The sequence below is a fragment of the Macrotis lagotis genome, chromosome X (assembly GCF_037893015.1).
Source record: "Macrotis lagotis isolate mMagLag1 chromosome X, bilby.v1.9.chrom.fasta, whole genome shotgun sequence".
NCBI lineage: Eukaryota > Metazoa > Chordata > Mammalia > Peramelemorphia > Peramelidae > Macrotis > Macrotis lagotis.
This window is the reverse complement of record NC_133666.1, coordinates 625,219,781-625,291,264: the sequence shown is the minus strand read 5'-3', so window position 1 is coordinate 625,291,264 and position 71,484 is coordinate 625,219,781. Positions and strand designations below refer to the sequence as shown.

The window sequence follows — 71,484 nt, the reverse complement described above, 5'->3', positions numbered from 1 at the left end:
TTGGAAAGCTTTTCTCTTTACATTTCAATGTAAAAACTCCTTCTGACTTTTCAGCTTTGCTGAAGTCTCATAGGAGTATCCCCTGTTCTATATATATAGAAAAGCTTTGAAAACCTTGGATGTTGTGTTATTACAAAGGTGAGAGAGAATCCTTATCCAGTCTTTGTGAAAAGAAAGTAGCTTCTCATCAGGAACCTCTAAAGGGGTAAAAATTTGGTATCAATTCCTCTCTATAGGGATCTCAGAGAGGGGGAAATTCTTTTCTCCCTCTCACTTTGGATAGCATAAAACATATGGTGAAACATGGTAAGTCTCCATATTGACATTGTTACTGAGATGGTCTATATGCATGAGAGGAGTGGCCTTTTCCCCACCTCTCTACAGAGAACCTGTCCATGATAAGTATTGTAGATATCCCCTAAACACCAGCATCTGCACTGTAGGGCTGCTGATCCTGCTCTTTGAAACCACTTTGCTTTGGGGGATCCATTGTGAATTGCCATCAGCCTGAAAGATGCAGGATTCAGTCCTTCTCAGGGTGAATCCTGGGATTTCTAAACTTTGTTCTCCTATTCGGTAACCAATGCACTACACTTTTGTCATTTTGCTTTTTGATTTTGCTCTGGTTTTGCTGTCCTTCTATTTGTTTTATTTTTTGTTTACATTAAACTCTCTAATACTATCTATGACAGACTCTTGTTATATTCAAAGTTAAAATTCTAATGCAATAGTTCTTTCCATTTTCTCTTCATTTTCCAATAGCAGTTCAGCTTTGTTTCAACTCAAAATAAATCCATTTTCCAAGCTCTGCTTGGTTTCAACTCCTTGTATTGGGTATGGTAGGGTCCCTTCTGCTTTTAAACTTTCTTTTCCATTTAGTCTTCTTCCATTAAAGTGTAAACTTCTTGAGAGCAGGATCTATCTTTCTTTATTTGTATCTTCAGCATTTAACACTGTGCCTAATTTAATAAATGCTTATTGAATTGGTTCTAAAGCCATGTAAATTAGGGAAGGTCCTTCAGAAGACCCTTATGACCTTACCACCTAGGGATGAGGTATGGTAAGAACACTATCTCTTAGGGTCCCTACTCCATAGGCCAGGGTAGTTTTCTCCCAAAAGGCAGGGAAATTATGCCTGAAATTTGACTGGTATACCAGATTAGGATTCAAACTATATGATTTTCCAGAACATAAAAATAGACTTTTGGGAAGTTTGATTTGAAGTTCATGCCAGTGCATTCTTCTGACCCAATGAATTTCTGTATAGAGACAAGGAAAGTTGTAGCAACTATTTGGAATAATGCTATAACCTCCATGCTATAATTAAATAAATTTCTTCCTTGGGAAACAATTTTCACAGCTAGTGATAAAGGGCTCATTTCTAAAATATATAGAGAGAACTGAGTCAAATGTATAAGAACGTCAGTCATTCTCCAACTGATAAACAGTCAAAGGATATGAATAGGCAGCTTTCAGATGAAGAAATTAAAACAATCTATAGTCATAAGAAAAAATGCTCCAAGTCATTATTGATTAGAGAAATGCAAATGAAAACAGTTCCATCTCACACCTACAAGATAGATTTAAATGATAAAAAAAGAAAATGATCAATGTTGGAGAGAATATGGGAAAACTAGGATACTAATAACACTGTTGTTGGAAGTGTGAACTGATCCAACCATTCTAGAGAGCAATGCCCAAAATTGCACATACCCTTTGATCTAGCAATTCCACTACTAGGCCTATATCCCAAAGAGATCACAAAAAAGGGGAAAAGACCCATATATACATAAAATATTTATAGCAGCTCTTTTTGTAGAGGCAAAGAATTGGAAATTGATGGGATACCCATCAATTGGGGAATGGCTCAACAAACTATGTCATATGAATGTTATGGAAGACTATTGTTCTGTAAGAAATCATTAGTGCTGGACATTAGAGAATCATGGAAAGCCACGAATTGATGTTGTGTGAAGTAAGCAGAACCAGAACATTATACATATTAACAACAACATTGTGAGATAAAAGATGGATGATATGTGAAGCCCCTCTCAGCAGTTCATTGATCAAGGACAATCCGATAGACCTGTTAAGGAGAATGCCAGAAGAAAAAACTAAGGATCCTGAATGCATAGCATTTCTATTATGTTTTTCCTTTCTTTCTCATGGTTTTCCCCCCTTAGTTTTAATTCTTCTTTCACAAAAGGACTATTATGGAAATATGTTAAGCACATTATACATGTACAACCTATATCAGATTATTTGCTGCCAGGGGGAGGAGGGAGGGAAGAAAGGGTTTCTACCTTTGAGCATAATTGGAAAATTAAATTTCTTTTTGCTAAATTTAGAGTGTACTTTACCTACCTCATTTCATTCTAATCCAAGGTCTAAAAAACTGGATCAGTGTGACTCAGGTTGGGTTCACAACACTCTTATATACAATGTGCTACTAAGTCATTGATTCTAAATCTATAGTATCTCTTATATTATTATAGTATCCCTCACTTTATCTCTACTCACATAGTTACCACTCTAGTTAAGGCCCTTCATCACTATGAGATTTCACTGTTGTGATAGATAATTTGTGTCCATTCTTTTTCCTCTTCATTCCATCCTTCACATGGGTCATCAAAATGATTTTCCTAAAGCTCACATCTGACCAGATCACTACCCTGTTCAAGAAATTTCAAAGGATTCCTATTGTTTCTAGGATAAAGCATGAACTCTTTAGTTTAGCCTTAGACTGTGAGGAGCCTTCACAATATAGTTCCATGCTCACAATCTGAGATGCCCTCTTCTTCCAGGACCTTGTTTTTTATAGGGTTTCCAAATATGAAAACTAAGCATGGTTATTAAAAATCTCTTTGGTTGATACTTTGATCTTGGGTGCCAAAAATGAAATAACAGCATGGTGGTCAAAGGTCCGGTGAAGCATGAGACATCTCCAATGAATGAGTAGTCATAGTATGGTCATTTTGCTCATATTGGACAAGAGAGAGAGGTCTAGAGGTCCAAAAATAATTTGGGGGACTCTAAAACTTCAAGGCCTTTCTGTGCTGGGTTTAGACATCAGATTTGAGTAAAACAGGATAAAGATATCTCGGGCAGCCTTCCTGTGGTTGCACAAGCAAGCCTCACAACTTGGCAAACAAGTAGTGAAAACATTACATTAAAGTTTGAGGCCCATTACAAATATCCATCTTATACCCATACTTTTTATGTAATATATAAAACTGATTAGAATAGAATAGAGGTCCAAATGAATTATTTTTCATGCAGCTACTAATGCCTTCCCTCACAAAATTATCTTGTATTTATTTGAGATAAATGAATGTAGTATAAATTCTGCAATTATCCCCTCAACACCCCCTCCCATCCATTCAAATCGACAGACTGGGTTCCCAGAATAAAACTGACCACTTCTCTCATCAGGACTACCCTAGTACATGATGGTCTAGAGGGTTTCTTTTTCTTTCTTTCTTTTTTTCCTTGGAAATCAAAGCTAAGTGACTTGCTCAGGGTCACATAGTTAGCAAGTATCTGAGGCTAGATTTGAACCCAGATCCTCCTGGCTCCAGGGTGTATTCTATCCCTTGTGCTACCTAACTACCTCAGGTATCTTTCTAATGCTATAGTTGATAAGCCCCCAGCAATGTGCTTCCCCCCCTCTATGATTATCAGTTTATATCATTTAATTAGTCAAACAATTAGTTTTTAAAAGGGGGGCATTTATCAAAGTCAAGGAACAACATTTGGTTTAAAGATTTCCCCTCCAAAAAGTCTATTAAAGGTACATAATTGGGGGCAGCTGGGTGGCACTGGCCCTGGAGTCAGGAGGACCTAAATTCAAATCTGGTCTCAGACACTTAATAATTTTCTAGCTGTGTGACCTTGGGCAAGCCACTTAACCCCATTGCCTTGCAAAAACCAAAAAAAAAAAAAAAGGTACATACTCTCTTAAAGGTACATAGAGAGGCCAGGGGAAAGTGGGTTCAAGCTTACCTGAAGAAGAGGAAAGACTCACAGCTACTGGAAGTCTTACTGCTAGAGTCCTCAAAATGTTCCCTTAAGAAATGATATTAGATATTGCCTATATTTTCTGCTGGACTCCTTGTCCTTTCATGAGCAATTTGTCCTCATGTTTAATTTGTCCTCAGTTCTTGGTTCAGATATGGCCACAGCCACTGCGATTTCAGAGACCCTGCTAGGATAGCCAAATCCTCCTTTTGAAATTCACAAGGTCTTCCTCTGGTCAAGGGGTAGAGAAAAAGGGACAAAGGCTCATTCCCCTCCCCACCAAGCAATTACACCTTTGGTCCTGGGCTAAAACTGTTCTAACTTAGCCCTAGAATCCTCTAGGTTCCAAACTAGTCCACTTTTATACAAAACCTAGAGGATATGACTGAGTTTCATCAGTCAATTCAACACACTCCTTGTTATCCCTAGTTGAAATACCTCTGATTGTGGGAAATGTACTATATACAAAATAACAGCAATGTTGTAGCATGATCAACGGTGAATGACTTTTCCTTTATTCAACAATGCTGTGACCCAAGACAACTCTGAAGGATTTTTGATAAAGAATACTTTCGGGGGTGGCTAGGTGGCTCAATGGATAGAGCACCAGCCCTGGAGTCAGGAGTACCTGAGTTCTAATCAGGACTCAGATACTTAATAATTACCTAGCTGTGTGGTCTTGGGCAAGCCGCTTAACCCCACTGCCTTGCAAAAACCTTTCAAAAAACAAAAGAATACTTTCCATCCCAAAGACAAAGTTGTTGGTATCTGAATATAGTTTGAAACATAATTTTTTTTCTTGAGGGTTTTTTAAGAGGGGTTATGTTTACTTTTATAATATGACTATTGAATAATGTTTTTCATGACTACATATTTTTACCCAAATCAAACAACCTGCTTTCCCAATGAGAGGGATTGGGGTGGGAAGAAGGGAGAGAATTTGGAACCATGATTTTAAAAGTGAATGTTGAAAGTTCTTTTTGCATGTAACTGGAGAAAAAATAAAAGAAAAAAAAGAAAAAAGATGCTATTGAATGATTAATTGATTAAATAGAGGCATCCTTAATTAATTTAAATGAAGTTGAGGTGATTGATTGACTCAGTCAGCACCTCCCACCTACCTTTACACTTATATATATGTACATGTTGTTTTTCCCAACATAATATCAACTTGAAGGAAGAGTCTATTTTATTTTTGCCTGGCCAATAGTAAGTACTTAACAATTATTTTTTTTTCTTTTGCAAGGCAATGGAGTTAAGTGGCTTGCCCAAGGCCACACAGCTAGGTAATTATTAAGTGTCTGAGGCAGGATTTGAACTCAGGTACTCCTGACTCCAGGGCCGGTGCTCTATCCACTATGTCATCTAGCCACCCCAACAATTATTTTTTAATGCTTAATTGATATACAGAAAAGACAAAGCAGACCATCAGCTTCCCCTGTAACAGAACTAAATAACTAAATTTGGAATTATTGTTGGGGCAATCCTTTAACATTGTAGAAAGTTCCTTTTCCCCATGAAACAACACAGTCTCTCCAACTCTTGAAATATCACCCTCTGGTTTATACTTCCTCAGAAAGTTGCATATTCTTTGGGAGGGGGCTACAAAATAAACAATCTTCTTCCTATCTGACTGTACTTCTCAAGTAATTCCTGATAACAATGGGAGATAGCAAGGTACAAATCTCTTGCTTCTCCCATTCCCATGAAATGGTTTTAGTCTTTAGCTACAAGAATTACATTAACATATCTTTTCCTTCTCTAAAAAGCATGATATTGAGGAAATCTTCTCCCAATGGAAGACTGGAATGTGAATCTTAGAATTTTCAAAATATGGAAATTTATAAACTTTTGGTTACTAAGCAATCCCCAAAAATGGACTTGTCCAGTAGACCTTTCTCTGATTAGAAGGGTAATTTCAAGATCACACTGTTTAGGGAATTCAAAATTATTTCTTTTCTACACAGTGGGTTGAGTTCCAGGAATTATCCTTTCAGGCCATGTCACAAGTCATCATCAACTGCTTCTGGGAAGGGTGGGAGGAACTAATGCTTGGCCACAGGTCCCAATACACACAAATAACCCAGAACACAAGTTTGGTGATGCACTTTACTGTTTTCTGAAGGAACGAAGGATATTTGAAAGAGAAACAGCTATTCTGTTAATTTTACAGATCAAGGAAAGGTGAAACTCCTTTAACAAGTCCTTCCTCCTGAGTCTCAGTCAGCTAATTATATTGGAGGGCCCAGTGTGCTCTCATACACCATGGGAATGCCTTCAACCAAAGGCCCAAATTTTAAAATCTTATGTTCATTGGGGACATCATCATTGATCAAGTACTATTCTGTTCAAGCTTCCTTTCATAGGCTGTTGTAATATCACATTCTCTCTGGGTTTTTTTTTTATATTTCCAAAGACATGATTTGAATTTATCCAAATGAATGTAGTCATAAATCAGGTTATAAATATCTTTCACTGTATTTCTTCACCCAATGGATAACAACAAATATATGGATTTTTTTAAAAAGAAAAGCTTCAGTGACTTCCCATTGGCATGAAGACAAAATATATACTAACTAGTCATAGCAATCCTTTTGCAAATTGTACCACCAAATTTTTTAATTTTGTCTTTAAAAAAGGAAAAACAGAAGAGAAGAAAAGAAAAGCTCAGTAAATAAAAGGGCACCTGTTGGAGTCATGGGAAGTTGAGTCTTAAGGGACTCTTTTTGTTTGCTTGTTTTTGCAAGGCAATAGAGTTAAGTGACTTGACCAAGGCCACACAGCTAAGTAATTATTAAAGTATCTGAGGTCAGATTTGAACTCAGGTACTCTTGACTCTGGACTAGTGCTCTATACACTGCACCACCTAGCTGTCCCATTGAGAGACTCTTAAAAGGATAATGTAACATTTTGGTTTTTGCTCTCCCTTTCCTTCTTTACATTTTCCAACTCTTCCACTATGATGAGTGATTCTTACTCTCAGGTATCTCTAGATTGGAACTGGTAACATATAAGATGCCTCTATCACCCTGGCAGCTTGGCTGGCAGACACCTTGATGCTACTTTGGGAAGATATGTCATAGAAGTTGGAGGAAACAGGGAGTTAAAGACTTTCTTAAATTTCCAATTTCATTCAGTAAAAGTATTCTAGCCTATAATGTAAATAATATCTTTGAAATCCAAGGATACAAAAAGGAATTAAAAATGTCAATGAGGTGTATGTGAGCACATAAAAAATTTCTATTTTCTATTTTATTTTTCCCTGGTTAAATGTAAAATCAATTTTCAACGTTCCCTTTTAAAACTTTGAGTTCTAAATTATCTCCCTTCCTGCCATACATAGTTGTTTATTGGTTGCCTCTACCATTAGACTGTGAGCTCCTTGAGGGTGGGAACTCTCTTTTATCTTTTATTTTATATCTCCAATGCTTAGTCCAGTTGTCTGGAATGGAATAGATATTTAATACATTGAATGATGCATAGGTTCTGGTGGAAATTTCATAAAGAAAGCCAGACTGACTTGAGGTTGGAATGCCATCTGGTGGCTTTTAAGGAACTTGCAGTTGAGTTGCTATTCCAGTGCCAATGTCAGTAGGTATTGTGGGTGGAAGTTACTCTCCTGCCTCACTCCACCCCCCTTCACAAATACAAACTTCTTGGTCTGTCATTGAAAGCCCTTCACGATCTAACACAAACCTATCCTTGCACATACTTTGCATCATTCGACTTCAGACACTTCACATTTCAGTTAAATTAATCATTCCCCATACCTGGCATCAATGTTGTCTCTGACCTTCTTCATGCTTGGAATGTACTTCCCTCCTTACCTTAAATGGTTCAAATTCCTAGCTTCCTTCAAGGTTCAAGTCATGTTCCACCCTTTGTGGGAAAGCTTTACTAATCACTGCCTCTTTAAATAGAAAGAGCTAATATTTATGTAGGTTTACTTTGTTATCTCATTTGATGCTCATAAAAGCCTCTGGGAGGTAAGGACACTGAGAGTGAGAAAGGCTAAAAAAGTCTTGCTCTTACCCTTACAGAGTTAGTGTTTGAGGAAGGATTCCAAGACAATCCACTTTGCCACCTACCTTGTGTTTACTTGTCTGAAAGCATATTTCCTCATTAGTAGAATAGAATATTCTTTTTTAAATTTTTTTTAGGTTTTTGCAAGGCAATTGAGGTTAAGTGGCTTGCCTAAGGCCACACAGCTTAGGTAATTATTAAGTGTCTGAGGCTGGATTTAAACTTGGGTCCTCCTGACTCCAGGGACGGTGTTCTATCCACTGCACCACTTAGCTGTTAGTGTGTATAATGTTCTTATGGTTCTGCTCACTTCATTCAGCATCAGTTCATGTAAGTCTTTCCATGCTATTCTAAAGTCCTATCCTTTATGATTTCTTTTTTTTTTTAGGTTTTTGCAAGGCAAATGGGGTTAAAGTGGCTTGCCCAAGGCCACACAGCTAGGTAATTATTAAGTGTCTGAGACCAGACTTGAACCCAGATACTCCTGACTCCAGGGCTGGTGCTTTATCCACTACACCACCTAGCCGCCCCCTCATGATTTCTTATAGAACAATTAGTGTTCCATCACATTTATATACCACAATTTCTTCAGCCATTCCTCAATTGATAAATATCTCCTCAATTTCCAATTCTTTGCCACTATGAAAAGAGCAGTTATAAATATTCTTGTACATGTGGGGTTTTTACTCTTTCTTATGATCTCTTTGAGATACAGACCTAATAGTAGTATTTCTGGATCAAAAGATATACATAGTTTTTATTGCCCTTTGAGCAAAGTTCCAAATTGCCAAGCTGTGTTTTTCTCCAAGTCTTTGCATGTAAATAAATGTTTGGAGTCATTCTCTTTTTCTGTATTTGTGTCTTGAAAATCTCTGCCAACAGAATTGGTTATCATGGTGGGGGGTTTTTCTTTCTCCATTCTTCTAAGTCTACTTTATGATGTTGAACTTAGTATTAGAATTGGGTTTTGCCACACTTTTTGGAGGGAAGGGGAATATCATGGCTTGTCCTGTTGCTTTCTTGGAAAATTGAGTATTGTGTTATTCCAGAATCTCAAGAACAGCCAGGGAACCTTCAAATTTCAGTGCTCCTAAAGTGGTCCTTAAGGCAAAATCTCTTTGCTGCAGAAACACACACAAACACAGTAGATTTCTACTGTACTCCACCTCATTAGTCATTTGGAAAAACTATTGGTTGTAAGTGGCAGAAACTTAGCCTCTCCTTTAAGCTGTGATTACTGCCTTGGTTATTTTAGGTTAGATCACAGAATTAGACCCTGCTCTGAGCTTGGGATCCTAGTCATACCACTGCTGTTGCTGACTTCTGAACTTTCTCCATTCTTCATACACAGCCCAGGACCTCATCCCTGAGTAACAATATATAGAATTGGGTAGGGGACAGCAAAGCTGCTGATTTGTATCTGCCCTCATTGCAGTGCCCCATGGGGGGGGGGGCTTCAGTAAGATATATATAGTCTCTCCCTGAGTGCTAGAGAGCTTTGTTCAGTGTGTTCTTTGCTTGTCTGTCCCCCCAAAATCTCCCTGTTTGTCTCCCCATGCCAAGTTGAGTTGGACAAATGATTCACTGTGATATTTTCCCCCCTGGATTTTCTATCATAATATGGACTAGATCTGCTTGGAGAAGTTTGTGGATTGGAGCTCAGTTCCACTGCTTCCTAACATTCCATCTTGTGGCCATCTCCCAATAATCTCTCTTTTCTTTTTTCTTTTTTTTGGTCAGGCAATGGGGTTAAATGACTTGCCCAAGGTCACTTGAGTTTGAATCCAGGCTCAGACGCTACTTACTAGCTATGGGATCTTGGGCAAGTCACTTAACACAGATTATCTCACATCCAGGGACATATCCAGTTGTCCCAATTCATATCCGGAGTCATCTCCAGATGACGGAAGGAAAAAAGTGAGGCTGATGACTTAGCATAGCACTCACTAACTCAAACCTAAGACATGTGCTTGTCATGGCATCACCTTCCCTGATGTCATGGTCTTCTTCAAGAATGAGGGACACCCATCATTGTATTTTAGAAGATATATAATATATAATACTTGTTTTGTAATTATGTTTTTAAAAAGGTTGGGGTTTTTTTAATTTAAATTTATTTTTAGTTCTTTGTTTTCTCCATCCTATCTCCTTACTGATAAAGTAAGAAAAACAAGATCCATTACAAATGTAAAATAATATAATAAAAGAAATTTACAAATTGACTATTTTATTTTTTGCAAAGCAAGGGGGTTAAGTGACTTGCCTAAGGCCACACAGCTTGGTTACTATTAAGCGTCTGAGGCCCGGTTTGAACTCAGTTACTCCTGACTCCAGGGCGGGAGCTGTATCCACTGTGCCACCTAGCTACCCCTAAACTGGCTATTTTTTAAAAAAATGATCTTATTCTGTACTCTGAGTCCATTACCTTTTTATCAGGACATGAGTTTCATGCTTCATCATGAGTACTCTGGAATTATAATTGACCATGCTGATTAGAGTTCCCAAATCCTTCCAAGTTGTTTGTTTTTATAGTATTGTCTATGGAAGAAAGAACTAAAAAGGGAATTAATAGTTTTGCATATAATACAATATAGCATAATAGCACTTAATTATAAATTATTTAATTATAAATTATTTCTTCTGATTCTGCTCATTTCACTCTGTATAACTTCATACAAATCTTATCTTTCTTTGAAACTATCTCTATCATTTCTTTTTTTTAAGGTTTTTTTTTTTGCAAGGCAATGGGGTTAAGTGGCTTGCCCAAGGCCACACAGCTAGGTAATTATTAAGTGTCTGAGGCCAGATTTGAACTCAGGTACTCCTGACTCCAGGGCCAGTGCTCTATCTACTGCACCACCTAGCCACCCCATCTCTATCATTTCTTACAGCACAATAGTATTCCATCACATTTATATATTATAACTTGGTCAGTCAATCTCCAATTTTAAAAAATAATATTTTATTTTTCCCACTTACATATAATTTTTAACATTCACTTTTTAAAAAATTTCAAGTTCCAAATTTTCTCCCTCTATCAGTTCTCCCCTTCTTGTAACAATAAGCAATTTAATATAGATTATACATGTCCAATTAGGTCATTCCACAACTTATTGATGTGGGTAACAGGATCCCCAACTCCTGAATGAACACTCAGGATAACATCACACTGATCTGTTTTGGGATAATCTTTATTCTGTCCCATAGTCAATACAAATGGTTCATAAAATTACAAAAATAGATGCAGAAAACACATAAAGGATTAACTGCCTACAAACAGTATAATTCACCTCCATTTTTGATGAATTCCTATCAAGGATCCCTTGCTGTCCTTTGTTTGACCAAAACCCTCCTCTCTTACTAGGAGGCACTCTACTCAGGAAATTTACAATCTCTCACTAGAAGGCTGTCTCTGAATTCTTGAACTTGGGGATCATCTATATTATGGGGATTCCTAGAAGATTTTGCTAGAAAAAGAGGTTTGAAAATTTTTTCCACATTCCAAAGGTTTATGCACTGAGGGAACCACGGAAGAGTTTTCAATTGGAAAAGTTTCTCCTCTGAAATAAGAGTGCTGTCTAGTTGAAGTCAAGTTCTTAATCCCTGCAGGGAAATCTCCATGTGCTTTGAAAAGTTCAGTGTGGACCAAGTTTCCACCTCAGATAACAAACGAATTTTCTTTGCCTTTGGCTTTTCTTTTGCTTATGGTTGAGAAAGGCCATTCAAGAATCATGTAAAGCACTTGGGTAGTTGGGCAGCTAGGGGATGTAGTGGATAGAGCACCAGCCCTGGAGTCATAAGGACCTGAGTTCAAATTTGATCTCAGACACTTGACACTTACTAGCTGTGTGACCTTGGGCAAGTCACTTAACCCTGATTGCCTTGATCAAGGACCATCTCCAGTCATTCTGGTTAATGGTTGACCACTGGACCCAGATGACTTCAGAGGAAAAAAAATGAGACTGATGACTTAGCACAGCTCCCCCTCACTCAAATCCAATTTATATGCTTGTCATAGCATCCCTGATGTTGTAGGCTTCTTCTAGAACAAAGGACAAACATCAAGGCACTTGGCAAGTAGAAATATTAGGTAAACTTTATGAAATGCTCTTTGTAAGTTGAATCTAAAAATTTTTGGTTTGGGGTATAATTTTTTTTTATTTTTGTTGCATCCATCGAACAGTATGAGTTAGGTTAGGCAGTGGATAGAGTACCAGGTCTGGAAGCAGGAGATCTGAGTTCAAATCTAGTCTAAGATATGTACTAGCTGTATGACCCAGGACAAGGCACTTAACCCTGTTTGCTTCAGTTCCTCATTTGTAAAATGAGCTGGAGAAGGAAATGCCAACCAGTTCCAGTGTCTTTGCCAAGAAAACCCAAATGGGGTCAAAAAAATATGGACAAGATTGAAAATGACTAAACAAAATAGGACTGCATATGATCATGTAATATTTACTACTGGGAGACGCTTTCCTGTATAGCACTAAAGAAACAAGTAAAAGACAATCCTTATGCTTTCCCAGAGCTCCTAGAGCCCTGTTCTGAATTGGGAAAATGGAATGTCTACAAATATACCCCTGGCTATTTGCTGGGGAGAATGGGTTCAAACTCAAGACAGTTTCTATGTAATATTGTTGCACTAAATTTATTTCCAAATGCATTATAGCCAATGGATGGATGATTCTGCATCTCTGTAACAGCTGGATTGATCTAGCAGGTCACTCAGGACTCTGTTCCTCACTTTCTCATTTCTTTTTTTTTAAGGTTTTTGTGAGGCAAATGGGGTTAAGTGGCTTGCCCAAGGCCACACAGCTAGGTAATTATTAAGTGTCTGAGGCCAGCTTTGAACCCAGGTACTCCTGACTCCAGGGCTGGTGCTCTATCCACTGCGCCACCTAGCCGTCCCTCACTTTCTCATTTCTGATAGAACCCAATGAGGATTTTTGCTCCTGAATTTTTTCTGGTGGCTAGCTCTCTTGACCTTTAAAAGTTCACAAAGTCATAGACATCTTCAACATCCCACTAAAAGCCCAAAAGAATGAAAGTCAATAGAGAGTAGCAACAGCAAAGGTCATGCAACTTCAGATTCAATGCTGACATTATGTGAGAGCCCAAGGTCCTTTTCTCACCAAGAGACCCACAGCAGCTCATTTTCCCTCTCTCTCTCTCTCTCTCCTCCACTTTTTTTTGCAAAGAAATGGGGTTAAGTGACTTGCCCAAGGTCACACAGCTAGATAATTATTAAGTGTTGGAGGCCACATTTGAATCAGGTCCTCCTGACTCTAGGGCTGGTGCTCTATTCCACTGTGCCACCAAGCTGCCCCTTATTTTCCCTCTCAAACTCCAGCTAGGTCTGCACCTGAATAAGAAACTTAGTTTGGTCAGTTAGTAACTTTTGAATACACCCCAGCTCCAGCTCCATGATCATTCTAAAATATTCTTTACTCCAGAGTTGGAAGAACCAGTTACAGAAGATTGGCATATGCTCCAAAGCCTACTTGGGGATTGCCTTCGCCAAGCATCATCTAGAAGTAACAAGGTGATACAATGGATAAAGTGCCTGGATAGACCTAGAATCAGGAAGACCTGAGTTCAATCAAATCTAGATACTAGTTGTGAGACCCCTAGAGAGTTACTTTACTGCTATTTGCCTCAGTTTCCTCAGCTATAAAATGAGGAAAATAATAACACTTATTTCCCAGGGATGCTGTGAGAACCAAATGAGATAATACTTGTAAAGTACTCAGTACATAAATAGATGCTAGAAAAAATTAGCTATTATTATTATTATGCTCATGCTCATAAGAACCAGGCTCATGCTCTCCTCCTAATATACATGTTTGTTTTTTCCTTATCTTAGGCAAATTAATATTTCAGTAGGGGGTTGTCTAGATGACTGGGAAATCCATCAAAGTCATCAAATATACCACCACCAACCAGAGTAGGAAGCAAAGTCTGTTAGATTGAAAGCAGCTAGTAACAGAAGTACAGAGAAACAGAGGTAGTGTGATAGTCCCCCTGAAGATGATGGGAACATCAGTGACTATGACCCCTTATGATATAGAGAAATCCTGAAGATGGTCATTAAAAAAGTAACAGTCCTCAGAGCCCAGAAAAACATTCACAAAACAGAAACCATGAGAATTCCTCAAAAGGAGAAAAGGATTTCTACAACCAGAATTCTTGAGATGCCCTTTAACCTGTATATTTTCCACATGTGGGCCTGAATATCTTTGTACTTTAAATTTGAGCCCATTCTCCTCAAGAACACTGTGAATGTGAAGGAAGAATGAACCCCAGTATGGGGGTGATTGTATTTAAAACTGCTATTCTTGCTAAACCTTGTTAATATATTTATTTTCCAAAGGCTTAATTGTACAGTTGATTGATATTTGCAAGCACACCAGAAGGAAACCTAGGTACTAGGCCTACAAGTCTCAATCCTTCAAGGTTACTCCTAAGAACCTTGAGATGATTAGCAGTTATCTTCCCTCTGGTGGCTCAACTTTCCAGTGAGAATAAAAGTTGAGGAAAAAAACACAAAGGGAATATATATATATATATATATTAAAGAAAAGATAGATTTCATATATCTAATCCCTTTCCACCAGACCTTCATTGTCTCAATAATCCACAACTCATTGTAATAGTAGGAAGTGGCCAAATCCAGATCTCTGTCCCCCAGCATGAGGTGGCTTTAATCAATCCTTGTCAGAAGACTCTTAGACAAAACTTTTTTAAGGCTGGATAATTTTAATTTCAAGAATTATGTGGGGGACGGCTAGGTGGCACAGTGGATAAAGCACCGGCCCTGGAGTCAGGAGTACCTGGGTTCAAATCCGGTCTCAGACACTTAATAATTACCTAGCTGTGTGGCCTTGGGCAAGCCACTTAACCCCATTTGCCTTGCAAAAACCTTAAAAAAAAAAAAGAAAAATTATGTGGACTAAACACTCAAATTTGGTGGTTCTTCACCCAGGGGTATTAGTGCCCAGGAAATCTCCCTTCTCTGACCAAAAGTCTAAGTTCTAGGATCATATTGCCTAAAGAGTTGAAATCCCATATTCCTCTATATGGATAATAAGATTTCACACACACTGATCATCAACTACTGTCTTGGTCAGTCTGAGTGAGCACATATATACTTCTACTGAGTGCTCTATTTTTTCTAAATTTAATTTAATTTTTTCAATGAACAGAAGTCTATTTGTTCTCCCATTCATCTCTCCTCCCAACTCAGTTGAGAAAAAGTGGGAGGAAAAATTATTTGTTAAAAAATATAGCTTTGTAAAACAAATTCCCACTCTAACCATATCCAAAAGACCCATGGATCCATCATCTGTCTGACAAGAGATGGGCAACATGCTTTTTTATAAGTCCTCTGGAATCATTCTGGAGCACCACACAGATTAGAGATCTTAAATCTTTTTAAAGTACCACATACTTCTAAAGGAATTCTGTCAGTCTTAAGCGCTGTTGTCTCTTGGACTGGGAATGTCCAATCTCAGAAGTTCTAGCCTCTATGTTCAGTTGGTTGTGAGTGAAGCTGTATGACTTCCATGGGCTCTGGCCACAAGGCTGCCATGACTATTCATGTGAATGTACAAGTTTCCTGCACCCATAAGGAAGCCCTCAGTTGTATTCTGTTAGACATTGAGTTGACTTTTTTTTTTAGATTTTTCAAGGCAATAGGGTTAAGTGGCTTGCCCAAGGCCACACAGCTAGGTAATTATTTAAGTGTCTGAGGCCAGATCTGAACTCAGGTACTCCTGACTCCAGGACCAGTGCTCTATCCACTACACCACCTAGCCACCCCCTTGTCTTTTCACTATTAAGAAGTCAACTCGGGGTGGCTAGGTGGCAGTGGATAGAGCACCGGCCCTGGAGGCAGGAGTACCTGGGTTTAGATCTGGCCTCAGACACTTAATAATTACCTAGCTGTGTGGCCTTGGGCAAGCCACTTAACCCCGTTTGCTTACAAAAAAAAAAAACCTAAAAGAATTCTCCTTTATAGGCAAGGGCAAATGTACAGCTCCTGAGCCAAGAGTCTGTTTAAACTCTGAGTTTTAACGAGTAAACAAGTTGGGAGTAGTGCTGGTCAGAGAATCCCAGAATCTGAGAGTTGGAAGGGTCTTTAGTAGCCATCTTGTCTAACACATAAGATGAAAAGAATCTACACAATAACATACCCATTGTCATCCAACCTCTGATAAGACCTTCAAGGAAGAAGATTCCATTAGTTTTAACAGCAGCCCAATTTAATTTTGGATAACTGATTATTAGGAAGTTTTCCCCCTGATATTCAGTCTAAATTTTCCCTTGGTAATTTCCACCCATTGTTCCTGGTTCTGTCTTCTAGGGTCAACTAGAACAAATTTAATTCCTCCTTCACAAAATAGCCGTTCAAATAATTGAACACAGGTAACATTTCCCACTTGAATCTTTTCTTCTCCAAGCTTAACATGATCAGTTTCTTCCAATAGGTTTCGTATGACTTGGTCTCCAGGCTCCTCATCATTCTTGTTGTCTTCTGCTGCACTCACCTCCCCTTAGCATTGTCCTTCTTAAACCCTTGTACCCAGGTGAGATCTGCTGAGGCCAGAGTACAATAGAACTATTAACTCCTTATTCCTACAAGTGATTCTTCTTAGAACAATTGATGGGAACTGAATCCTTCCCCTCCAACCAAAGGACTTCTAGATGGGCCAGAATTAGTCCTGGGTTAACTTTGGCTACAAATTGAAAAGCCAGGCTGTTTTTAATTATTTATGACCTCTGGAGCTCTAGGGAAGATCCCTTTTAATTTTGGTATTGCTCATGTTTAGTTTGGACCTAAAAGGTAGTATAAAGGTATTCCATCAGATACATGACAGGCATTTATCTGCCCTGCCCCAAACCCATACACACATAAAAGAAATATGTCTGTCAAAAAAAAACAACAACAAAAAACTGGCAAGTGACTATTGACAAAGACTTGAAGCATGATATATAGTAACTCATAAACTACTATTCTGTTCTCCTGGGAAGTTGATACTTAAGACATTAAAATATAAAGCAATTAATGTGATTGCTGAACATTTCACCTTCATTTGAATCTGCTATATTGGAATAACTCCATGAAGGTCAATATCTTCTGGCAAGCCAAGCCAGCGTTTGGCATCTCCAGTAATCATTTTTTCTAAGCGGTAGCTGTAAATGGAATTTCCTGCAGTGAAACTGGCACCACCTGAGGGACCCACTTTCTCCTAACCTTTCAAACTCTCACAAGCTTATGCCCAAGGTTGGAAAAATCCATTTCAAAATCACTTTTTGGTCACCTATGCTCTGGTAAAAGAACATAATCAGAAGAGTTAGTCAGGGGGACAAGACTCAAATTTAAGCTTGTCAAGACAACACATGTGCCCTGTTCCATATGGGAGCAGCTGCCAAGGTACCAGAAAATTTTCCAAATGAATTCCATAAGACTTTCCAGAGAAGGAAAGGGAATAATTACTTATATAGCATATTTATATAGACATTTATATATTATGTGCCAGATAACTATGCAAAGCACAGTACAAATATCCTATTCCAGAGAAAGGATGGAAAATGTTGAACAGAAAAGTTCTATTTCCTTTTAAAATTTTCATAGTTGACAATTCTTCCTGGCTCAATGGCCTATAAAGAAATTGCTTCATCATCTCAAAGTACAAAGTTCTCCATAATAGATCACACAGCTCATCTAGCCAACTGAAAGTGGTCCAGGGTCCTGAATCGGGGTGAGGGAGGCAGTTATCTTTTTATCCCCATCATACTTTCATAATGCAGTCTAATATTGCATTAGGCTATCAATCACTTCATGATTATTACTGAGATTGCAGTCCACTAAACTCACAAGATTGCTACTGTTTTTCCAGACCAACCACTCTCTAACTATTCCTCCCAACATCTTGTATTTTAAAGCTGATTTTTTAACTTAATTGTCAAACTTTTACATTTATCCCTATTTAATTTCACTTGTCTTGTTAGATTCAGTTCAATAGTCTAGGCTTTTGAGATCCTTTTGGAGCCTGACTGTAATCTGGTGCGTTAGTTATCTCTCCTAACTTTGTGTCATCAACAGATCTGGAGATCATGCCATATACTTCTTTGTAAAAATAATTGATTTAGAAAATATTAAATAGGACAGGGCCATACATAGATCCTTGGGACATTCTACTGGCAATCTCTTGCTATCTGATTGTAATAAGTTTCCATGGGTTAACAACTTCATTTGCAATTTATTCTGTAATATGCTACTTGACTCATTCCCATATTTTATCTTTTTTTCTATGATCTTGAGTAATTAATTCAGGGGTATATTTATATATTTGCTCATAATTTTAGCATACATCTGAATTAATCAACCAAGCTTAATTGGATACCTGAACTGACCACTCTAATACATAAAATTATATTTTTGTTATAATTACTTATTTAGGACTATAATGTAATTACATAGAGAAACTTTTCTCAGTAGTTTACTCTATCTCTGTATATATTAAATCCTTAATCCTTTAGAATTAAATCTATAAGACAAAAACTATTTTCACATTAATTCTAAGACATTATTTGCCTATTAAAATATTGCTCTGGGGGGGTATGGCTAGGTGGCACAGTGGATAGAGCACCGGCCCTGGAGGCAGTAGTACCTGAGTTCAGATCTGGCCTCAGACACTTCATAATTACCTAGCTGTGTGGCCTTGGGCAAGCCATTTAACCCCATTTGCCTTACAAAAAAAACTAAAAAAAAATAATAAAAAAATATTGCTCTCCTTTTTAACTATTTATCTGCATTAAGCCATATTTTCTTCATAGACTTTACCTAAAATAATATATCACAACAGATTGAATATATAAACAGATATGAGAATCTGTTTTCTATTAAAATAGACATTAAAAAGATTTGCTCAAATATGTAAATCAATACTATTCTCTTTATTTTTAGTTTTTGGAAAATAGTCATTTTTTCCTTTAAAAGTGTTATTTATGGAAAATATGATAGATTTATCATTGTTTTTAATGTTTCCAATAAGAACTTTGTGCTTTGAGATGATGAAGCAATTTCTTTATAGTATAGTTTCCAGTAAGTATAAAAGTATTCCATCAGATACATGACAGGCATTTATCTGCCCTGCCCCAAACCCATACACACATAAAAGAAATATGTCTGTCAAAAAAAAACAACAACAAAAAACTGGCAAGTGTCTATTGACAAAGACTTGAAGCATGATATACAGTAACTCATAAACTACTATTCTGCTCTCCTGGGAAGTTGATACTTAAGACATTAAAACATAAATGGTTTTTAAAATTTATCAGTTTTAATTGCTAATATGATAAAATATTGTCATAAGTAAGCACATAACTAAAAGCTCTTTGGGATTCTCAATAATTTTTAAGAGTGAAAAGGGTCCTAAGAGAAAAAAAGTTTGAGAACTGCTCATCTATTTCATATTTCATAGAACAGGATACTTTAGCAAAAACTTTACTATAATATAGAGGCAAATTAGACCCACATCACTTCTTTCATTTACTAATGTAGTTATCCTATTAAAAATAGAAATGAGTATAGTCTGGGATCACCTGTTCTTGATGAAATCATGTTGGATCTTTGTAATTATTATTTCTCTTTTTAGATGTTCTCTATCTCTTTAAGAATATATTCTAAGGGGGGCAGCTAGGTGGCGCAGTGGATAGAGTACTGGCCTTGGAATCAGGAGTACCTGAGTTCAAACACGACCTCAGACACTTAATAATTACCTAGCTGTGTGGCCTTGGGCAAGCCACTTAGCCCCATTGCCTTGAAAAAAAAAAGAATATATTCTGGAGAGGATGATGACAACACGAAGCATGTGCTGTCCTTGATCATGCTCTGCCTCACAGAAGATGCTAAGGAGGAGTGCAGTGTTGCGGAGGTGGTGGCCAGAAACCATAACAAGGAGGAAATTGTGGCACCAGTAGCCAACCTGAAACTGTCCTGCCAGCCCATGCTCAGCCTAGGTAACTTCCCACTTCAACCTCCAGTGACCTTCCACCTGAAGTCTGGCTCTGGCCCTGTGCTTATCACCGGGAGGCACCAGATTGTATCTCTGGAAGACAGTGATTTCTCAGAAGAGGATAAGACTGAAGACAGGGACCCAGAATTGCTATCCATTCTTCCTGCCAAGAAGCGACAGGGGAGGCTATAACTGGCAAGGACCTACAGTTGATTCTCCCTCCTACTCACGCGGTCCTATTTCTCCTGGATGTTTATAGTTTTCTTGATTTCTCATCTGCAAGAGAATAAGGACTGGAGCAGATCTTAGGGACAAAGAGAAGGAACCCTGGTGCCCTTTCCCACCCCAGCAGCAGAACCCCATTCTCAGGTCCCCATATCTAGGGTGGGATGTTGTCCTAGAACAAACCCTACTTCCTCCCTCACCCTGACCTCTTTGCTCTTTGCTCTAGGCTTTTCTCACCCCCATATAAATTGAAAGATGTGAGATGGGGGGGGGGGGGGGAGAAACCAAGGAAGTAGAACAAAGATTTTCCCCTTCCTTGGCCCTTCCAATTGAGTGGGGGCAGATGGACAGTGAAATGATTTTATTCAGAAATTTAAGTATTTCTAGATATTTTTACATTTTTGGAAGAAATTGAAAATAAAGTGATTTTTCCTCCCCTTCAAAAAAAAAAGGAATATATTCTAGAATTGACAGAGTAGGAGGAAAAAAGGTATAGGGAGCACTGTCCCCTTCTAATTCTTCCAGAAAGATCTTTTAAAAAATGCTGCAGAGGGGTGGCTAGGTGGCACAGTGGATAGAGCACCAGCCCTGGAGTCAGGACTACCCAGAGTTCAAATCCGACCTCAGACATTTAATAATTACCTAGCTGTGTGGCCTTGGGCAAGCCACTTAACCCCATTGCCTTGCAAAAAACAAAAACAAAAAATGCTGCAGACCAAATCTCGATTAGAATTCTTTTAAAATCACGAGTCATTTTTGTAGCCCAGGTCACCATAAAGGGAGACAGACAGACAGGTGAATGGATGGATACCAAGGACAGGGTCTAGCCAGGAGCTCGCTGCCAATACAGGGTAAGGCTGTACACCAGAGCAAGAGTGCCCCCAGGTCTGGATCATAGATAGATCCAAAAGAGATTGAAGTAGGGACCTGTGCCTAGGGTGGCATTTCAGGGTGAAGAGTAGTCACAGGTCATACGCTGAGTATTCAAGGATCAAGTTCAATAATGAGCAGTAGCAATGTGGCTTAGGAACAAAGCAGGAACTGCGTTCCAGCTTTTAACACAGTCTGCAAACTTCCTTTCAAAGCAGGAAGACCAGGCTAAAGGGGAGCCTGCAGCTCTGTCACTCTAAACCGGTAGAGCTTTTCAGCTAAGTCCACCAGCAGTCTACTGAACCGATCATGGCTCAAGTCCATAGGCCTATTTCTTAGACCCAAACCCAGGTCAGAAATTTGCAAAACTGAGATAAGGGGACAGCAATCTTCACTTAGTGAGTCAGACCACTTTGGGAAGACTAAAAATCTTCAGGTTTCCAACTTAGGATCCTGATCTAAAACAACAAGAAAGCAGCAACAGGACCAGGCCAGACATTCCTTCCAGAAGTGAACAGAGCCTAGCCTTAACATAAAGTCTGAAAACTAAAGTGAGCAAACAAACAAAAAGCACAACTATAAAAAGTATTATGACAATAGAGATGTTCAAGATAAAAATTGAGAAAAAGAAAACGATTTCACCACATTTACAAGCAAAGCCTCAGGAAAACTGAGTGGGTACTAAGCTTAACTGGAACTCCTAGAGAGGATAAAACAAGAGTTTGGGTTGTTTTTTTTTAAAGAGGCAAAAATGTTTTGAGTTTTTTTTAAATATAAATGAAGTGAGAGAAATAGAGAAAAAAATTGAAAACTAAAAGAAGGCTATGGAAGAAAGAATTGGAAAGGGAATTAACAACTTGAAGCATGGAATGCAAAACCTTGTCCAACCAACAAACTCCCTAAAAATTAGAATGAGCCAAATTGAAGCTAACAATTCCATGAGAAAAAAAAAGAAATAGTTAAACAAAATCCAGAAGATGGGGGGGGGGGAAGAAAAAAATACAAGGCATCTCATAGAAAAAAAATAGCAGACTATAAAACAAATTAAGAAGACATAATTTTAAAAACATTAGACTACCTAAAGTTATGACCAGAAAAAGAGCATAGATACCACATTCCAAGAAATCTTAAAAGAAAGCTGCCTAGATCTCTTAGAATTGGATGGTAAGGGGCAGATAGTGGTGCAGTGGATAAAGCACTGACCCTGGAGTCACAAAGACCTGAGTTCAAATCCATGTTCAGACACTTAATAATTACCTGTGTGACCTTGGGCAAGCCATTTAACCCCATTGCCTTGCAAAAAAACTAAAAAAAAAATAGTATTAGTGCTACAGGGGGAAAATGGATCTTTAATTAAATAGATTTCCAAACATTCCTGATGAAAGACAAGAAAAGACATAGAAGCTGTGAAATTCAAAAACAGGAGTCAAGAGATATAAAAGCAAACATGACTGAACAATCACAAGGGACTATATAAGAATAAACTTTTTACTTTCTAGTATGGAGAGGAAACATATCTATCCCTCTGAAAATTACATCATTGGATATCATAGAGAAAGTCTAATTAGACAGAACACCTGAGACTGGTTATATTAAGTTTTGCTGATCTTAAAAGAATAATGGAAAAAGGAATATGGAAATATAGTAGGGAAGGGAAGAAAAAAGAAAATTAGGGAAAATTATTTTCACATAATATGGATGTGTAGAAGTCTATATTAAAATATGAAAGAAGTGGAGGAAAATAGCTAACATTTAAATTTTATTCTTATCTAAACTGGTCAAAGGAAGGAGAAAAATCACATTCTCTTTTAACAGGGAACCTGGAGGCAAAGGGGAGAAGTTAGAAGCAGTGATAGGATGTGATAGATTAAAGGAGCTCTAAGTAAACAAACTTTAAAGATATACAAAAGATATTTGCAACTTTTTGTGGTGACAAAGGATTGGAAACTGAGGGTCCATTAATTGAGGAATACCTGAACAAGTTTTGTGTGTGTGTGTGTGTGTGTGTGTGTGTATAAATTGTATAGACCTATTGTACTATAAGAAATTATGGGGGTGGCTAGGTGGCGTAGTGGATAAAGCGCCAGCCTTGGAGTCAGGAATACTTGGGTTCAAATCCGGTCTCAGACACTTAATAATTACCTAGCTGTGTGGCCTTGGGCAAGCCCCTTAACCCCATTTGCCTTGCAAAAACCCCCCAAAAAAATTATGAAAGAAGAAGGAACTGTAGAGTTTAAATGAAGATCAAAGGTTATTAACTTCAATTTTTAAAAAATCTGTCTTCAGTATTATTTTTCTCTCTCCAATTTTGTTCCTGTTAACTGATTCTTCTTTCACAATATGATTAATATGGTTATACAAACAGAAGTTACATTAGGCTGCTTTCTGTCAGGGGAGGGGGAAGAAAAGGGAGGGAGAGAGAAAAATGTAAAACTCAAAACCTAGTTAAAGAAAGAGTGTTGAAAACTACCACTGCATGTAGTCAGAAAAATAAATATATAAAATATTAAAAAAAGAAATTATGAGAGGGATGTCTTCAGTGAAACCTAGGAAGAAGTCAATGAACTGATAAAGTGTGAAGTGAAAAGAATCAGAAGAACAATTTATGTATGCAATGAAAAAGAATATGTCAAACAATTTTGAAAAAAATTAAGGAATCAGATGAATGTAATGACTAACCATGATTCCAGAGGACTCATGATGAAACATGCTACCCACCTACTGATAGAGAGGTGTTAGACTCAGAGATACACACACACACACACACACACACACACACAAACACATACACACATACACAGACATGGAAAAAAAGTTTGTTTAGCTTGTTTTACAAGTTTATAACAGAACGTTTTTTCCCCTCTTTCTCAACTGTAGGATGGTGTGAGGGTGAGAAGGTAGATTTTGGCTAATTGAAAAAATAAAATTTAATTTAGAAATGTATAGAATGGATTCACATTTTAGAAAAAAATTCATTTTGGAATTTTCCCAGATATGAGTCAAGATCATTGGCCTATAATTTACAGACTGTTATCTTCTCCCTTTTTTTTTGTATCATTAGAACAATATTTGTCTTTGTTCAATCTTGAGGTCTTCCTGAATCCATGCTATTTTTTTTGCAAGGCAAAGGGGTTAAGTGACTTGCCCAAGGTCACACAGCTAAGCAACTATTGTCTAGGTCTAATTGGAACTCAGGTCTTCCTGACTCCAGGGCCAGTGCTCTAGCCCCTGCACCACCTAGTTGCTCCAGCAGGATCCATGCTATTTCAAATATCACTAACAGCAGGTCAGCAATCATAACTGCCACTTCTTTCAGGAGCCAAAACATCAGTTATTTGGACCAATTGACAAGTTCATTAAAGGTAATTAGGCACTCTCTATCCTTATTTATCTTGGCTATCAACTCCTTCTTGGTTATTTTTGTTCTGTCATTTCCAAGTCAAAGGTCATTCTCCCTGACAAACAAAAGCAAAAGAAGAATTAAGCAGTTCTGAAGAGTTCTCAAATACTTCTGTGAGTTAGGGGGTGTCTATTCCAAATATATAAAGACTTACCCTGGTGGAATGGGTGAATGAGAACAATTCATTCCAAAGGCCACAAAGACAGCTGAAGCAGGTGCTGTGAACACTTAGAGCTTGGTTAGACAATGAACCCACCAAGGTCATCCACTGCATCTAGAGTCATCTTGACTCCATCTTGTCATTAGACTGTGATGTCTTTGGAAGGGAGAGTAAGGCTAATGAAGGAGCAACTTTGCTTCATTTAAATCCTATACACATGAATCAAGACATCACCCATACCATTTTATCATTCCTATTTCAAATTCCTGTGGCTATGGGCAAGTGACAAAGCAGCAAGTGTGGATACACTGGGAACTGTAGTCACAACCCTTCACATAAACAGCCTGGGTCATAGGCATATCTTCTCACAGGAAGCAGCAGTGAGATTTGGCATTCCTCTGGGTGTCTGAGCAGCCTATTAAGGATCACACTGCTCACCTCCTGGTGTGAGGAAGAGGCTAGAAAAGGTGCCCTAAAAATTGTCTGTTTACCCAACCCTGGCCTGATTACCATGGCAGACAATGATTCCATCCTGCATCAAAAAATTTAAAAATTTGCATTGCAAATTGAAGATGATTCCACTCACCATCAATCTGTACATAAATATACTCATAGACAACATAAGATCTAATAGATCTGAAAGACAAACAGCTCTTATTGCAAAGAGAACTCAGCAGGTATCACATCCAAATAGCAACCCTCAGTGAAACAAGGCTGGCAAATGAAGACCAGCTTTCTGAAGTCAGAGCCAGATACATGTTTTTCTGGAGTCACTGCAGTGAAGGGAAGTGCCAGGAAGTTGGGGTAGGTTTTTGGGTCTGTTTTTTTTTTTAATTTAAATAGTTTATTTATTTGTTTTTTTCCAATTACATGTAATGGTAGTTTTTAACCAATTTTTTTTGCAAGGTTTGGAATTTTACAATTTTTCTCCCTCCCTCTGACAGAAAGTAATCTGATATAAGCTCTATATTTATAACCATGCTAAACATAGATCAATATGAACATGTTGTGAGAGAAGAATCAGATCCAAATGGAAGAGATTAGGGAGAGAAAAAAAGGATGTAATACATAAAATAACTTAAAAATTGAAGATAATAAGCTTTGTCTTCATTTAAACTCCACAGTTCCTTCTCTGGATATGGATGGTATTTTCCATCCCAAGTTTTTTAAAATTGTTTTTGATTATTGCACTACTGAAATGAACAAGTCTATCATGGTTGATCATCATCCCATGTTGTATAGTGTTCTTCTGGTTCTGCTTATTTCAGTCAGCATCAATTCATGCAAGTCTTTCCAAACTTTTCTCATATCCTGTCCCTCATGATTTCTTATAGAAGAATACATACAATTTGTTTATCCATTTCCCAAATTGATGGCCATTCCCTCAATTTCCAAATTTTTGTCACTACTATGAATATTTTTGTACACGTGAGATTTTTACCCTTTCTCATGATCTCTTCAGGAAACAGACCCAGTAGTGTTATTGTTAGACTAAAGGATATGCACATTTTTATTGCCTGGGGTGGGTTTTGTAATCAAAATTAATCTAATAAACAAGCTTATATTCCTACCAGAGTAAACAATAGGCTCATGACAATGCAATTGCCACTTGTAGAAAACATCACACCATCATCATCAGTGTCTATGCTTCTACCATGTCATCAAATCCTGATGAGGTAAAAAAAAATGTTTTAATGAAGATCCTTATCATTTCCAAAAGAGGACAAGCTTTAAATTCTGGATGACTTTAATGCTAGAGTAAACCCAGGCTACTAGACAGGGAAGGGAATACTTAGAGGATTGGAATTTCAGCATCAGCAATGGCCACTTATTATTCCCGACTTGTGTATCTCATGACCTTCTCATCATGAACAGTGTCTTCCCTTTACCTAAACACAATAAAACTTCCTGAATGCACCCTTACAGCATACATTAGCATCTAATAGACTGTGATTATAAGGAGAAAAGAGACAGAATGTGTGAGTGATGAAGGCAATGTACGGTGCAGAGTGCTGGACTAATCACAAACTCATCCTCTCCAAATTAAATACTCACCTTCAACAAAAATGGCAGTCTCAAAACAAAATGACTACCAGAAGAATTAATGTTTAGATTAGATTAGAGTGCTTCTCTGAGTGGGAGTAATTTATTGCTAACTTGGAGGAAAATTTGAGCTAACACAGAGCTGGCAACAGTGAAAAAGAAAAGGAGTGGGCAGATTTCAGAGATTTGGTGTACAGCAGTGCATTTGCTCATCTAGGTCATATCACTTGAAAACAACAAAAAACAGTTTGATTAAAATAATGTGGAAATACAGAAGCTGCTAAATAAAAAAACAAACAAAAAACACCATAGGATTTACTAGCAAGATAGTTCATCCATTCTAAGAAGGCAGCATTTAATTCCAACAAAATCTAAGTACAAGAGAAACTTGGAGAGATGTAGGATTCTTGGCTCAGTAAGAAGGCAGATGAAATTCAGTTTTGTGTGAATAACAGTCCAAAGTACTTTTTATGATGCTCTGAAGGCTATTTATGGGTCAAAGACATATTGAGCATCTAAACTAGTGCTGATGGAGACACACTGATAGGGACATGATCCTAGAGAGATGGGCTGAACACTTCCATAGTGTTCTTAACAGACCATCTTGATTCAATGTGGAAGCCATTGACCATTTACTTCAGGTTGAAGTCAATCCATACCAAGCTGAAGTTTCAATTGAAGAAGAGGTTTTGAAAGCCATTAGGTTCATTTCATGTGGCAAAGCATCTGGTGCTTCTATTCTAGCTGAGATTGACAAGGTGGTGGGGGGGGTCTATTCCCCATATAAAAACTGACTGAATAAAAATCACATGGGTGTTTTTCTTTTAGTCATTGCTGGCAAGAATCCTGCTAGAATCCTCCTTAGTAGGTTGATCCTTCACCTGGAAGATGGTCACCTTCTTAAGAGCCAGTGTGATTTCAGAAAGGGTCGAGGAAGAGTTGACATGTGTTTGCTTTCCAACAACTCCAGGAAAAATTCCTGGAGCAGAACAGAGGTCTGTATACAACATCTGTACATTTGACCAAGACCTTTGATACCATCAGTCATGAGGGCTTATGGAAAATTAGGTCAAAATCTGGTTGCCCAGAGAAGTTCATCAGTAATGTATATCACTTCCATAATGGCATACTTGCCTGGGTTCTGGATAGCAGACAAGGCTCTTGTGATTTTTCTCTTGTGATTTTCCCATCAATAGAGCAAAACAAGGCTGTGTCCTTGTTCCCATGCTTTCCAGCATGATGTTTTCATCTGTGTTATCAAATGCCTTCATGACAATGAACACAGCATCATGGTCAGCTACTCACTGATGGTATATTCTTCAACTTGAAAAGGCTACAAGCTAAGACCAAAGTGGAAGAAGTATTGTTGCATTATCTTCTGTTTGCAGATGATGTGCCCTCAATGCAGCCTGTGAAGCTGAGATGCAACAAAGTATGGATTGATTCTCTGCTATTTGACCTAACCTTGGCCTAATAATTAACTCCGAGAAAAACACAGGTTGCTCCATCAGCCAGCATCACATCATGCATATGTGGAACCAGTGGTTACAACAGAGAAGTTTTGAATACTGTGGATAGTACATATTTTTTTTAGGTTTTTTGCAAGGTAAATGGGGTTAAGTGGCTTGCCCAAGGCCACACAGCTAGGTAATTATTAAGTGTCTGAGACTGGATTTGAACCCAGGTACTCCTGACTCCAAGGCCAGTGCTTTATCCACTGAGCCACCTAGCCGCCCCCAAGGAGGTAAATGTTGATAAAAAAAAGTTGACATATGCATTGCCAGATCTAGCTCAAAGTTTTTAGGAGGCTCCAAAAGAAAGTGTGGGAGAGAAGTGATATTACACTAACTACCAAACCAAAGATCTACAGAGCCATTGTGTTGCCTTCATTGCCTATGAAACCTGGACAGTCGACCAGTATCATATCAAGAAACTGAATTGCTTTCATTTAAATTGTCTTAGGAAGATTCTGAAGATCATTTGGCAGAAGAAGATACTGAGGTTCTTTTCTGACCTAAACTGCCTAGTATTCCATCATTACTACAGAAAGTGCAGCCATGATGGGCTAGACACATTGTTCAAATGCCAAATATATGCTTGCTAAAAACACTACTTTATGGAGAACTCACAAAGGGCAAACTCTCGCAATGGGGTTAGACATTCTCTTAAGAACTTTAGAATTTTTTGTGTAGCATAGGAGACACTGACACAGGACTGCCCAGCATGACATACCCTCATCAGAAAAGGTGGTGTGCTCTCTAAGACAGAATTGAAGCAACTCAAAGGAAATGTAAAATATATAAATTTAGAGAAGGCACCCCAGGTGTTCACATGGACTATTTGCACCTTCATGATGTGATCAGCCATAGTCAAACACGTTGTAACTTATCCCTAAGATAGTGATACCATTTTGGTCCTCTTGTATGATGAAAGACAAGAACCAATCATTGAGGATTTCTTCAAGGAGCTTAAATTTAAGGGTAAAAACAACTCATAATGGCAAGATACCTAGATTATAGGTAACATTTATATAGTGCTTACTGTGTGCCAGACAATGTGCCTTGGGAGAAAGGTGCTATTGTTATACTCATTTTATATGAGTATATTTAAGGCAGAAGTTAAGTTGACTTTCCCAAAGTCACACAGTAAGTGATTGAGATTGGATTTGAACCTGGGTCTTCCTGAATCCTGGAACAGCCCTCTATCCAACCAACAGCCCCTGGATAATTGGAATTCCCCAACATTATTATATCATGCTTTTGTGTCAAACTTGTGATCTGTTTCCCAAATTTCTCAACTACTTCCTTTTTCTATCTTGGTAATTTAAAATACATGTCAATAATGAGAAAATTACTATTTCTCTTTCCATAGACTTTCACCCATGTCATTTTCCCATTTTGGTTCCTGGATTCTTTTGAATAAGATCCATCAACAGCAGTTTGTCAAGTATTTCATCTCACCAATTCTCAGCTACCTATGAAATCAAATTTACCTCTTTTTGCTGGGCCCTTGGGTTCCTTTTGTTGATGTGTGAGATCATGGAGTTGATCACTGGCTCCTTTCTAGAATTGTATCTGTTAATTTGGGATTATATGTACTTGTAACATAAGAGAGTCATAATTTTTTTTTGCTTATTTTTGCAAGGCATTGAAGTTAAATGCCTTGTTTGTTTGTTGTTTTTTTTTTTGTGGGGAAATTCAATTTGCCACAAGTCATAAGCTAGTAAATATCAAGTGTCTGAGGTTGGATTTGAACTGAGATCCTCCTGATTCCAGGGCCAGTGCTCTATCCACTGTACCACTTAGCTACCCCTATCAGGGACTCTTATAAGCAAGGAAATTGTAGTAATTTGGGTTAACTTTGCTGCAGATTGATTGACCTGAAATCCTGTTGTAGGCCTTTTAGACAACAAAGATACGAAAACAGTTTTGAGGAATTTGGGGGGAAAGCTCCTAGGAACCTCCTTTAGTTGCCTGCTTTTAACCTCCTTGCCATGGGGCTTTTAGCTGATTTTAACTTCCTTAACTTTTTAATTGCCTTCTAGCCAAAGGTATGGGAGTGTATTTTTAGTAAAAGAACTCTTTGTTTGAACTTTCAGTTTCTGAGTGATCCCTTATACTAGATGCTGAACCACTACTGAGATAAGTTTTATAATTAGTTAAAAAAAACTCTTCAAAATTAGCACTATAGGATTACTGATTTTTTTTCATAGTTTTAAATATCGCAGTTTCACACACATTCTCATTTGAGCCTCCCAACAGCACTGAGGTATGTAGGTAGTCTAGCCAATTTACAGATAAATAAACTGAGGCTTGGAAAGGTTCTGACTTGCCCATGGACCACAAGGTTGGCGTCAGAAATAGGATTTTTAAAAAAAGATCCATTTTGGGAGGGAAGTAAGATTAGGGGGAAAATAGTAAAACTTAAATAAAATCTTTAATAAAAAAAAAAAGAAGAAGATCCATTTCCCCAAAGTTTAGTGAGGTTGAGATACACTTCTTTCCACACTGGCTGGTAGCTGCAACATCAACTTCTCTGGCTGGGGCTTTGGCACAGAACCAGGACAGGGCTGCTGAGTGGACAGACCTGAACCGAGGGAGGGGACGAGGTGTTCTAGTGCCAGGTCTTCCCCAAAGAGCAGCGTGCCTTCCGGAGGAGCTTTCCCCGGCTGCCAGGCTACAATCTGGACTCTTCCGTAAAATGGGGATGGTGGGCGGGGTTCAGGACCCCCGCGAGCACCTCTGGCTGAACTCTCCTGCCAGGACATCCGCCTGTGCTTACAACCCCCGGGGCCCGCACCCTCCCGCCAGGACATGCGCCTGTGCTTACAACCCCCGGGTCCCAGGTTGCTCTAGGCACCCTGGGAACAGGACGCTGGGGGTGAGGGGAAGAGAGAGAGATGGCCGCTTCCTTCGCGCGCTCTGTTCTCTTTGGCTGACCTAGGATCCACCCCCACAGGCCGCAGCCAAATCCTAGGACATCAGAGCCCCGGGGAGGAGCCTCGGGACCGGAAGGGGATGGTGTTCCTGCCGGTTAAGGTGTGTGTGTCTCTTTAAACGCGCTTCTACGACGCGAGCCCAGCGGCGGCGGTTCCCGTTGCTAAGGAAGTGACGTTATGGCGGGAGGGGCGGGCCCATCGAACGCTCGGGTCCGGCCCCCCGGAAGCGGAAGGGGAGGGCCTGGGCCAGGCCGGAGCTAGCTGGGGCCGGGCCGGAGGCGCCGCAGCGGCAGGGAAGCCGAGCTAGGCGGGATCGGTGTGGCGCCAAGATGGTGGATTACAGCGTGTGGGACCACATCGAGGTGTCGGACGATGAAGACGAGACGCACCCCAACATCGACACGGCCAGCCTCTTCCGCTGGCGGCACCAGGTGCGTCCGGGGCCGGACCCTGCCCCGGCACCTTCTTCCTCCGGCCCGGCCGCCCCGACTCGCCCTGCCCCGCTGGCTCTCCGGCCGGACCTCGGATCCGACCCCCTTCTCCCCAAACCCGGACCCCGAGACCCTCGCACCCGCGTCCCGCTCTTCCTCCCTCGGACCCGAGATCCGACCTCCCCCGGGGCGAAGCCGGGGGCAGCCCTCCAGGCCCCGGCTCCCGGCCTCCCCCAACCCGAGTCCGCCCTTTGAACCCGAGGCCACTTGGGGGCGAGGGCGGCGAGACCCCGGCGGGGGGATCTTTCCCGGCTGAGTCGAACTTTCACCCCCCCATCCCACCCCTCTAAACTGATGCCGGGACCCGGGCCCTGCCACCCCGTGGGAGCTTCCCCCGACCTCCATCCCCAGACTCCCCGGAGGGCGGAGAGCAGCCCCGGAGCCCTCTGTCACCAGGATGTAGGTGGATAGGCTTCAGGAGCTGGCAGGCAGGGAGTCTTGGGGCACCTCCCAGGAAGGCCCAGAAATTTCCATTCCTGCCTGTGAGATTTGCCTTCGACTCCTTTCCTCAGCCTGACTCTCCTGTGAAATCTAACGTCAGGATTTCTGTTGGAAGACCTGGGCTTGGCAGTCACCTGTGTGACCTAATTTACTTTAATGAGGGGACTCCGTTTGGAAAGGACCAGGGGCGCTAGTAGCTTTTCTAGTTCTAAATCTGGAACTGAGTTTGCAAAGGACTTAAGCTAGTAGCCTTGCTTGCTCTAAATCTGGAGCTCGGATTGTAATGAACCTGATCTCTAGTAGCCTTTTTAGCTTTAAGTCCAGGACTCGAGTTTGTAAAGGACTTAACTCTGTCTAGCTCTAAATCTGGAACTGAATTTGCAAAGGACTTAAGCTAGTAGCCTTGCTTGCTCTAAATCTGGAGCTCGGATTGTAATGAACCTGATCTCTAGTAGCCTTTTTAGCTTTAAGTCCAGGACTCGAGTTTGTAAAGGACTTAACTCTGTCTAGCTCTAAATCTGGAACTGAATTTGCAAAGGACTTAAGCTAGTAGCCTTGCTTGCTCTAAATCTGGAGCTCGGATTGTAATGAACCTGATCTCTAGTAGCCTTTTTAGCTTTAAGTCCAGGACTCGAGTTTGTAAAGGACTTAACTCTGTCTAGCTCTAAATCTGGAACTGAATTTGCAAAGGACTTAAGCTAGTAGCCTTGCTTGCTCTAAATCTGGAGCTCGGATTGTAATGAACCTGATCTCTAGTAGCCTTTTTAGCTTTAAGTCCAGGACTCGAGTTTGTAAAGGACTTAACTCTTTCTAGCTCTAAATCTGGAACTGAGTTTGTAAAGGACTAGATTTCTAATTACCTTTCTAGCTCTAAGTCCATTTCTTCGGGGATGTCTACAGTTCTTTGTGGATGATACCTTTTCCTACCTGAGATGACTTCCTAGGATCACTGCTAGGGTCCATTTGCTGCTCTCCTTCCTGAGCACTTGCCTAATTACTGTCCACAACCCTTCAGATGAAAGTATGGGACCAATAAAATGTCCATTTTAGTACACTAATGTAAGGTCCTTGGGAGCAGGTTCTTCTTTTAGCTTATCTTTGTGTGACTCCTCATCACTTAGAACCACTCTTTTTTTTTTTTAGGTTTTTTTACAAGGCAATGGGGTTAAGTGGCTTGCCCAAGGCCACATAGCTAGGTAATTATTAAGTGTCTGAGGCCAGATTTGAACTCAGGTCCTCCTGACTCCAGGGTCAGTGCTCTGTCCACTGCGCCACCTAGCAGCCCCAGAACCACTCTTGATAAGTCCTTGTTGGAATGGACCTGGGTGCTTGGGGGCTTCAAGACCCAGTTTCATGCCAGAATCTCCTGCTTTAGTCAGTCATGTTTCTAACCTCATAGTATAATATTCCAGGGAAGGTAGATCTATGCTACTGCTTCCACTGACTGTCCACGTATAACATAATTTATGTACATGTCTTTATTTAGCTTAGCAGGGGTAAGGATTTGGTGGCTGTGGGTGTCAGAATTGGACCCATGGAATAAAGAGCAGTCTGCCAAGCTAGCCATAGAAAAAGAGGCATCTGGAAAAATCTTCCACATAGCAAATTAACCCAGGGATGGGGTGGGACTGACTTGGGGGTTAGGGTGAGTCTGATAATAAAAAAATATGTGGGGATGGCTAGGTGGCACAGTGGATAGAGCACCAGCCCTGGAGTCAGGAGTACCTGAGTTCAAATGTGACCTCAATAATTACCTGGCTGTGTGGCCTTGGGCAAGCCACTTAACCCCAAAAACCTAAAAAGAAAAAAATATATTAATGGTAAAATGGAAAAAGCACTAGACCTGAAGTCTAGAAAATGAGTTTTGGAGCCTAATACTGATACTTCCTAACTATGAGTCCCTATGCAAATCACTTATGCTCACTGTCTGTTTCCTCATGTGTAAAACAGGCATGATAATATTTGCACTACCCATCCACCTCACAGGGTTGTCCAGAGGAAAGTGCTTGGTAAACCTTAATGTGAGTTATTAATATTTTTATAATTGTATTTTTGGATGATAGAGGACTAAGATTAGCCCTTGCAGTCCCAGAAGCTGCCCTTCTTTCTAATTCCAGCTCCCCCAGGTCTTGCTCTGTTTCCTGCTTCCTCCTAAGGTGGTCACTGCTCTCTGCAGGCACGAGTGGAGCGTATGGAGCAGTTTCAGAAAGAGAAGGAGGAGCTAGACAAAGGATGCAGGGAGTGTAAACGGAAGGTAGCCGAATGTCAGCGGAAACTGAAGGAGCTCGAGGTGGCTGAGCCCAAAGGTAACCAAGCAGAGGTGCAGCGGCTCCAGGCTGAGGCCCAGCAGCTGCGGAAGGAGGAGAAGAGCTGGGAGCAAAAGCTGGATGAACTGCGCAAGAAGGAGAAGAATATGCCATGGAATGTAGACACACTGAGCAAAGATGGCTTCAGCAAAGTGAGTCGGGAAGCAGTTGTGTGTATATCAGGGTTTAGCTCCAGAGGGGTCATGTGGAGAAGGGTGGTCAGTGGAGGTGAGGACTCCCTGAGCAAGGATTCATCTTGAGGAAGGTACTGGTTGAATAAATAAGCAGCAAAATCAGCCCTGAGACTGGAAAGCTCAGTCAGGTGGTCATCCTGTCATCCCAAAGTCCCCAGTTTTCTTTCAGCCCATTTCCCTATAATAAAATGTCCTTTTTTTCTTCATCTGAATGAATAGACTAACTATTCCATCTTCCTTTTCATGCTATTGAGGGAGCCAGATAGAAGGGCTGAGCTTCAGCATAGGGAAGGTTTGGTTCACTGGTTTCTCCCCCTCACTTTCCCATCACAGAGTGTGTTCAATATTAAGCCAGACAAGGAGGAGGATTCTGAGGAGCAGAAAGAACAGAAGCACAAGACCTTTGTAGAGAAGTATGAGAAGCAGATTAAGCATTTTGGTAAGGCCCGGCTATTTCAGTGTGCCCTGGGCTCTCCCACCCAGGGAAAACAGTTTTTGTAGAATCTGCACTTGGTAATAGAGTCAGCACTTGGACCATTTCTAAACTGGGGGGCCATTGCCTTAGCTGGGAGAGTGCCCACCATTGGAGAGTGTCTGTCTGGGTGGGAAGACTGATGCAGGCACAAGGTTCTCAGGAGCCATAACCTTGAAGCTATAATTAGACCAGGAGATATTTTCAGCCTCAGTTCCTTTCCCTGTAAATAAGAGGATTGGACTAGATGATCTCTAAAGGTCTGTTCAGTAGTAGCATTCAATTTTCAGATTTCCTTGAGGGCAGAGACACTGAATGACTTTTCCAGCATGTTAATGTCCCGTGTTTGAAATGGAAGGGATATTCAATGTGTCCCCCAAATAGACCCTAAAGTAGAAATGGTGTTCTCAATACTTTCCACTCAAACCAACCAATTACATATAGCATATCTTTGCCCGTATATAATGCTTCTCTAAGGAGAGTGAAAAGTAAAAGACATTACCTCTACCTTTATGAAGATGCTAATCATTAGACAAGATAAAAAACAAAAAACAAAAAACACAAGAGATTTGTACGAAATGGAATAGAAATGATGTCTTCAGGACAATTCCTGGGTTGAAATGTGGGGATAGGATGTGAATTAGTGGTTGCTGTATTTCCTGGCATGCGGGAAAGAATGAATGAATGAAAAGGCAAGTTTTAATGGAGAGAGATGTGAATGTAGGAGGTTTGTGCCTCAAAGTCCCTGTCAGCACCATTTGTTCTGACAGGGATGCTTCGGCGCTGGGATGACAGCCAGAAGTACCTGTCCGAAAACCCACATCTAGTCTGCGAAGAGACTGCCAACTACCTGGTCATTTGGTGCATTGACCTGGAAGTAGAAGAGGTAAGGACAGCCAGCATGGCCTAGAAACTACAAATAGAGACCAGAGCAAGGACTCCTCTGGTCTGGAGCTTGGCAAGTAAGGCAGATCAGGTCTGGGTACGTCAGGGTCTTATCTCAGAAGAGCTCGCAGCTCACAGGGGCAAGACACAAACACAGCTAACCACGATGTGGTAAGCTGTGTTTAGATTTGTAAAAGAAAGTGTTTAGTGAGGTCTCTGGTCAGAAGGGTGGAGAAACTGTTATTGTCCCAGAAGGCATGATGAGGCTGGGGCTGGGGTTGGAGCTGGAGCTGGGGTGAAGACTTTTGTTCCTATGATCAATTGAGCTTTTCTCCTTTTAGAAATGTGCCCTCATGGAGCAAGTGGCTCATCAGACAATTGTTATGCAATTCATTCTGGAGTTGGCCAAGAGCCTAAAGGTGGATCCCCGGGCCTGCTTCAGACAATTCTTCACAAAAATTAAGGTGAGTGGTCTGACCCGGCTATGAAGATTAGGGACTTGGCATGGGGCAACAGGACGAGAGACTTCCTGACTCCTGTCTGAGCATCGCAGGGAACCCTCTGGGTCACTGAACACCCATCACTTGAGGACACTATCTAGAAGCTACAAGAATTTATCTCAGCAAAAGAATTGTTCCTCATCTCTTTCTTTTTTCCCTGTTCATTCCTTGCAGACAGCTGACCAACAGTACATGGAAGGCTTCACAGATGAACTGGAGTCCTTCAAAGAGCGGGTGAGAGGCCGAGCTAAAGTGCGAATTGAGAAGGCTATGAAGGAGTATGAGGAGGAAGAGCGGAAGAAGCGTCTGGGCCCTGGGGGCCTAGACCCTGTGGAGGTCTACGAAGCATTGCCCGTGGTATGTCCCTGTAAAGAAGTAATTGGGGAAATTCTGGATCTCTTCTGTGCTGGGCCCCTAGAGAGACTGTATATCCTAGTGCTATGAGCATCCTACAGTGGGTGCTGTCCTTAAAAGACCAGTTGCCTAGAAAGGACTCATACCCTTCTCCCACTTGATTGCTGAAACTTTTCTCCTATGGCTAGGCTAACTATTGTCTTGCTGACCTTATTTGCTCTTTGAAATGCCTGCATTCTGAACAGATGTCTTTTTCCTTCCCTGTACTTACCTAGGAGCTCCAAAAATGCTTTGACATTAAGGATGTACAGATGCTGCAAGACACCATCAGCAAAATGGACCCTACGGTGAGTGTCCAGTAGGGGGAGCCTGGAATAAAATTCAATCTCGCCATGGCCATTGTCACACTGGGGTTCCTTAAACACTCGGGGTGTGGTTCAGGATTGTTGGCTGCTTTTAGTTTCCTTTCTTTGTCCAGACTTTTCATCTCCTGGACTCCACTTCTCCCTGGCAGAGGGTCCTCCTTGGCAGTCAACAGTTGACTCATTCTCCCACCTTGGCAGGAACTAGAATTAGAATCACTGGGACCGAAGCCTTTATGGAAAGTTAGCTAGCCAGGTAGAGCTAGGCCTTTGCCTTTTCCCACACAAGAGACTTTCTTTTGGAGCTTTGGAGCTTCAACCTTCTCAGTCCCAGTGGAGCAAGATACTATTCTTCAGGGCTGTCTGCTTCTTCATGTGTGTCTGGAATTTGTGGGTTTGAGTGATAGGTACAAATGCAGAAGCAGGGTTTTGGGAAATCCAGGTTGTAGAGAAACTTGTAGGAGAAGAATCATCCTCACCTGTTGTGGGGGGTAACCTCTTGTTTCAGGAAGCAAAATATCACATGCAACGTTGCATCGACTCCGGCCTCTGGGTCCCTAATGCAAAGGCAGCTGGAGGGCAGGAGAAAGGAGATGAAGAAGCTCCAGCCTCAGACCTCGTGGGTGAGGCCAGGAAGGGCAGGGCCGAAGAGGAAGAGAAAGGAAACGTCTGATCTGACCTTTGCTGGAAACTTTATACCAGACTCTCTTTTAAGATGACAAAACCAACAAATATATGAATATATAAAATCTGTGAGCTTTTGAGTCTCCTGCTCGCTTTCCACACCAAATCCCCAGTGCTGGCATTCCTCCCAACACCCCCTCCCACCCAGCTCTGATCCAAATATCTGCTTTGAGTGTGAAGGGGCTTCCAAATGGCTCTGTGTGCCACCACTACTGCCCTCCTCCCCCCTCCCCCATCAGTCATTATCTTACCCTGTGCCCAGTAGGAGTGGGAACTGGTACTGGGTCTTGGGGGAAGGAGCTTGGTTGGGACTCAGAGCTAACTAGGGTTGTAGGCATGGCTGTGGGCACTGTTATTAACCCATTAGTGTGCTGTTGTGTCTATTTTTGAGGTGAGGGTAACTGGCAAACATCTTCAAATAAAAGATTTTAAGGAGTTGTGACCAGGGTTGACTTCTTGACATAACATTGTGAGTGTCATTTGCCTGCCTTCTCTTGTACCCTTTCAGGGTGGCTTTTACCAAACCCAACCAGAAGGTCATCCTAGTTTTATAGTCAGCTAGGTTCCTTGTTTCTACTCCTGCTTGTTACACATAGGTATGGAGAGATATCTGCCTTCAATCCCTGAGCATGAGGACAAATTTGGTATAAAATAAAGTAGAAATTTCTATAACCACCTATGAACTCGTACAAGACTGACTGACTAGAGGAACTTCCTGCAAGATGGGTGAACAAGTGGACATACTTACGTTTTCCTTTCCTCAAAATAAAATTATATTATCATAAAATTATAATTATAATTATAAAGTAGCATATACAAAAAAGGTAATGGAGGTGGGGGGAGGCCAGAGGAAAGATAACCCAAAAAAGTAAATCTTGTAAACTGATCAGAGACTAAAGACATATACTAGTAAAGAAAAAAGAAGTCCTAATACAATATAGGAATAGCACAAGATGAGAAAATTTTCATTTCATGAACAACATGAAGGAAAATGGAGCAACCTCAAGAACCTCTGGAGCGAGTTAAAGACAACCAAAAATGAAGACTTTGAGGTGTTTGAAATGTGAGAGTTCATAGTTTATGGCAGAAGCTGGAAATTCTTTAATTAGAGGTGCCTTGAAAGTCGGAACACAAAATACAAAAGAATCAATATAGGAAGAAAATTGGGGAAAAAAGTCAAAAGTTGTCACAAAATTATTGTAATAGACTTTGAAAACAACACTGATCCAATCAGAATTATTGATCCAGAAAAAAATGAAAAGGGAGTCATTTTTTTCCTTTATTGAAATTTAATGTTTCCAATTACATACAAAGGTAGTTTTTAATGTTTGTCCATTTGCAAGTTTATGAATTCCACAGTTTTCTACCACCCTTCCCATGGGCAGTGGCTAGAGCTTTGGAGTCAGAACAAGAGTTTGAATCCAGTCTCAGACCCTTGAATCTTACTAGCTGTGTGACCTTGGGCAAGTCACAACTGATTTGCCTTGCATCCAGTCATGCTGATTCATAGCTGGCCACTAGACCCAGATGACTGGAAGAGAAGATGAGACTGGTGACTTAGCACAGCACCCCCTCACTCAAATCCAATTTATATGCTTACTATGATATCACCTCCCTGATGTTGTGGTATTTGAAAATGAAAGACAAACATTATAAAAGTTGCATTTGTATATTTGTATCATGTTGTGATAGAGGAATTAAAAATAAGGTGGAGGGAGGGGAGAAACCCTGAAAAAGAAGGGAAAAATAGATTTTTAAAAAGGTGAACATTGGGAGTGTCTAGGTGGTGTAGTGGATAAAGCACTGGCCTTGGAGGCAGGAGTACCTGGGTTCAAATCCAGTCTCAGACACTTGAATCTTACTAGCTGTGTGGCCTTGGGCAAGACACTTAACCCCATTTGCCTTGCAAAAACCTAAAAAAAAAAAGTGAACATTGTATGTTTTACTCTATATTCAGAATCCATGGTTTGTTCTCTGGAAATGAGTGTCATTTTCCTTAATAGGTCTCAGGATTGTCCTTGAATACCAAACTTGAGATCAGCTGTATCCATCATAATTGATCATATAACAATGTTGTTAATGTGTACAATGTTCTCTTGATTATGCTCACTATACCCAGCATTAGTTCATGCAAGTCTTTCCTTGCTTCTCTGTAGAGTCCAGCAACTCATGATTTCTTAAAAAATAATAATATTCCATCTTACTTATCATAATTAATTCAACCATTCCCCAACTGATGGAATTCCCTCAATTTTCAATTCTGTCACCACAAAAAAGAGCTGCTATACATATTTTTGAATATTTTCCTACTTTTAATGATCTCTTTGGCATATAGACCTAGCAGTGGTATTGGCTGGACCAAAGGGTATGCACAGCTTTGCCCTTTGAGCAGGGTTTCAAATTGCAGAATGAGTCATTAAATGCTACTCTTCTAGGACCATGAGGGAAGGCCTAAAATATTCCCTGCTCTCAAAGAGCTTACAGTCTAATGGGGAAGACAACAGGCAAACAACCGTGTTACCAACAAGATAAAGATGAGATAAATAGGAAATAATCCACAAAGGAAGGGCAACAAAATTAAGATCAGGAAAAAATTGTAAAAGTGTGATCTTAGATGGAACTTGAAGAAAGCCAGGAGTATGACTGATACTGAAAATTACCATTCAGAAGAATTTTTCCTTAGAAATTAATAGCAAAAAGTACAGTGGGTGTGGGTGTGAGGGTGTGTGGATATGTGTGGGCTTGTCTAAGGTTGGATGAGGTGTTAAGACTGGAATGGTGGAGGGTGACAAGTTTTAAAGGGCTTTGAATGCTAGAGGAGTCTATATTGGATAAAGTGCAGGAGTGCCATGGTCAAATCTGTGCTTCAGGAAGATCATTTTAATAACTAAGTACGAGAGGGATGGATTAGAGTGGGAGAGACTTGTGACAGGGAGACCAGTTGGCAGAGGCTATTACAACAATACAAACAAGGCAAAGAAGATGTGCACTAGGGGAATGGCAATATCAGAGGAGAGAAGAGAGCATATATTAGTGTACAGTGGATAGAGCTTGAGACCTAGAGTCAAGAAGATCTGGGTTCAGTTTTGAACTTGCACAAGTCTAAATGGGTGATTCTGAGCAAATCACTCAATCCCATTTGCCTGTTTCCTCATCTGTAATATGAATTGGAGAAGGAAATGGTAAACCACATAAGTATCTTTGCCAAGAAAACTCCAAATGGGCAGACATGATTAAAACAACTGAACAATAGCATTACAGAGTTAAAACTGACAGATCTTAGCAAAGACTGGATATGGAAGGAGGGGGGTTATGAGTAAGAGTCAAGTAAGTCAAGTAAGAGTCAAGGTTGACAAGATTCACAACCTAAGTGACAATACCCTTTGATAGTAATAAGGAAATTAAGAAGAGGGTAGGGTTTAGATAGAAAGATGAATTTGGCTTTGGACATGTTGAATTACATATGTCTACAGGATATCCAGTCCAAGATGTTCAATAGGCAAATGGAAATGTGAGACTGAAGGCCATTATAGTCATTAGGGCTGGATAGATTTGAGAATCATCAGCATAGAGATGATAATTGAATCCATTCGAGCTGATGAGATCACCAAGTGAAATAATATAGAGTGAAGAAAAGAGGTCTCAGGACAATCCTGGGGGACAATATCATTTTTAAAAAATATTTTGGTTTTTGCAAGGCAATGGGGTTAAGTGACTTGCCCAAAGTCACATAGCTAGATAATTAAGTATCTGAGGTCAAATTTGAACTCAAGTCTTCCTGACTCCAGAAGTGGTGCTCTATCCACTGACAATATCTTTTTTTTTTTTTTAGATTTTTGCAAGGCAGATGGGTTTAAGTGGCTTGACCAAGGCCACACAGCTAGGTAATTATTAAGTGTCTGAGACTAGATTTGAACTCAGGTACTCCTGACTCCAGGGCTGGTGCTCTATCCACTGCGCCACCTAGCCACCCCAACAATATCATTTTTAAGGAAATCACACAAAACTGTTTTGAGGGAAAAGTATAGATAAAGAGGATCCACAGGTCTTCATCAGAAAAGAATTCCAAAGTTATTTTTACCTTAAATATCAAATTCAGAGCTTCTTTTTAAAAAATAAAATTTGACTAGTAAATAAAGGAGATGGCAACTGATATATCAAAAAACCTCAACAAAAAAAAATGAAAGAAAAAGCTGGAATATAATATGCCCAAAAGTAAAAGAGAAAGCAAAGGTTGTATTCATAATATTATCTGTGAATTGATTATATTCTTACATAAAAAAATGGACCTTTTATAGGATGACAGGATTTAAAAAGTCTTTCACAGATAACTTGATATAAATAGGACTTTGAAGTACAAATTCCTTGAAGTGAAGCTAATTAGTCTGAAAGGCCTATATAGAAATGCAGTATTTGTGAATATTAGAGGTATACCTTGCCTTTTTTGAAGAAACAAAGAGAATAACTAGTTAATCTCAATAATGGTGATCAGACTGTTATCCTAAAGGAAAGTAAGGGGAAGAGATTAAGTTAGTCTTTTTTTGAATAAAACCCTACATGTAGTTTGCATCAAACAATTGCCAAAGAATTCACACAAAAAATATTGGAGGGTGTAGCAAGATTGAGATTAGATTGTTTTAAAACAAAACAAGTATAGACTATTCTTTGAAAAAAAAAGTCATGTACTGGGATTTGAGACAGAGTTGGGGAAGGAAGGGTGTGCTTTGAGGGAGAAGATTGGGACAGTTTTATTTCAAGCCAAATAAGTGACAATTACTAGTATTGTGTGTTTTTTTTAATAGATTATTTAATAGGATTTGATAAGGGGAAAAACATTAAACAATAATAACCTTGAATGATAATGACTTTTTCCTGTGTGGAGTTAGGCCAAACCCTTTTGAGTCATTACAGATCTCATTTATGAGGCCCTAAAAGTTTTGGGGCTGGATGCAATCAGAAGCAAAAGGGAGCATGTGGAGGAATTCTTTTGAGAAATCTACTTGAATTTGGTCTTTACACAGGATATTGTTAATGACATTGGGAAACATCTGGGGTGTGCCTGTCTCCCCTGTTTTATTCCTTGATTGTTATCAGCAATTAGCTTGCTTATAGGATGTCTATTAAATGGATAGTTCATTGTGCATGCCTGTGAGTCCACACATCTTGGACTGTATAGGAGTAATGAGTTGGGCCCTGATTTGAAGAGGAATAGAAAATGGGGTGGATGGGTTTTTTTGTTTGTTTGTTTTTTAACTAGGCCTGTAATTTCATCTGTGTAGGACACTCAGAAAGGATCTTTCCCTTACTAAAACAAATTGATGCCTACTCTGCATTATAGAGTCTTTAAGAGTTGCCTGGGACATTGGGAAGTCTAGTGACTTACTCAGGGTCATTCAGCCAGTATCTGTGACTAGACTTGTTCCCATAATGTTTTTTTTTTTACTCTATGGCAACATCTTTGGTAAATTTTAAGTTCCTTTAGTGACCACCTCTACCTTTCCCTCGAAACAAAAGTCCTTCTTAACACCAATTTTTTTAAGGGATGTATGACTACCATAGAATTCCATTTTCCCCAAAGGATTCAAGTTGATCACTCAAGAGAATAAAAAAAGCACTTGGCAGGCCTGAGCAGGCTGCAATACACTGCAAAGGAGGAATCATGTGGGAGACACAATATAAAGCTGATTTGAAATTATAGCCAGTTTTCCTGAAGCCCCTCATCCCAGTTTGTAAAGGAAGTCATTAATAATGTTTGTCCTTCATTTTGAAAAAGAAGACAATATCAGGGAGGTAATGTCATGACAAGCACATGAATTGGATTTGAGTGAGGGGATGCTATGCTAGATCACCAGCCTCACTTTCTCCTCCAAATCCATCTAGATCCAGTGACCATATATGAATCAGGACAACTGGAAACTGCCCTGTATTCAAGGTAATCAGGGTTAAGTGATTTAGGCAAGGTCACACAGCTAGTAAGAGTCAAATGTCTGAGGCTAGATTCAAACTCCTGTCCTCCTGATTCAAAGGCCACTGTGCCACCTAGCTACCTAGCTACCCCTAGTAAAGGATGTCATCAGAAAAAATGTATGAAAGGAGGAATGATGTCTCCCAAGGTGACATAAAGGGATAATCAATAGATATCCCAAATCATCCATTGGTATCCATGAAACATCAAGATATAGAGGAAAGTACTAATATGTCATATGAATCCCCTATGGCATATTTATAAGGGGACATGGTCTAAAATGGCATTGGTTAGTCAAAAATGAATGGGCTGTAATCGGTGTCATTCAGGAGGGTGCCCACATTGATGAGATCTCAGATCTGTTAAAATAAATTAATATTTGTAACTTGCCTGTGCTGCAGAACAAAATTGTTTAATGAATGATTGGTGAAAAAGAATTCTGGGAAAACAGAGGCTTTCTGGTAGTCTCTATTGGAGTTTGTGACCATTCAAAGAGAACAAAGTCTAATTGCAGTGGCAGCATCTTGGAATCTAGAAAAATATAAGAACATCCCTGAGGCTCCATCGAGCCAGGAAATAAGACATCTAAACTAGGGCAAAACTGGGGAGATTGACTGATAATCCCAGTTCAGATGCAGGCATTTATGAATGAAATCTCCCATCCCTTTTTGCAGCAACAGAAGCACCCCACCTATTCCTTGTCTTAATCAATTCAAGAGTCTTTTGGAGAAAGTTTCCTAATCTACTCTGAGATTATTTTCTAATGCTTTAAAATTCATTTCTGGCTTGATTAAATGTTTTTCTTCTTTCTCATCTAGGTATGTTTGCAGGGTAAGCAAATAAAGTTTATGATGTTGTGGATCTATCTATTTAGTAGAGCATTCCCCTCAGATTTTTATTTGCTAAGTGATTGAGCAAGTTATTCTCTAGACTTCAGTTTCCTCATCCATGAAATGAAAACTTGGGCTCAGTCTTTAGAGCTGGAAGTTATCTTCCAATTCTAAATCTAAGAGTCTATGACTATTTTGACCTGAGTCAACTCCAGAAGTTCTCAGTTTTCTAACTGGATAATAAGCACAAGGGTCCTGGGAGATTCAGAGAATATTAGTAAAGAGGCTCTAGTAAAAAAAAAAATTAAATAAAACTTTCATTATGAGCAAATTATATTTTGTACAGGAATGCAAGGAAGTTTTAACATTAGGGAAACTATTAATACATTTATTATTAATAACAAATACATTTCCTTCTGGCTAGGGGAAAGGTGTTGACCAGGCTCTTTACATTATGTATATTGGTTTGTCTAGCGTTTGCCTACAGAAGATAGTTGGAAATTAATTTTAAAAAATTAGCAAGCAGAGCTAAATTGGTTTAGATTACTACAGTGTCAGATTTGGGCACAGTGATTTAAAGAGGAATAACTCACAACTGTAGATATGATATGGGGACACATGTTTAAACACTCTCTAAATAAATTACTAAATTGTTAAAACTGTTGTTTTTTTAGGGTAAGCTTTAGCTAGAACCACTTTCAAAGAAGTATTTTCTTTTTTATTGATATTTTATTTTGTTTTCCAATGACTTATTATGAAACTTTTTCAGCATTTATCTACTTGCATATTTATGTTACACATTTTTCTTCCACCCTCTCTTCCCACCTCCCTCCTCTCAACAGTAGTCTGGTAAAAACTGCACGTGTATATTTGTGTTTAACATGTTTACACATTAGTCATTTTGTGTATGAGGAAATAGAACTAAGAGAAAAGAAAGAAAACCATGGGATAGAAAGGGATATAAAAGAAATTTTAAACTAGTGAACATAGTATCCACTCAGATTCTTTGGTTTCTTTTTTTTGTTTTTTGTCTGGATGTGGATGGCCTTGTCCATAACAGATCTCCCAGGGATGTCCTAGCTCTCTGAACTGCTGAGAGGAGTTGCATCCATCAAAGTTGATCAACTCACAATGTTTTTTTGATCATGTCTACAATGTTCTTTGGGGTTTTTCTTGTTTTTTGCAAGGCAAATGGGGTTAAGTGGTTTACCCAAGGCCACACAGCTAGGTAAATATTAAGTGTCTGAGACCAGATTTGAACTCAGGTACTCCTGACTTCAGGGCCGGTGCTTTATCCACTACGCCACCTAGCCGCCCCTACCATCCTACCATGTTCTTTGTTCTGCTCCCTTCGATTAGCATCAGTTTGTGAAATTCTTTCCATTAATCAGGTGTGTGTGTGTGTGTGTGTGTGTGTGTGTGTGTGTGTGTGTGTGTGTGTGCCACAAGATGTGGAGAAGAGGAAGGAGAGAGAGTTGTTTTGAAGGAATGTGACTGTCCCTTCCAGAACTGTGGGGTGATCGGATACTGGTGCAGCCTGAGAGCTCTGCGATAAGAACTGAAAGAAGGGCCCTGAGCCAGACTTTAGCTTCTATGGAATGTGTGTAGATTCCTGCTCCAGAGCTGGAGACACCCTCCAGGGAGGACAAATAGTGGGTGGGGCCCGGCTCTTCAGGGTGTGAATTTGGGCTGGGGTTGGGGGTGGGGAGACAAGGGAAGGGATTATCCCTTTAATGACTTGGGAGTGGAAGTGACTGCTTCCTGTCAAGAGAGGAATAAGAACTGAAGGCTATGGCAGGAAGTGCTCGGAGGAAATTAGGGTGTTATTCGAGAGCCAAGTTTCTTCTGGGCTGAAACTCCTCTCCTGATAGCCCTGACGCCAGGCTCAGTACTCTATCCTTACTTTCTCTAGGTTATTAGTCTCTTTGGATAAATCCATGAAAGAAATATTTGCTCTGATTTTGTGCCAGACAGTGGACATACACAAACTAAAGGAAAATGAGATTTCGTTCTAATGGGGGAGTCACAACCGACATTTATAGGTAGATACAAAAATCTATATAATGGATACAATGTCAAGGGAGAAGGTTCTAGCAACATGAGAGAGTGAGAAATGAAAAAGGAGGTAGAAATCTTTGAAACCTTTGAGTGTCAGGATGATCCATGAATTAGAATAGATTTTTATAGGTCACGCGGACCCACACCCCCTTCTCATTTTGATGCTGCGCTTCAGATGGACGTCTTGTGACCCAGTTGGGGTCTTCTCAGCCAAGATCTTGGAGTGTTTTACCATTTCCATCTCCGGGTCATTCTATAGAGGAGGAACTGAGGCAAGGTTAAGTGACCTCAGACAGAGCTGGCATTTTTAAAATTATTTATTTTTTTTTTCAAGGCCACGGGGTTAAGCGACTTGCCCATGGCCACACAGCCAGTGTCTGAGGCCTCAGACAGACGAGCGGGACTCCAGGCCAGGCCTGGCCCCTCCTCATTTTTCAGATCCAGGCTGGGGGGGCCGTGGTGGAGGCAGAATTCGACTCCAGGGCTCTGCTTCGCCACTTTCCCCGCAAGCCCCGGCACCTCGAGCCTCCCCTACGAGGCCGGCCCGGATCCCACGGGAAATGGGACCCGGAGAGCTCGGTGTCAGGGCGTGACAAGAGACATCTTTCGGATTCCTGGCCGCCGGCCCCGCCCACTCTCCCCTTGGACCCGCCCCCAGCCCCATCCGCCTTTTCCGCCTTCTTTCCGCTGACCAACCGCCGTCATCTCCTCCCTGGGAGTGGAGGAAGCAGCCAATCAGCGCCGAGCACCCGATGAGCAGGCGAGACCAAAGGCCGCTGTCCCAATGAGAAAGCGTTGCAGCGGTCACCAATGGGTGAGCTTGTTGCAGGAGACCAATGAGGTGCGGGCTCTCGGCTGCCCAGCGCGGAGGCCCTGTCAGTCAGAGGCTCCGGCGGCGGCGGCGGCGGAGGAGGAGGAGGAGGAGGAAGAGGAGGAGGAAGAGGACCGGCCCCGTCGAGCAGGAGCCACACCGAGCCGGGCACTGACAGGTGAGGCCGGACACAGGCCCACGGCCGGGGAGCAGCGCGGGCCCGGAGGAGGGCGGGAGGAAGGGCCCCCGGGGATTGGTGAGCCGGCGGCCCCGGGGGGCAGTGCCCTGGATGGGGGCAGCGGCCGAGGAGGAGGAGGAGCGGTGAGTGAGAAGGCGGGCAGATCACCAGTGGGGTCGTGCGTGGAGTGGGCTCCGAGATTTCGCCAGTTCTGGCCGGGGAGGGCATTGCCTGGGGTGACAGCAGACCGTGGGGGGGGGGCTGGAGTGCCCAGACGAGGGCTGTGGGCGAGGACGGGGGGCAAGGATGGGGAAGCATCGGTGCCAGGGTCTGTAGTTTCCCTCGCCCCCAGTCATGCCAGGCCGCGGCCGGCTCCCAGCTCTGGCTTGGGCTCCTCTCAAAGCTGGGCCAGTGCCCCATGTGAATTCTCTCCTGCTGCCTCCGGTCCAATCCGACAAACCTTCATTAAGGACTTTTAGCGGTTTGTCTCCCTCCCGCTTGTCTCTGCATAGCTCTGATCTTTGGGTAGATAGTGGTGGATCTGTGGAGGTTCTTCCCTACCTTCAAGGATGACCCTAACTCTCCAGTAGAATTATTCTGTGTTTCAGAAACACTTTTACCAGTTCAGTTATACTTGATTTCCAAATGACTAAATTGGGTGTTTTAGAGTGAAAAAGATTAAGAAGAAACAGGAGGATGAGCCATGACTAATGATCAGTTTTTCAGTAATCTTAGAGAATGTTGATGTGAGAGCTAAAAGTAGGGTGGAGTTCACATGCTCCTAACTACTGGTCTCAGGGGGACCCCCCTGGCAAAAGAAACCTCTTTTATGGAGACCTGAGGGTCTGGGATAAGCTCTGGGAGTGAGGGAAATAGATTCTTAATAAACACAGAGTACCTATCTGCTAGAATGCGCCCTATGGGAATGAATTTCCTTAGAGAACAGGAACATCTCCTGAACTGGATTTTAAGAGAAATGTTTCTCTCTTGAATTGAGCTGGAGATGTTTACAATCTGACACTGACTGCTCCTTGATTCTCTCCCCTATTTCCTTCCTCTGGTTGTTATCTTAAGGGACTGGGCTTAAGATTGATGAACATTAAACAGAACTAGCAGGGTGACCTCATGTCCAGTGTTCATACTCAAGAAGAGGCCTTTCTGCTTGGGACAACTTGAGCCTTTCTCAGCCAAACAACTCTTTGATGTCAAGACCCCCCCCCCCCCCAACTGGTTAGATTGTGTACTGTTGAGTGGGGATGTTCCCTTTTAGTATCCTAAGCCCCAGCATTATTTGCTTCCATCATCTCCCAGGTGCCTGAACCTTTGTGATAAAATAGAGTCACTAAGGGGTTAGGGTTTAGAAATAGACTCTTTTGCAGAACAACAGGGTGTGAGTCTACCTGAATACCTCAGTGTTGCAAGGTGATTTGGATGATAAAGTAGATTGAGATGTCTGTCTGCTTTTGTGTGGACTGTATTCATTCTGAGAAAGCCAAGTATAGTGAACTCCATTCATCCTCAGTTCTTGGCACTTGGGTATTATGCCCTATGCTATCTGAAGATGCTACCTTCTACTGTTTTAGGATAGGAGTGAAGCTGTTTCTGGAAAGTTTAATTTGGGAAGAGAGGGGCTGAATCCAGCACACATTAATGGGAGGGAGGCTTACTAAGGATGGCTTAGCTTGGAGAGAAGTACAGCTAACTTGAAGTGAGATTTTTCCACCAATGGTTATATCTTTTTTTAAATTAATTTATTTTTCCAACTATATGCAATGATAGTTTTCAGCAGTCATTTTTTTCACAAAGTTTTGAGTTTCACATTTTTCTCCCTCTCTTCCTTCCCTTTCCCCACTTCCTGACCAAAAGCAATCTAATACAGGTTAAGCATGTAAAACAGAAATTCATATTAATCATGTTGTGAAAGAATCAAATCAAAATGGGAAAAATAATACCTAAGACAACTTTTAAAAATTGAAGATCATAAGCTTTGGTCCACATTTAAACTCCATAGTTCCTTCTCTGGATATAGATGGTATTTTCCATCACAAATCTTTTAGAATTGTCTTTGATTATTGTATTGCTGAAATGAACAAGTCCATCATAGCTGATCTTCACCCAATGTTGCTTTAAATGTATACAATGTTCTGATTCTGCTCACTTCACTCAGCATTAGTTCATGCAAATCTTTCCTACTCTGGCCACTTCTGAAAGTAATGGCTACAATCCATTATTAGAATCATAGAGCAGAAAGACCTCTTAAATTTCTAGTCTAACCTCTTCATTTTACAGAAATGGGATCAAACTTACATGAAATGATTTATTTTATATCATATATTTAGTAAGATAAGACTTAAGTGAAATGACTTGTTCAATGTCATATATTAAAAGTGTCAGAGTTGGCCTTGCAAAAAAAGTGTCAGAGCTAAGACTCAGAATAAGATCTTTTGACCCCCCCCCAATCAAGTGATCTTTTTTTTGATTCCATGCAATGACTTCCCATTTGTTATCTCCCTTTTCTCCTAACACCTGGGATAGGACAACCTGGGTAGAAAGAGCTTTGGAATCTGGGGCCTAACACACCCCTTCAGTTGGCAGAAAATCAAGATGCCACTATGTCACTGTGCTGCAAGACACAGTGACTCTGATGGAGACTGGGGCCACCCTAGCAGCAGTGGACTCAAAGTTCTCCTTCACTGGAGCAATGGCGGTGACCAGTATGTGACCTACAACCAGGGTACCATGACTGCAGAGGAAATCTGCATTCACATTGCACAGAAAGTGGGTAAGTGGGGCTTTAAGTAAGAGAAAGATGGATCAGAGATGAGAACATAGTATATTACGGATTAGGAAGCACTGTAGTTTTGAATCTTGCTTGGAAGTAGCTTCCTCTTTCTTCCCTCCCCTCCACCAGGATATTTCAGAAGTGAAATGGATGAATGAGGGGAGTAGGATGGGAAGGTTGGAAAGGGGACTCCCTGGGCAGGACAACAAGGTCTGCTTTCCCACCAAATTGGCTTTAATGCCTTTGATAGGACAAAGATAGTTATCCTGTCCATCTCTCCCAGTCCCATGGCTATGGGAAGGGACTTGTGATGTGGCCTCAGGAGCTTGGATTCTAGAGGCTTTTCAAGAACAAAGTCTTTATCTGAAGCTAGCAAACCACTTGTCTCAGCACCTGGTCCCTGTGGTGAGTTCTATGGTAACTGAACCAGGCTCTAGGACTTGACTCCTGCCTCTATATTCTATCACCAGCTGCGATCATGTTTGAGCATCTTTGTCCTTGCCTTAGATCCCTTAGAATTTTCTATTCTTCTCCTGCCCACCTCTGAGAAAATAACAAAATGTTATGGTTGTTGAGGAAATTTCTTCTACTCTTACTATGGGGAAGGAGGATAAAGCCTTGATATGAACAGTTTCTTTCTAGCTTCTAAAAGCAGAAAGAGAGAGAGAGAGAGAGAGAGTGAGCAAGTGTGTGTGGGGGGGTCTGTCTGTCTATCGGTTTCAGTTTGTGGTTTAACTCTAATGTCCTACCTTGTTCTTGTTTCCAGGGATTGCTCCACTTTGCTACAATCTTTTTGCATTATATGATACCCAGGCCCAAATTTGGCTGCCTCCTAACCACCTCTTTGAGATCACCAAGGACACCAACCAAATACTGCAGTTTCGGATGAGGTAGTAGCAGCTCCCTAAGTTTGGGCTTGGGGGATTGGGGTCATAACAGGGGTCTTCCCCCAGTGACAACAGGCTCTTCGAGGAAAAATCCCCATGTAGACCTTTTAGGGGCATACTCAAGAAGTGGTGATTCTTGGCTGAAGAGGAAGTTTCCTTTGGTGGTCAGGTTTTCTCATAATTGGGGGATGGGTAGACACATATTTTGCCATTCTATGTATGTCAATGGTCTACCCACTATAGTAAACATAGAGACTTGAGCTTTGGCCTGACCTATTCGCTGGAGAGTGAAGAGGGTTGGAAGAGATTTCTTTTTGATTTGAGGCACTAGAATCAGGAGTAGATTTAGGTGGCAGCCAGTCCTTTGTAGAGAGCTGGTTTCCTTCTTCACCCATTTGTTATGGGTCCCAGGATGGTGGGCTATGGTGCTACAGGGTAAGGAGTATTCTTTCCCTTTTGTATCCTGCAGGTATTACTTCCGAAACTGGCATGGCCAGAATGCCCAGGAGCCAGCTGTGTACCGAAGCATGCCTAGAGGTGTTGAGGTCTCTGAAGAGAAGCCCCGGATTGAGCAGGAGTCTGCTTTGCTGGACAAAGCTTCCTTCGAGTACCTCTATGAACAGGTTGGGGGATGTGCAATATTACTGAGGGCAAGATAAGGAGGGATGAGTGGGAAAACCTAGGGAATTGTTTCCTTGGGGCACTAGAGGATTCAGCTTTTAGTGATCCTGCTCCCTTGCATTTCCATACTGTTTTGCCAAACATTGCTCTGTCTTTTCCCATTAAGAGTTGTACATACTAGGGGTGGCTAGGTGGCTCAGTGGATAGAGCACCAGCCCTGAAGTCAGGAATAACTGAGTTCAAATCCGGCCTCAGACACTTAATAGTTACCTAGCTGTGTGGCCTTGGGCGAGCCACTTAACCCCATTGTCCTACAAAAAAAAAAAAGAGAGAGTTGTACATACTGATGGTCAGCAACCTCTCTGAAAGGGTCAGATAGGAGAAAGGAGGGAATGGAAGTATCCTCCTGGGTCATTCATCTCCCCTCTTCTTTCCCCCAGGGGAAGTTTGAGTTTGTCAATGATGTTGCATCGCTTTCGGACCTACATAGTGAAACAGAGATACATCACTTCAAGAATGAGAGCCTCGGCATGGCCGTGCTGCATCTTTCCCACCTTGCCCTACAGCGTGGTGTCCCCCTGGAAGAGGTGGTGAGGAAGACCAGGTACCTGGCTCTAGGAGACACTAGGGGTTCCCCACGGCATCAATCAGCAAGTAGGCCCTAGGGAAGACAGGGAAAGACAGAAGACATAGAAAACATATTTCCTGGCATGTGGGCAGCTCAGCCATAAGTCTGATAACACCTCGAGAACAGTAGACAGTATGTGGGTCATAGTCAAGGAAGGCTGCCCAGAAGAGAAGATAGAAAATTGGAGTGAGTGTATTCTGAGTACAGGGAATAGTCTAAGAAATGAATCAGAGCCAGGACTCTACCTATAGAGGGCAGTGAGGACATTCCCTGATGGAGGAAAATTTGAATGAGGACTATCAACACCTGAGCAAGCTACTTTAATAAGCAAGGGGTCCGCTGAGGAAGTGCTCAGCATTGGGAGCTGATGAGATGATGTTGGAATCATGACTTGAGAGACCTTGGGGCTTTTATCCTGGTAGTCAGTTAGAGCTCACTCCTGTTGAAGCCTCTTAATTTCCAGTCATCTTTTCCTTTCCCATTCCTCTCTTGTCGTTTGCCCCCTCCCCTGCCCTCAGCTTCAAAGACTGCATCCCGCGTTCCTTCAGCCGACAAATCCAGCAGAACAACTCCCTGACCAAATTCCGCCTGAGGAATGTCTTCCAGAAGTTTATGCGACGTTTCCATCTACAGACAGTGGGTCTAGGGCGTCTTAGTGAACAGGACATTATGTTCAAATACCTGGCTACACTGGAGCAACTGGCCCCACGCTTTGGCACTGAGCGTTTTCTTGCCCTGACCTTGGCATTGCCCACTGAGGCTGAAAGGGATCGATGCTATGTCAATAGCAGTGAGCAAGGGCCTGCCATCCCACCGGGATCCACTCTCTCCCTTGCTGACCAGGCTCCTACCCATGAGGTTCTCGTGACGGGTACAAATGGTATCCATTGGCGGCTTCTTCAGGTGGAGGTGAGCAGACATGCTTAGTGGGCTGCTGTCTGAGGTCCTCCAACTTCTTCAACCTGGATAGACCTAGGTGAAGAGGGACAGTGCTCTCATCTATCCCTGACTGATTTTCAGGACTCTGACTTGGAAATCAACCATTCCCGAAGTTCCTTTGGTAAAAAGTCCAAGGCCCGGGAGGCAGAAAGCCGGAAGCTGAGCCAGCTGCCTACTGAGAGAAAAGAGAGCCCATGGACCTATTTTTGTGACTTCCAAGATATCACTCATGTTGTAGTCAAGGAGAACAACGTCAGCATCCACCGTCAGGACAACAAGTGCCTGGTAGGGCTAGAGCATGGGATGTAGGCCAGGAAGGGCTGGGGTAGGATTGCTGAAGGCTGGGAGGGTGGTTCTAATAGAAGAATCCTGCTAAAGCCTCCTTCCTTCTTCCCCAGGAACTGACTCTCCCTTCACCTATGGTGGCACTCTCTCTGGTATCCCTGGTGGATGGCTATTTCAGACTGACAGCAGACTCCAGCCACTACCTGTGCCATGAGGTGGCCCCCCCAAGGCTGGTGATGAGCATTCAAAATGGCATCCATGGGCCCCTGCAGTGAGTGTGTGTGTGTGTGTGTGTGTGTGTGTGTGTGTGTGTGTGTGTGACTGACTGTCTTTTTGGTAACTACGTCATGGCATGGTTGTGTAACTGTGTGAATATGAGGTTTGACAGAAAACTCAAGGGGAAACATATACCCAGACTTTGCTTGCCTCCTCAACCCCCCTACTATCCAATGTTCCAGGGAATCTTATGTGCTGTCCAAACTGAAGCGAGAGGAGGTAGAAGATGGACTCTACCTTATCCGCTGGAGTTCCTTTGACTTCCATCGCCTCATCCTGACTGTGGCCCGAAAGGATCAGGTAAAAGCCTCACAGTTCAAGGAGTAGGAGGGTCTGTTCCTCTTTCCTTGGAGGGCCAGACTGCTAACTCCTCAATGCTTCCACAGGCATCTGGAACACAGGGTCTCTGTTACAAGCAGTTCCGTATTGAAGAGCGAGGTCTGACCTTCCAGCTGGAAGGCTGGGATCAAGCATTTCCCAGTGTGCGTGAGCTTACTGCAGCCCTGCAAGGCTGCACACTGAGATCCAGCTCCGGCTCTGGTCCTGGCTCCAGCCTAGAAAGCTTCACACTCAGCAAATGTTGCCTGCCTCGAGCAGGAGGTACTTCCAGAGCAGGAAAGAAGGGGGAAATAGATGTTGGGGGAATATAACTAGTTTCATGGGCAAAAGGTCATTCAGCCCCACCATGGGTTGGTAGTTTTCTTTTGTGGTGGGGAATCTGCTTTCCTATAGGATCACTTGAAAATTTCTCATTCTCAAGGTTTCTTCTGATGGAACTATAGATAAGGCTTCTGTCTTTATGATATATTTTCACTCGTTTCCCCCAGAAATTTCCAACCTGATCATTACCAGGCAGCGTCCTAAGGAGAGCCTCAAACCACTCAACTTGTCCCAACTCAGCTTCCACCAGATCCGAAAGGAAGAGATCAAACAGGTAGGTCAAGAGTACCCCTGTTTCTTGGTACACCCAGGATGCCTTGTTGAGCCACATGCTCCACATTTGGATCTCTTACTTCAAGTTTGAGTGATGGAATAAACCAAAAATAGGTTTCTTGGCACTAAGGCCCTGGTTTAGACTAGATGAACTGGACTGCATTTGTACTGATATGTCCCTCTCTTCCAACCATCCTGTCCAACTCACTCCTCAATTCCTACCTCAGCTGGCTCACCTGGGTCAGGGCACCCGGACCAATATTTATGAGGGACTCCTGCATGTGGGAGGTGGAATGGGAACTGAAGATGAAGAAGAGGAGAACATTCTCTCAGAGCCCAATAACAACGATCGGGAGCTTCGAGTTGTGCTGAAGGTGCTGGACCCAAGTCACCGTGATATTGCTCTGGTGAGAGGAAACTGGGGGAACTTTGTTTGAGCAAGCATCTCCTACCTGGCAGTATGTCTCTCTTATGAATTTCTGTTGTACTTCTCCCCCAGGCATTTTTTGAGACAGCCAGCTTAATGAGCCAGGTCTCTCATATTCACTTGGCCTTTGTACATGGTGTTTGTGTCCGGGGCTCTGAGAGTAAGTATTTCTCATCTATTATTTTACCCCCCCCCCAACTTTTTTCTTGAACCTCTGAATCCAAAGGCAAAGGTTTTCCCTAAACTGCCCCTAGATGTGAGTATTTGGTCTTGTACATTATAGACATCATGGTGGCAGAACATGTAGAACATGGACCACTGGATGTATGTCTTCGCCGGGAGAAGGGCCATGTGCCTGTGGCCTGGAAGATTACTGTGGCCCAGCAGCTCGCCAGTGCTCTCAGCTACCTAGTAGGTGCCTGGCCTAGGGAATGGGAGTGCCAATGGAGTTGGAGGCTGGGCAAGGAGAAGCCCACACAAAATTGGTTGTTTTGAAGGCATTGTATACATATATTTCTCTCTAACTTGGAAACCAAACCAGAAACCATACACTATGTGTGAGATATGTCCTGCATCCATGCCAGGTGTGTTTTTAGTTTTACACTTATGTTCTCTGGATGCCAGAGAATGACCCTCTTCTCTTGATATCACTCTTTAGGAGGATAAGAACCTGGTTCATGGTAATGTCTGTGCCAAGAACATCTTGCTGGCAAGGCGTGGCCTTGGAGATGGTACCCAGCCTTTCATCAAGCTCAGTGATCCTGGAGTCAGTGTCACTGCCCTCTCCAAGGAAGGTAAGGGTGATAGGGACTGGGATGGAAGGTTGTTGCCCTTAGGCTAGTGTCCACCTTCCTTGAAGGCAGGATACAGGCACAAAAGCTCTGACTTCTAATTCTGGCCCCCAGAGAGAGTAGAGCGCATTCCCTGGATTGCTCCCGAGTGTGTCACCAGTGGGACTGGCCTCAGCACAGCTGCTGACAAGTGGAGCTTTGGAACGACACTATTAGAGATCTGCTTTGATGGGGAAGCACCTCTACAGGGTCGTACCCCTTCCGAGGTAGGGCCCTTTCCCTCAATCTCAGTCTTGTCCCCTTTGAGGTCATCCTCAAGGTCACACTGTCTCTGTTATTCTTCCTTATACCCCGTTCTCAGTCATCTGGGATGTTCCTGAGTAACCAGGATAGGGGGTCAAAAGTGGAACTGGGTACTTAGCCCTGACAGGAACTGAGCCCTTCCCTCTACTTCCTACAGAAGGAGCGCTTTTATGAGAAGAAACACCGGCTCCCTGAGCCTTCATGCAAGGAGCTGGCCAATCTCATCAGCCAGTGCCTCACCTATGAGGTCAATCAGCGACCATCCTTTAGAACCATCCTCCGTGATCTCACCCAACTGCAGCCCCAAAGTAAGCCTTACTCTCTCTGTTGCTTATACCCTCTCCCCTCATTCATGGTGAATTTCTTTTTTTAATTTTTGCAAGGCAATGGGGTTAAGTGACTTGTGCAAGGGAAGTCACATTTGAACTCAGATCCTCCTGACTCCAGGGATAATGCCACCTAGCTGCCCCCTCCCCTCACTCTTGATTACTTATGTCCCTCTCCTGTACTGTCAATCATAGTCATTAGACAAAGAAGTATTTTTTTAATTTTTTAAAAAAAAATTTAAAATTTATTTTCATCCATTTGCAGATGTATATTTTTTTAAGTTACAAAATTTTCTTCCACCCTCCCTTCCCACCCCCCTCCCCTCAGCAATGAATAGTCAGATTAGCATTGTACATACATATTTTGATAAACATGTTTACAGATTAGTATTTTCAGTATGAGGAATTAGGATTAAGGGAAAGAGATACATAAGAGAAAATTTTTATAAAGTGTTCATCATATTCTGAAGAGTTGGGGGTTTTTTGCATGTGATTTGTTTTGTTTTGTTTTTCTTCCTCTGGATGAGGATAATATAGTCCATAGCTAGTCTAATACAGTTTAGACAAAGAAGTGTCAAAGAAGCAGCTACAAAGTATCAATCACAAGAGGAGATCCACTGTCCTGGTCAATTGAGAGTCTTCTGAAAGAAAAGACATGGTTGTCTAACAAAACAGCCTCTTAAATAAGCCCATCAATACCAAGACTGTTCCTTGGTACCCCATACAGAAGGCCCAACAAGGCCCAAGATTTGGGTGGAATGTCATGTATGATGATTGTATGATGTAATGTATAATGAATGTAATTTGGGTGGACTAGTAAACTTACATGCCAAAGGTTTGTCTCTCTTGAACTTACTCTCTTGGACCCCTTCTTCATGGGTCCATGATCTTTTCCAGATCTTGTTGATATCACCACCATGAGCCCAGAGTTCCCAGCCTCAGACCCAACTGTTTTTCAGAAACGTTACCTAAAGAAGATCCGAGACCTGGGAGAGGTCTGTCAGGGTGGGAAACGAGGGGATTTGCATGTATGAATAAGAACAAGTGCCCCTGACCTGGTACAGTCTTGCCTGGAGCTAGTCTCCTTTCTCCATTTCCCTACCTTTCTCAGGGTCACTTTGGCAAGGTGAGCCTCTACTGCTATGACCCAAATAATGATGGGACAGGTGAGATGGTGGCTGTGAAATCTCTCAAGGCTGGCTGCAGTTCCCAACTTCTGAGCAGCTGGCAACGGGAGATCGAGATCCTTCGGACACTCTACCACGAGCACATTGTCAAGTATAAGGGCTGCTGTAGTGACCAAGGTCAGAGAGCAGAGATCACCTTGGGTCTGGCCCTGTAATCACAGGCTTTGAATGACAGGCTGGGAAGGAACCTTAGAGACGATCTAGCCCCATCCCCTCATTTTATAGATAAGGAAACTGTGACCCATTAAATGGAAGAGATTTTCCACACAGGAGCAAAATTCGAACTAAAGTGAAAGGACTTTTAGAGATGATCTATTCCAACCCTCTTACTGTACAGATCAGGGAATTAAAGTTAGGGAAGTTTTGACTTGCCCATTGTCACACCAGGGATTGAGGAGCAGTAAGGGTTTGAACCCAGATTCTTTGACTCCCCAACCCAGTGTTCTTCCCATTCCACTTTATTCCTTCCTTCTTTCCCTCACACCCTTCTCCTGGGATGGGTTTTGCAGGGGAGAAGATGGTACAGCTGATCATGGAATACGTGCCACTAGGCAGCTTACGGGACTACCTCCCCAAACACAGTTTGGGACTGGCCCAGATTCTGTTGTTTGCTCAGCAGATCTGTGAGGTGAGGCCCCTGTGAGGTGGGAGAAGGGCAGGGACTGTGGGCCCTGTGCCTTCTGATGATCCTCTCCATCCTCTAGGGCATGGCTTACCTCCATTCCCAACACTACATCCACCGAGACCTGGCAGCCCGAAATGTCCTTCTAGAGAATGACAACACTGTCAAGATTGGGGACTTTGGCCTGGCCAAGGCGGTTCCAGAAGGCCATGATTACTACTGTGTCCAGGAGGATGGAGATAGCCCTGTCTTCTGGTGACCAGGGGCATAGACAGGGGAATTAATTCCATATATTGCCATTCCTTGTACCATGCCTTAGAGTATGAGAGATTTGGGGGGAAGTGGGAGGAAACAAGGGCTGATGGAGCTAAGGCTTTTTATACTAGTTTCCCTAGGTCTTTCCCCCTTCCTTTGCCATGCCTATTGGGTACCTCCCACTTGCCCCTCTCAATGATCTGAGTGTCATCCCCTAGGTATGCCATGGAGTGTCTTAAGGAATGTAAGTTCTACTATGCCTCAGATGTCTGGTCCTTTGGGGTCACCCTCTATGAGCTGCTGACTCGTTGTGACTGCAATCAAACCCCCCCCTTGGTGAGAGCCTTAGACCCCACCAGTCCTTCCCCTCATATTACATAGCAATAGCCACATATGTGATTGTTCCCCTTTGCCCTTTCTCTGGTCAGAAATTCATCGAAATGATTGGGGTCACCCAGGGCCAGATGACAGTGCTGAGGCTCATTGATCTGTTAGAAAAAGGTCAGAGACTGCCTTGTCCCAAGGACTGTCCCTGTGAGGTAAGTCTCCCCTGCCATCTTCCCAACTGATGACTCTGCCTTATATTAAGATATATTCAGCTGTGGTGATGGAATCCTTCCTTATATTAAGATAGGCTTCCATTACCACAGTTGAAGATAATGGTAGGTTTCCACTTTTCCCTGTTGCCTCTTTCTCCCCCTTCAAACCCCCACCACCACCACACATATGTACACTGAGTTTTTTTTGTGGTGACTGATTACAGAATCTCTACTTTAGTATAACCCTCAACACTGGGAGGTAAGGCCTTCCAAATCCTCCTGTAAGCCAGGATACAATCCTCCATTGTCCAGAACTCTGGTAGGTGAACCGCACCTGAACACATAGGGCCTAAGCTCTACTCCCTACCCCTATTCTCGCCCTGCTAGATCTATCTTCTCATGAAGAATTGCTGGGAATCTGAAGCCTCCTTTCGCCCGACCTTCCAGAACCTTATCCCCCTCCTCAGGACATTCCATGAGAAGTACAGAAGTCAGGCACCCTCTGTGTTTAGTGTGTGCTGAAGGAGAGAGACCTAGCGCAAACCGTGGTCAACCTGGGAAATCTAACTGGGGCCTTATTGTTAGGTCCCTCAGAGATGGAATTGTCCCCTTTCTCCATCATCCATATTTAACCCCTTTGGGACCCATGGGGAAGGACCTGATGATGCCATCCTCAATTCTTTTTTTCCTAATGCCAGAGGGTACCCAGGGGTTATATGGCTGGGGCTACCTAGCTACTCCTCTATCACATACAAGTTTAAAACTCTGAAAATAAGAGACACTTTAGCTAATGGGGGGGACCTAGCACTGTGACCTCTTTCAGCACCCCCTTCATAGCTGGGAATGAGGGGTCAGCTAGCTGTGTTCTCTCCCTAGGCCAATTGTCTTGTGCCTTCCCCCACTTCCCCCTTCTCCTACAAACACATCTCTGCCTCCTCCTCCATCGCCTCAGGACCAATGAGGGGAAAACTTGATAATGTTGCCTTCTCTCCAAGAGGCCTTAACCCTCTTCCTCTGCCTTTATCCTAACCCCCTCTCTCCTTCTTTCCTTTCCCCTTCTTTGCCAGGTTCCATTTTGAGATAGGGAAGACTGAGAATAAGAACTTGAGCATAATGGAGAATCTTGAGGGTATAGCTCTTTTAAATCCTCTCTCATCTCTATTCTGTCTTCATCCCCAGTGCAAGTCCCTCCCCACCAACCATGTACTCTCAGTACCCTGCTTTATCCACAAGTATGCCCGTCTTTCTTCTGCCAACATGAACTAAATTCATCTATGTAGATAGAAGTGTTAAGGGTCCTTATTGAGCTAGGCTCAGTTGACCCAGGAAAAAGTCTAAGAACCCAGTTCTTAAGGATGAGTAGTAGCAAGTTACAGGTAAATGTTTTTGTTTGCAAACTCCCCTCCCCCCTCCCACATACACACATCCCCCAGGGTCAATCACTTGGGCTAGATGAAGCAGAATGGACTTAAGTCTTGAACTCCATCTTCACTTTTACTGTAGCAATACTTGTTTTGTTCTCTTTTTCTTTTCTTTTTCACCCCTTAGTCTCCCTGTCCCCCTTTCCTCACACTGGGTCACCTGGGTTCTACAGTAAATCTAGGCTATCTGTGTAAATGGGGGTGTAGTTAATCATCACTGAATCACTTCTTTTCTCCAAGAAACACTGCCATCTCCTTTCCATTTCCCACTCAAGTCCTGCAGGCCAACTTTCTATATATAAATCAGCTTCTCCCAGAGTCTTCTGACACCAACCTAGGGTCAGGTTTGGATTTTGGGCCCCCCCCCCAACTCACAGCTCACTCAGAAAAGAATGTCTCTTTGTGAAAGAATAGATTGAGAGGGATCTCCCTTGTGTAAACCTTGAAGGCAGGGACTTTATTTTGTCTTGCCCACATAAAGTGTTAACCAGGGCTTTACACAAAGAGGCACTCTGGGAGTGTTTGTGGTAAAGAGAGAGGAAGAGCAGGTAGGTCCCTTGCAACAGGATCCTCTAAGGATGATTGGTCTGCAGATGTTATATAGGTTGCCTCATCACATAATGCATGAGTGTTGAGGTCAACAAAATTACAGCCAAAGATTTAATTAATAAAAAGAAAGAAGCTTCTGGGCACCATACAAGTGGATGAGACTGAGGAGGCAGCTGCCTCTATTTACAATTAAACGTCCACCCAGGCCAAAGTATAGTGACTTGTTCCAGTTTTTGATGATCCCTGCCTCTGATATTTATATAGAGATACAGACATGCATGTATATTGATACTCATAGACTTCCCTCAGGAGCCTATCAATCTCTCCCACAGTAACTGGGAGGGAGTGCAGTTGGGACAATAAATGCTGCCAGGGAAAGGAAGGACAGCTGTAACTGAAATGGCTCTGGCTGGACACTGAATGTGACTCAGTGCAACATTTTCAATAAGGACATCATGAACATCAACCTGAGCAACATTGGAGGGATTATGGTTGCATTGGGTCAAAAAGATTTTGGTTCATACTCTATCCACCATCCTTGAGTCATCTAGTCCTTCCCTCAGTTTAGGACCTTCAGTCTTAATGTGGTGAAAAGTTGGATTTGGGCTTTAGGGAAGTGTATTTAAATTCCCAGTTCTGCTGCCTCCTATGTGTGTTACCTTGGGTAAAGCTCCAAGATAAGCCCCTTTGAACCTCAGATTTCTCATCTATGAAATGATTGGCTAGATGAACTTGAAGAACTTGCAGTTCAAATCTGATCATGTTGTAAGGAGTCTACCAGATTGGACTTCAGCAAAGCTGAAGTTTGGAAGAGGGGAAAGACAGGGACATTGAAATATAAAATATTCTATAGCTGAGAAAAGCCTGGGATTTGCATCAATACAGTCTATTTAATGCCTTTGTCCCCAACCACTGGATTGTATAAGACTCCAATGGGGAAAGTTGATTGGTTGATTATCATAAATTAGGATGAGGTTCCTCACTGAGGGTATCCACATTTGATTTGAGCTTTAAATGAGAACATCCTTTAGACCTGTCTGGCAAGATTTTAACCCTGTGAGGAACATATTAAACAAACTGCCTACTCAGACCAGATTGGCAACAGCTGCCCAGTGGCCAAGAAACTTATGCATTCAGCCAGTCCACAAGCCCAGTGAAGGGCTGGCCCAACACTAGAAGAAAACTACGTGATAACCCAAGCAGCTATCTGGCAAGATATCTTCCTCTAGGAGTGACAAGCCTAAATTAAACATCCCATCCAATGGAGATACCTTACCCTAAGAGGAATCAATCAATCTAGCAGTGGGGTGATGTGTTCATTTCTATTACAAATGCTTCCTTGCAGTGAACTGATTGAGGACTCTGGAAAAAGAAAGGACATGAAATCCCTGGCATTCCAGAATTGTGAATTGCCTTGGCTACATGTGTGCCTTGCATGTGTGCCTCACTACACTGTACTTTAAGTTCATGTCTGCTTGTCCCTAACAGAACCTATGTGTTTGTGGGAAAGTGTATCCCAGATATTTTGGGAAATGCTTTGTAACTACTGTTCTTGCTATGCCATTTGAGTAAAAGCCTTATCTAAAAGCCACTTTAGTTTACTGACTGATTTCTTAAGGGGAATCCATCAGTGGTAGTTTATGAGCTCCAATGTTTGGAGCATAGCTATCCACACATCATGTAGTACCATAGCAGTTGCCCCTCTGGGTACCCAGTTCACCACTGCTAGTTCAAATTGAGGGAGTGAACCCAAGGAGGCTATGATTTACTCTTCTATGAACAGTAAAGAGTGGGAAAGTGAGGGATTTTTTTAATTAAATAAATTTTTAATGAATTCAGGGGTGGAATGGGCAGGGAATCCAACCCAATTCAATAAAAAAAACTTAAGAATGTGAGAGCCCAGACATTGGTGGAGCAGTGGATGGAGCATGGGCCCTGGAGTTAGGAGGATCTGAGTTCAAATGTAACCTCAGTCACTTAATAATTACCTAGCTGTGTGACCTTGGGCAAGTCACTTAATCCCATTGCCTCGCAAAAAAAACAAAAAAAAAAGAATGTGAGAGCCAGGGCCTAAAGTGGGGATTAAAATTGTCCTGCCTACGATAAAAAAGACTGAGGTAGAGTTCTAAGCCAAAGGCAGTTATTAAAGGATTCGTGGTCCCCTCTAATGAAGTAGACCTCAGATCTTCCTCAGGATCTGAGATGCCCCCTTCTTCCAGGACCTTAATTTTATAGATTTTGTTACTCAAATATGCAAAAATAGGTATAGTGAAATACAGAATCTCACTGATTGATAGACCTTGCTCTGGAGAGCCAAAATTATTAGTAGGGGGCTCATAGATTGGGTGAAACATGGGACATATCTCCATTGACTCAAGGATTTTAAGGTAGGTATAAGATGGTTAGGATACTTCCTGGGTTAGGCAGGAGGAGATAGCACAGGTTTTATATATATATATATATCTCCTTACTAGGTGATCATAAGATGGTCACTTGCTTGGACTGGAGGTACAAAAGTAAATTGGGAATTTCCATGTATTTGAATTACTTCTACCACAGGGAGCTTGGCCACTAAGACAAGAAAAAACAAGGGGGTCTAAGGCTTCTAGTTAGCTTCCTATGATTGCACAAGTGATCTTAGCCATGATTGGCTGGTTCTGGTTCTTTGTTTTTGAAGAGGACCAAAACAACATCATTATCAGGCCTATGCAAGCTTGGAATGCTCTACCACAGGTCACAAATAGTTCATGTGAACACCTTGGATGAGTTCTCTCAACTTGCTTATATCGAGTTTCCTTTAAGCTGCTTCAATTCTGCCTTGTTCATAGAGTTCAGCACCTTCTCTGATGAGGGCAAGCTATGCTGGGAAGAACTGTGCCAGCCTCTCCCATGCTGTACTATCAATTCCAAAGTTCTGAAGAGAGACTTCAGGAAGTCCCAGTATCGCTTCTTCTGACCCTGCTATGAATACTTGCTCTGTATGAGTTCGCCATAAAAGTTTATTTTGGCAAGCATTCTTCTGGCAATCTAAACAACGTGTCTAGCCCATTGCAGTTGCCCTCTCTGTGGTAATGTTGGAATGGTGGGCAGTTTAGCTCAAGAAAGGACTTCAGTGACTGGTATCTTCTCCTGCCAGGTGATCTTCAGAATCTTCCCAAGACAATTTTTTTTTGTTTTTTTGCAAGGCAATGGAGTTAAGTGACTTGCCCAAGGTCACAAAGCTAAGTAATTATTAAGTTTCTGAGGCTGGGTTTGAACTTAGGTCCTCCTGACTCCAGGACTGGTGCTTTATCCACTGTACCTTCCTAACGATGCTGGTAGACTGTCCAAGTTTCACAGGCATATAGCCATGAGGTCAGCACAATGGCTCTGTAAGATCTTCAGTTTGCTAGTCAATCTAATACTTCTTATCTCCCACATTTTCTTTTGGAGTCTCCTAAAAACTCTGAGGTAGCTCTGGCAATGTGAATGTTAAATTCATTGTCAATGTGTACCTCTCTGGAAAGAACACTGCCAAAGTAAGGGAACTTGTCCACAATACTCAAAAACTTCTCCATTTGCTGTAATTGATGGATCCACATATGGATGGTGTGGTGCTGGCTGATGGAGCACCTGTGTTTTCTTGGTGTTGTTAGACCAAAATTAGCACAAGTAGCAGAGAATCAATTCGTACTTTGTTGCATCTCACCTTCAGCAGCTGCATTGAGGGCACAATCATCTACAAAAAAGATTATGCACCAACATTCCCTCCACTTTGGTCTTGTTTGTAGACTTTTCAAGTTGAAGAATTTGCCATCAGTGTGGTAGCTGACCTTGAGGCCATATTTATCCTCAGTGGCAGTGTTTGATGACATGGCTGAAAACATCATGCTGACAAGTATGAGAGCAAGGACACCTCCTTGTTTCACTCCTTTGATGACCAGAGAATCATGAGAACATTGTTCACTATCCAGAACCCAGGCAAGCATGCCATTATGGAAGTAACAAGACTGATGAACCTGTACTCAGGGCAACCAAATTTGCTATAATTTCCCATAAACCTTCATGACTGTTGATCAGATTTATAAATCTCTGTTCTACTCCTGGTATTTTTTTTTTCTGTAGTTGTTGGGCAGCAAACACCATATTGATCCTTTCTGAAGCCACACTGGCTCTCAGGGAGGTGACCATATAGAGGTGAAGGATCAGCCTATTAAGAAAGATTCTGGCAAGAATCTTACCAGCAATGACTAAGACAGAAATACCTCTGTGGTTGTTATAGAGATGGACAATGAAGACATCCTTGAACTTTTACCATATAACCTGTAAAATTTCATTCAACTACCTCCCCCAATTTATAAATCTCAGCTAGAATAAAATCAGCATCATGTGTTTTGCCAAATGAAAGGAGCCTAATGGCATTCAACACCTTTTCTTCAGTTGGAATTTTAGCTAGGTATGGGTTGACTGCAACCTGAAGTAAATGGTCAGTGGCTTCCAAATTGATTAATAATGGTCTGTTAAGAACACTATGAAAGTGGAGGTGCTCAGTGACAAAGTAGATAGAGCACTGGCCCTGGAATCAGGAGGACTTGAGTTCAAATCCAGCCTCAGACACTTAATAATTGCCTAGCAGTGTGACTTTAGGCAAGTCACTTAACCTCATTGCCTTGCCAAAAAAAAAAAAAGAACACTATGGAAGTGTTAAGCCCATCTCTCTAGAATCATGTCCCTATACTAATCAATGTGGCTCCAACAGCACTCAGTAGTTGAAATGTACTTTATATCTTTGGCCCATAAATAGTCTTCAAATCATCATAAAAGTACTTTAGATTATTTCATCTGCCTTCTTACTGAGCCAAGAATCCTGCATCTCTCTAGGTTTCACTTGTACTTTATTTTTGATGGCATTAAATGCTGCCTTCTTAGAAAAAGATGAAATATCATGCTGGTAAACCCTTGTGGAGTTCTTGTTTTTCATTTAGCAGCTTCTGTGTTTCCCTATCATTTGCATCAAACCAGTCTTATTGTTTTGGCCTAGATGAGTAAATGCAGTGCTGTATACTGTGACATATCTGTGAAAACTGTCCACTCCTTTTCTGGTCCACTGTTGCCAAGTTTGTGTTGGCTCAACTTTCCCTCCAAGTTAGCAAAAATTGTTCCCACTCAGAGGAGCATTCTAATTTCTTGACATTGATTCTACTGGTCATTATTTTGCCTTGGGGGCAGTCACTTTTGTTGAAGGTGAATATTTAACTTGGATAGGATGAATCTGTGATCAGTCCAGCATTCTGTACCACACATTACCTTCATCACTCTCACATTTTGTCTGACTCTTCTCCTTATAAGCATATAGTCTATTAGATGCCAATGTTTGCTGTGAGGATGCATTCAGGAAGTTTGGGGGGTTTTTTTAGGCTTTTGCAAGGCAAATGGGGTTAAGTGGCTTGCCCAAGGCCACAGAGCTAGGTAATTATTAAGTGTCTGAGGCTGGATTTGAACTCAGGTCCTCCTGAATCCAGGGCCAGTGCTTTATCCATTGAGCCACCTAGTTGTCCCCAGGCTTAGAAAGATTACAAGCTACTACTAAAGTTCACAAATTACTACATAAAAATTCATAGGCGACTACAACAAATTCACAGATTAAGTTTTTTATAGAAGCAGCAAGATGGTGAATTTCAGAAGTAATGGAGTTAAGTATAAGTAGTAGACAAGATTTAGTAGAAAAGGGCAAAGGGGTGGAAGATTATACTCGCCTAGAACAGGCAGTCCTCCAAAGGCAAAGAAGCAGCTCAACTGAGGCCTGAGCTGAGCTTTTAAGGAGGACATAGGTGGGGAAATATATATTGATGAGGGGCAGTAGCTTAAAGGGTAGAGATGTGGTAGTTAGAGATATGCTGATGAGGAGTGGTAGCTCCAAGACTTGGAAAATCCTTTCAGTCTAAGGCAGGGATATATTCTTTTGTTGATAGGGGCTTTTATGTTTAGCAGCAGGGATTTACCAGGAGTCCTAGCCAGGTAGGGGAAAGGTACCTTACTAAAAGTTCATTGACCTCAACTCATAGTTTGGACAGTGGGATGGGGGTGGGGGGGTCAAGTCAGTGTTAATGTAAGAATATTTCTCTTAACATTTCCTGTTTCAAAAGGACTAATCAGAAGTTGCTATGCTGTGCTTATCTTTTAACAAGGGGCCAGAGTATATGATCAATACCAAACATCATCCCTTTTACAAATATTTATCAGGCTCATGTTCTCAGAGTTTAAAGGAAGCTTTGGGGTAATGAAAAGAGCAAAAAACTTGGGAGCAGAAAACCTAGTTCTAGAGTACATGGTTCTACCTTAAGGAGAGGAAAAAAGTAGCTGTCCTACTGAGGAGCCAGAGAAGAAAGAGACCTCCACCCAGGCAATCCTTGCTTAAATGCATTTCCATGGTGGGTAGGACAAGGAAAGTGTTTGGGGAAGTGGTTTTACACTTGGTTCCATTGGTATTCTCCAATGTTTATGCCACAAGGGTGGTCCCCAAGGAGTGACTAAAACAGTACTCATTACACTGGGTGGTGTTCCATCCTAATCTTTCCTGTCCCAAAGGGCTAAGTCCGGCGTGGCAAATGATTACATAACTTTCCTGTGCCCTGCTTCAAAACCTTTTAACCTTTCCTCAAACTTCTCTTGCCACTCTTTCGCCACATCCTTGCAACAGGATACCTTGCCTCACACTCTACCCTTCATAAGATTATAGCCAGCACCACTTCATAGTCTCATTTTAATTTAATTTAATTTTTTTTTTATTTTTGAGACTAGGTCTCCTTATCCCACCTGGGCTGGAAATACTACAACCATGGGTCTTGGCCAACTGGCCAAGGAGCTTTGACAGACAGACCACTGATGGACTTTAGTTCTACTAAAGTTCAGAACTCTCCAACTCAAGCAATCCACCAGCCTCAAACTTCTCACTACATGCACACAACACCATGCTTTCACTTTAATGCCAAAAGACTTTGCTTATGGAAATTTTGTCCTATGCCATTCTATAATTAGTTTCTTTACCCTACAGGATGTTATAGCTGAGGTGCCAGACAAGAAAGGAAGTCTGGGAAGCTCCTCTGTTCCAGGAAAAGATGTTGGGTGTCTATATACTGCATCTGTTTATTCTTAGAACACCCTCATCAATTTTCTGAGCTGATGAGGAAATAAGCAGATCTTAGTTATGCTTCACAGTAGCCTTTTTTTTTTTGGTAGCACTTCTTAATTGTTCTTTTGTATCAAGCTTGCATCCTTTATTCACTACCTAAAGTTTTCTTCAGCTTCATGGATCTCCCTTGGCTTCCTTTAAGTTCCAACTAAAATCCCAACTTCTATAGGAAACCTTCCTCAGCTCCTCTTAGTTCCAGAGCTATCCCTCTATTATTCCTTGTATATATCCTGTTTATAGCTTGCTTTGAGTGGATTCTTTTGCATATTGCCCCCTGCCATGAGATTATAAGCTTCTTCTTGAAGGCATTATATCTAAGACTTTTTGTATCCCAGGATAGTGTCTGGCTCAATATAGGTACTTATTAAGTATTTATTGATTGGATGACCTCACATTTACATCTTTTTTTTTGACAAATTTCTGTTTAATATCATTTTCAAGTCCCTTCAATATTCTCTGAAGATCAAAGTGTTTTTTTTTTTAGCAAAACAGTAGTCATCTTGCTCTGATCCTTTAAAAAATTTTTTTCCATTAGTTAACTTTTCTTTTCTCTTACTTTCATCTTCCCTTACCCATTGGGGGGGGAAAAAAGAAAAACAAACTTTTGTAAAAATATGTACACTCAAGCAAAACAGATTCCTCTATTGGCCATATCCCTCTTTAGTCTGCATTTTGAGTCCATATCCATCAGGAGGTAGGCAGGATAATGACAACAATGATAATAGTAGTAGTGATAATAATAGCAAATATTTATATAGTACCTACTATGTACCAGATAGGCATTGTGATAAGAGCTTTACAAAAATTATCTCATTCTGACAATAACCCTCTGAAGTAACTTATTAACCCAATTTTACAGTTGAGTAAACTGAGGTAAATAGTTTACTTCCTTATTGATCCTCCAAAATCATAGTTGATCATCTCATTGATCAGAGTTCATAATTTTTTTAAAATATCTTTTCAATGTTGTTATTAATGTAGAAATTGTTCTCCTGGTTCTGCTCACTTCACTCTGGTCAGTTCATTTAGTCTTCCAAGTTTTTTCTGAAATCATTCCCTTCATCATTTCTTATAGCACAATGTATTCCATCATCTCATATACCTTGATATAAATGACATATATACCTTCATATACTTTGTTTAGTCATTCCCCAATTAAGTTAACCCTTCAGTTTCCAATTATTTTCCACCACACCACAAAAAAAGAACTGCTATAAATATTTTTGTAATTATGGGTCCTTTTTATTTTTCTTATACCTCTTTAATTTATAGTCCTAGTAATAGTATTGTGAGGTCACAGAGCATATACAGTTTGATAACTATGAGGGCATATTTCCAAATTATTTTCCAGAACTTTGGAAATTTTGGAAATTCTGAAGCTTCACCAATAGTTCATTAATGTGCCTGTTTTCCCACAGTACCTCCAAAATGTATAATTTTCTCTTGTTTTTGTTATCTTCCCCAATATGATGACCATGAGGTAAGACCTAGAAGTTGTTTTAATTTGTACTTTTCTAACTATTAATAATTTGGAGCATTTTCTCCACATTTTTATTTTTGCAAGGCAATTGGGTTAAGTGGCTTGCCCAAGGGCACACAGCTAGGTAAATTATTAAGTGTCTGAGGCTGGATTTGAACTCAAGTACTCCTGACTCCAGGGCTAGTGCTCTATCCACTGCGCCACCTAGCCACCCCCACATAATTTAGATAGTTTATATTTCTGTCCACTTTCTATGAACATTTAATAATTGAAAAAATGGTTCTTAATTTTACAAATTGGAACTTGTTTTTTATATATCTTGGAAATGAAACTTTGTCAGAGAAATTTTCTGCTAAATCCTTTCTCTAGTTAATGGGTTCACTTCTTTTGAAAAATAGTTTTCAACAATCATTTTTTGGTATGGTTTTGAGTTTCACATTGTTCCCTTCCTTCCCTCCCTATCTCTTCCTCCTGACAAAGCCTAATATAGATTATACATATATGTGTATGTCAAGTATATATCCATATTAATCTTGTTGTGAAAGAAGAGTCGAATCAAAAAAGGGGAAAAAACCATGAGAGGAAAAAAACATAATACATAAAACAAATTTCAAAAATTTAAAATAGTAAGCTTTGGTCTGTATTCAAGCTACATGGGTCCTTCTCTGGGGATGGTATTTTCCATCACAAGTTCTTTAGAATTGTCTTTATTTATTGTGCTGCTGAGATGAGCAAATCCATCATAGTTGATCTTCGCACAATGTTGCTGTTAGTACATACAAGGTTCTTCTGGTTCTGCTCATTTCACTCAGCATCAGTTCATGCAAATCTTTCCAGATTTTTCTGAAGTCCTGTCCCTCATGATGTCTTAAAGAACAATAGTGCTCCATTATATACAGTTTGTTCAGCCATTCCCCAATTGATGGATATCCCCCTCAATTTTCAATTCTTTGTCACCATGAAAAGAGCTGCTATAAATATTTTGTATATGTGCTATAAATATTTTTTGTGATCTCCTTGATATACAGACTTAGTAGTAGTATTGTTGGATCAAATGGTATGCACTAATTGGTTCACTTCTAATCATATTTGCATTAATATTGTTATTGTTATAGAGTACTGGCCTTGAATCAGGAAGACCTTAATTCAAATCTAGCCTTAGATACTAGCTATGTGACTTTGGGCATTACTTAACTTCAGTTTGCCTCAGTTTCTTCATCAATAAAATTAAGATGATAATAATACCTATCTCCAATGGTTGTCATAAGGATTAATGAGATAATATATACTTAGTCCAATGTCTGTTATATGGTGAGCATTATGTAAATGCTAGTAATG

General features: G+C 41.3%; 2 protein-coding genes across 2 annotated transcripts; both read left to right on the top strand.

Moving 5' to 3' along the window:
* Nucleotides 1-31,392: 31,392 nt before the first annotated feature.
* On the top strand, nt 31,393-38,317 carry CDC37 (cell division cycle 37, HSP90 cochaperone). The gene is made up of 8 exons (XM_074203359.1): nt 31,393-31,624; nt 34,302-34,583; nt 34,959-35,064; nt 35,868-35,983; nt 36,324-36,446; nt 36,657-36,839; nt 37,112-37,183; nt 37,707-38,317. The coding sequence occupies exons 1-8, from the start codon at nt 31,523-31,525 to the stop codon at nt 37,869-37,871; spliced, it is 1,149 nt and encodes a 382-aa protein (XP_074059460.1). The 5' UTR covers nt 31,393-31,522; the 3' UTR covers nt 37,872-38,317.
* A 9,319-nt stretch (nt 38,318-47,636) lies between these two features.
* TYK2 (tyrosine kinase 2) lies at nt 47,637-63,086 on the top strand. Its single transcript, XM_074203358.1, has 24 exons — nt 47,637-47,724; nt 50,260-50,506; nt 51,273-51,396; nt 51,863-52,016; nt 52,455-52,618; nt 53,161-53,551; nt 53,663-53,866; nt 53,980-54,137; nt 54,325-54,442; nt 54,529-54,742; nt 54,970-55,076; nt 55,303-55,482; nt 55,575-55,662; nt 55,786-55,913; nt 56,161-56,296; nt 56,408-56,559; nt 56,754-56,904; nt 57,820-57,917; nt 58,034-58,226; nt 58,619-58,737; nt 58,814-58,986; nt 59,205-59,322; nt 59,415-59,525; nt 59,913-63,086. The coding sequence occupies exons 2-24, from the start codon at nt 50,329-50,331 to the stop codon at nt 60,045-60,047; spliced, it is 3,594 nt and encodes a 1,197-aa protein (XP_074059459.1). The 5' UTR covers nt 47,637-47,724; nt 50,260-50,328; the 3' UTR covers nt 60,048-63,086.
* Nucleotides 63,087-71,484: the final 8,398 nt, after the last annotated feature.

Excerpts from the sequence above, each read along its gene's own strand:
- TYK2 (XM_074203358.1), top strand. The coding sequence starts at position 50,329 with ATGCCACTATGTCACTGTGCTGCAAGACACAGTGACTCTGATGGAGAC. Across the intron at positions 53,552-53,662 it reads GGCGGCTTCTTCAGGTGGAG|GACTCTGACTTGGAAATCAA; the intron begins GTGAGCAGACAT and ends ACTGATTTTCAG. Across the intron at positions 56,560-56,753 it reads AGGGTCGTACCCCTTCCGAG|AAGGAGCGCTTTTATGAGAA; the intron begins GTAGGGCCCTTT and ends TACTTCCTACAG.
- CDC37 (XM_074203359.1), top strand. The coding sequence starts at position 31,523 with ATGGTGGATTACAGCGTGTGGGACCACATCGAGGTGTCGGACGATGAA. Across the intron at positions 31,625-34,301 it reads TCTTCCGCTGGCGGCACCAG|GCACGAGTGGAGCGTATGGA; the intron begins GTGCGTCCGGGG and ends TGCTCTCTGCAG. Across the intron at positions 36,447-36,656 it reads AATTCTTCACAAAAATTAAG|ACAGCTGACCAACAGTACAT; the intron begins GTGAGTGGTCTG and ends CATTCCTTGCAG.